The sequence below is a fragment of the Trichosurus vulpecula genome, chromosome 2, assembly GCF_011100635.1.
Source record: "Trichosurus vulpecula isolate mTriVul1 chromosome 2, mTriVul1.pri, whole genome shotgun sequence".
In the NCBI taxonomy this organism is placed as follows: Eukaryota; Metazoa; Chordata; class Mammalia; order Diprotodontia; family Phalangeridae; genus Trichosurus; species Trichosurus vulpecula.
In genome coordinates, this window is record NC_050574.1 from 39,092,985 (window position 1) to 39,164,565 (window position 71,581).

The window sequence follows — 71,581 nt, forward strand, 5'->3', positions numbered from 1 at the left end:
CAGCTCAGCCTCAGCCTCTTACCAGAACTCTTTCCAGCCTCTTTAGGGCACTCTCCCTCCTCCAACTATACCGTAGTTCCTTATTTGTTTATTACTTGTTATATCTTCCGGTGAACAGTAAGGTACATTGTTGATGGAGTTGTGAATTGGTGCAACCAGAAAACAATTTGGGATTAGGTGGGGAGAAAAGTGACCAAATGTCCATACCTAGAGAGTCCCATGTTAGGACCTTCTTCTGCTTCTTTTTGTACCCCCAGCACATTTAATAAAGTGTAGTCATCGATTGAGTGATTGATCCCAAAGAGGACAGGAAAGTCTGACATAGACCAGAGTATTCATAGTAACACTTTCTGTGGCTGCAAAGACTTGGAAACAGTGGAGGACACCCCTCCTCTGGGGAATGGCCACGCCAATCAATGAATGTAATGGGAACGGGTATGAAGTCACAGGAAGAAACACCAAATACATTTAATACGGAGAAGCCCAGGAAGACCTCTATGAACGGATGCAGAGAGAAGTCAGCTAAAATGACTACCACAATGGAAATGGGGAAAATGACTAGAAAGTAAAAAGCAGAAGGCTGGGTAATTATAATGAGGAAGACTGCACTCAAAGAAGAAAGAATGTTACCTCTCCCCCCTTCTAGGCAGAGGTGGAGGACTATGGGTGTGGGATACGTAACACAAGCCGGCACTGGACTTGGGAGGCTGCTTATAATGAATAGAGGGCTAGGTGGAAACTAATTTGATTCCTGCCTTAGATAACTGGGTGACTCTAGGCAAGTGACTCAGCCTCACTTTTCTCTTCTGTAACAGGGGAACAACAGCATAGACCTCAAAGAGTTCCTGTGAGAATCAAATTGAGATAACTGTAAAGTGCCTGGCACTATGTAAATGTTAGCTTTTGTTATACATAGTAGTCATCTAATGACTGTGTTGAAATCCATAGAATTCAAGAGAAAGTTTCCTTGTGAAAAATGGAGAATGAGTCCCACTTCCATACCTTTGCTCAGGTTGGGATGCCTGCCTGGCGTGCCCTCTCCTATCAATACCAAACCCTTCCTTTCTTTCTGGGGCTAGCTAGGGTCTACCTCCTCCCACCAGGAGAGCTCTGGCCTGCCCTGTTTTTACTTCACAAACTCCAACCCTTGGGGAGAGCCCTGGGTCTTCTCCCAGGGTGGAGGGGAGGGAGGGGGATGGGTGTGTGTGTCTCATCTCTCCAGCCAGTCTGAGAGCTCCTTCCCTCTCTCCCTAGGAAGGGCAGAGCAGGTTCTGCTTGGCCTCCCCCACAGCCCCAGTCACCCCACCCCAGGTCACACCAAGATCCCAGAGCTCATCCCCAGTGAGTAAAGTGTGGACCTAGCAGCCTTGCTCCTCCTTGGAAGAGGAGACTAGGAGATCAGAGTCCAGCTAGGGGCTTGGCCTGGGGGCAGGGGTGGCCCAGAGAGGTGGCTTCTGCTTTGGAGGAATCATGGGACAAGAAGCTGGTTTGGGACCTTGCTTCCCTGGCCCCCACCTCTCACCAACCCAACCATATAGTGAGACCCAGGAGTGAACACATACACACACACACAGAGTAACACAGGGGGCCTAGAGTTTGGTCACTGAACCACCAAATGTCACAGGAAGCGGGTTGTGGGGATCACCCTGACCTGCCTCTCACTCTAGCCTCATGGGCAAGGCTCTAGAGAGGGGGAAGATGTCCCCAAGGTCATGGCAGGTGGAGTCACCCAGTCAGGATTCAGCTCCCAGCCTTGACAGGCAGCTGCCCCAAAAGGGGTGGGGGGGAGGGGGCTGGACTCATCAAGGGTTAGGCAGTTTGGGTGGATCGGCCCCTGCTTGGCAACTGAAGAACATCTGGACATGGAGCCAGTGCAAGACACAGATCAGGACATCTGGAGATGGCCCCAAATGCAGTGGGGGACCTTGGCCTTTTTAAGCTAAGGTCTTTCCCAGGTCTTAGTTTGTCTGAGGCAATATCCATTCAGTGATTAAGGCTAGGTAAGAATGAGGCAAAAAACGGCCTCTTTTACCTAGTCAAAAAAAGAAAACAAACAACTCAGTCTGGGAGGGGAAGACCCTCAGGTTTTCTGGCCAAAACAGAAACAATTTCTATTTACATTGGCTCAGAGCCATGGGGCCCAAACTATGACCCAGGCAGAGTGAATTGGGTTTAAAGCCTGGTCCGTAAGTTACCAGACCAGACCACAGATCTCTCCACCTGCTCTTCCACATTACCTCTCTCTCCCACAGGATCCAAAGGCACCTGTGACCTCACCCAAAAACGCAGGCCCCAACTCATCCATCCACTTGGATACATGTCGGCCAGTGTTTGGAGAGCACTTTAAAGTTTGCCAAGCACATTACCAATATTCTCTCATTGAATCCTCGCAACCCCAAAACGAAACGGGCAATGCTGTTAATCCCCCATCTTATAGATGAGGAAGACTGAGGCAAACAGGTTAAGTGAATTGCCCAGGGTCACACAGCTAATAAGCGTCTCGAGGAAGGATTTGATCTCAGGTCTTCCTGACTCTAGGCCCAGTGCTCCATCCACTTCCTACCTCACTATCTATCTCTCCATCCATCCTTCCCCCCACATCACATCTGTCTATCTATCTGTGACCTACTGTGTGCCAGGCACTGGGGATAAAGAATCCCAGCAGAGATAAGCGTAAGACACCTATTATCTGTAAAGGCCTTGGCAAACCTGGCAGTTACAGAAATTCTTTATAAACATTGGATTTCAAATTCAAATCTTGCCTTGGGCAAAACGCATCCTTCTTTGGGCCTCAGTTTATCTCTCTGTAAAAATAAAGGTAAACTAGATCTGTGATACACACAGTGGAGGAAAAGGCCCAACACAGAGATACAAGGAGACAGGAAGCAAGATCTACATAGCACAACATGTTACCCAGACCAGCTATGCAGACACACCCTAGACACTGTACCTAGATGGAGCCATCTGTGTGACCTTAGGCCAATCACTCCCCTTCCTGAAACCTCAGTTTCTTCACCTGTAAAATGAGGTCCATACTAGCTCTAAGTCTGTCTCTGACATGCGCGCACACACACACACAGAGTCAATAAGCACCAATCTGCCAGGGGAGTTCTGGTGCCTTTCAGGCTGAAGGCTTTATTGGGGGTGGGGGTGGTAGTTACAGGCATACCCCCCCCCCACTTCCACAGCCCCCTCCACTGAGGCCTCTGACCTCCTAGGGGAAGCTGGGAGAAAGCACTGGTCCTTACCCCACTGACCCCATAGCACCGTCTGGTTAGACTCCTCAATTCCCCAGCCTAGGGGGAGGGAAGCCCCCAGAAAGGGAATGGTGGGAAGTCACCAGGTGGTTTATGTGTGTGTGTGTGCTGGGGAGGGGTTTGTTCTCTGTCTCCAGCTCCAGACCTGAAGGGTAGCACCATCGTGCAGAGAGGGGAGAGGGGAGAAGGGATGAGAGACAGGTGTCACGGAGGTGGGATAGAGGAAGGGGTGTCCTAGGACCCCTCTCCTAAATCACATCCTGGCCAGAGACCTGCAGCTGGAGATGTGCGTGTGACTGGGCGGCCTGGAATCTGGGCTGGGCCTGAACTGAGTACCCCTAGGTCCCCACCCTACCTGGGGCTGGGGAATGGGATAAAGAGGAGAGAGACAAAGGCAGGGGTTCTGGAACCTGGATGGGTCAGAGGCCACGGAAAGACCCTTGGCTTAGTCACCTGTGATCTTGGAGAAGGCACTTTCCCCCTCTGGCCTCAGTTTCCACCGATGTTAAATGAGAGTTGAATGGGTGATCCCTAAGGGACCCCTCCTAGCTCTGTCTTTTTGTGCTTGTGTGCCTCACTGTGTGGCAAATCCCTTCCCCTGTCTGGGCCTCAGTTTCCTCATCTGTAAAGTGAGCGGGGTCAGAGTAAATGACCTCTAAATTCTGGCTCTAAATTTTAGGACTTGAGGATTGGGCAAATCCCCACTCCCACCCCACCACCTCTGACATATGTGAAGTGGGGTCTGGAGAGAGGGATGTCCACTCAGCCCCACAAAAGGGCAGCTAGAAGGGTCCTTATTCACTGCTAAGTCCAACTGCCTCACCTCATAGAAAGGGAAACTGAGTCACAGAAAAGACAAGACAGACCAGGCCAAGTCAGATGAGTGCCAGGGCTGGCTGACACCGGCCAGGTCTGTCCACCATGCCCAGTTGTCTGGATGGGGTAAGGTCCGGAACAAGAGGCAGCTGAAGGGGGGAGAAATCTGAAGAAGGAAGGCATTCATGTATGGTGGGGGTAGGTCTGACTTAAAGGCCCCTGGTGAAGCTTAGGGGGAAGGGTTCAGGGTTTCGTATTCCATCAATGCTTCCCCACCCCATCCCGTACCTTTAGATTATAACAATTTTAAAAAGAGATCATTTATCACAAAAAGGGAAGATTTTTCTCATTGATAAGGTGGTTATAAGTGTACCCCAGAGTTAAAAATAAAGCATGCTGTAGAAAAGGTCCTTAGCCCTCCCCCAACCCCCCCACCCTGAAACCCCCACTTATAAAGTAAACCCCTAAAAATATGGGTGAGGTAACTGTGTAAATAAATGAGCACCAAGAGATCCTGAGAGAGGGGTGGGAGGAGGGAGAGGGGAGGTCCCTGCCCTCTAAGGGGGGGGGGGCGGTGGCATTGAGCTGAGTCAGGGCTTAGGAAGACCCTGCCCCCTTAGGGAAGGTGTGGGACCAGTGGGAATGAGATGGGACTCCCTCCATCCCAGCTGAGGTCTAGTTGGCTCTCCCTGGGCCACCCACGTCCCCTGAGACACAGAGGGCTAGGGTGGGAGGGAACAGTGAGGTAGGGCCCTGTGTGGGAAGGACTGGGGATGGGAAGCAGACACACGGTCCCCTCCCCTGGCCCCAGATCCCTCTATCCTGTGCGTAGGCTGCGGGCTTGGAGTGTGGCTGAGGTCCTGGGTGTGGGGAGGGAGGAAGGGGGAGAGGGCAGGGGACTGGAGGGCAGGGAGGAGAGGGGGGTGGCTCAGGTGCCAGGGGTGAGCTCCTGAGGTAAGGTCTCCTCCAGCTGGAAGTGACCCCTGGGCTGAGCGGCATCTTCATCCTCATAGAAAGAGAGCAGGGAGGCGGAGCCCAGGGCTGTGGAGGGGGCAGGAAGGGCAGTCAGCCAAGCCAGGAACACTCTGGGTGGTCTCCCTGCCTCAATCTCCCCTCATTTCAATTGATCCTCCACTCACTGCCAGCATGGTCTTCCCAAAGGCCTGACCATGCCACTCCCCTCCTCAGCAGACAGCTATGGCTCCCTATTACCTCAACAATCAAATATGAAATCCCCTGTCTGGCTTTTAAAGACCCCGACAACATGGCCCTTCCTACCTCCCCATCTTATACGCATTCACCATCCAATGACACTAGTCTCCTAGCTGTTCTGGGATCAGGACCCTCCATCTCCCAGCTGCTGGGGCTTTTCTCTCTTCCATCTACTCCATATGTATCTTGTATGAACATGCTATATGTATCTTATTATATGAATATGCATGTATCTTGTATGTTGCCTCCTCTATTAGAATGTAAGAGATGACATTGTCTAGGGTCACCAGGGAGTTTGGAGGTGTTGGGAGGGTCTGGATGACTGCCCTGAGGGTGAACAGCACAGCTCACACTTTATCCATCGGTCAGTCAACACACATGTATGAAGCACTTACTATGGGTCAAGTGCTGGGGAAGCAAAAACAACTGCACCCTGGGTGTACCCCACAGAATCCCAGCATTAGCAGGAAGCTTCGAGGTCACTCGAATGAGAGGCACATTGGCTTAAGAATCAGACCTGAGTTCAAATCTGGCTTTAGACACCTACTAGCTGTGTGACCCTGTGTAAGTCACTTGACCTCCTCTGCTTGGGTTTCCTCATACACGGAGGGGATGAGCTGGATGGCCTCTGATGCCCTTTCCAGCTTTGAATCCTAAAGTCTCCCAGGACAGGGAACCCACTGTCTCCTGAGATAGCTCACTGAGCCATGGGATTAGGATTAGGATATCATTCCTTCTTCTGAAGGAATTTGCCTTTATGCAAATCCCCCCTAATTGCTCCTAGCCAAGTCTGATCCTCCCTGAAGACAGATCATTCAGACTAAAATTCCTTTTCCGGAATCCACTGACCCACCCAAGCTTTCCTGGGCCCTTGCTGAAATACCCCCTCCTACCCAGAATGCCCTCACTCACCCATGGGCTCTTCAAGGTCCAGGAGCCTGGTGTCAGCATCTGGTTGGGTGCCAGGGGTGGCCTCACCACTCAGGAGAAAGCTCTGGTGGAGAAGTGCAGAAATCAGTCATCGCTCCCTGTGGCTCCCAGATCCACTGCTTCACCTCCCTACCTCCCGTCCCTCCCACGGCGACCCCTCTGTTCCCTAGGGGCAGTGCAAAACAGGAAGATTCCACTTTCTGAATTAAAACTTGGCCTCAGACACCTACTAGCTGTTTAGTCACTTAACCCTGCTTGCCTCAGTTTCCTCATCTGTCAAATGAGCTGGAGAAAGAAAAGGCAAACCATTTTGCCAAGAAAACCCCAAACAGGGTCACGAAGAGTCAGACACGACCGAAAAATAACCCAACAACGACAGCTCCATTCCCAGAGCCCTGGCTGACTGTGTGATGTTTTTGCCTTTCTTTGTATCCCCAGTGCTCAGCACACAGTAGGTGCTTAATAAATGCATGTTATTCACTAACTGATGAGGCCAGCCTAGCTGTGCCCTGCACATGGCACTTCATCTCCCATTTCTGCACCGTTGCACAGGCTGGAATCCATTTCCTCCTCCTCGACAGAATGTCTACCTTCTTCCAGAACTTCGGGACCACTTTCTCTGAGGAGGCTAGTGCCCCTCCCTCAACCAGTAACTCTCTGAATATCTTGGGTGCTGACTTCTCTCTGCACAGGCATCTTCTCCCAGTAGAATGAAGGCTCTTATGGAGTTGGGGCTGTTTTAGGGACTTTTGTAGCCTTACTAAGAGCTCAATGAATGCTTCTTGAATGAAGCATTAAAACAGACAGAAATAAAACAAAGAAATTCACAGGGGGACACGAACTGGGCCATCTTGTTCCTGTCTTTGACATTTAATACGCAGTTTCATCATCGCCATCATTGTCGTCATCATGGCTAGCCTTTACAGAGAGCTTTAAGATTTGCAAAGCACTTTAGAAATATTACCTCCTTGGGTCCTCACAACAACCCTAAGAGGCAGGTGGTATTATTCGGCACTTTTCAGATGAGGAAAGTGAGGTGAACAGAGTGCCTTTCCTGGGGTCACCCAGCTAGTAAATGTTTCCTGACTGTGCCCCTGGCAGCCATGGTTTATGCTCCAGGTACCAAGGGTCCCACCTGGGTTTCGCACCTGTGTCACAATGAGGCAGCAGCAGAGAAGCTGTCTATATGATCATCTTCCTAGCAAATATTTCCAAGGAGATTTCAGGTTTGAGAAGCACTTTGCATGTATGACCTCATCTGAAGCTCACAAGGACCCTGGGAGGAAGGTGCTATTATCATGCCCATTTCATAGACGGGAAAACTGAAGTTACATGACTTAACCATGGCTGTGCAGCTAGCACATGTCAGATGTGGGACTTGAACCCAAAGCTCTCCTGACTCTGTCTAGTAATCTTCACCCTCCACCGAGGAAACGTAAAGCTATTGGTGGCATATGGGAAGGAGTTGGGGAAGGTCAATTCAGATCCTAGTCCATGATTCAACAGCTGTGGAATTTTCTCCCTCTGGCCCCCACTTGCCTTCCCAGTCAAATGAGAAGGTCGACTTGAAGATCCTTTGATTCTCTCTCTCCAGTCCCCCTCCCTCGATGGATGCCCCTATTCCCCAACATACCAGGCTGAGGGGCGGCAGCAGAAAGTGTTCTGGTGCTGGGCTGGGGGATCGCTTGGGGGGCTTTGCTCCCAGGGCCTCAGCCCCGCTGTCCTCCAAGCTCTGGGGCAGGGTTCTGCAGCAAAAGGAGACAGAGAGTTTAGGACCTGGGAGATGGGCACAGCATCAGACACCAGCACTGGGGGACTGCAATCCTTCCCTCACTTCTGCAAGGAATCTTTTAAAAATTTATTACTTAATTTTCCCCCAGTTACATGTAAAAACAATTTTTAACATTTGTTTTTAAAACTTTGAGGTCCAAATTTTCCCCTTTCCTCCATTCTCCCTCCCCCCCATTAAGAAGGCAAGCAATTCATCGTGGAATCCCCCCTGGCAGGTAAGTTTTTTGGCAAGGAGTCTTTTCTGAGCATCTCAGCCATGCCCAGCCCCAGATCTGTGCTAGGCACCAAGAGAGGAGAGAAATCTTGGTAAAAAGGGCTTCTCCATTTAAGAGATCAGCTGTCGTTCATGACCTTCGACATGTAATTAGACTGGAAGTTCCTTGAGGTCAGAGACTACCTTTGGACTCTTTGTACCCTCATCGCTTAGCACAGTGCCTGGCATATGGTGGGCACTTAATAAATGTTTACTGACTGATTAATTAAGGCTTTCTCCCATGTGGTCACTGTCCTTTGCTTTTGAAGACTAAAATGACATCACTACGTTGGAGTCAAGGTGCAGCGGCTGTGGCTCATGAGACGAATATGAGTTTGGAATGCTCTGGCACAGATTGGGCATAAATAGTCCATGGAGTGGAGATGTTTCATTTGAGCTACTGCAGTTCTGCTTTGCCCATAGAGCACAGCGCCATCTTTGATGAGAGTACACCATGTTGGACGGTTCTGTGTCAGTGCTTCCCATGCCTGGGTCACTGTCACTGGAAAGGACATGGTGTTCCTTCAGGCACATGTAATCTCTTTGAGGGCAGGCCCTCTTTCCCTTTTGGCTTTCTTTTCCTATCACTTAACTGAAAAAAAAGACATTGCTTGGCACACAGTAGGTATGTATGAAATGCTCACAGATGGATGGTTGAACATTCTCATAGACTATCTAAAGGGTCTTGTCTTTGGCGAAGTGATACTCAACATTTCTGTGTCTCTTTTGAATAAAGGCATAGGAATAATGTTTATGTGCAGATGCCACACAACTCTGGAAGGCAGAGCTAAAACTGGAAAGCTGAGTCTGGATCCTAGAATGGGCCCACAGGCCCAATCTAAGACGATCAAATGGAGTGGGAATACATAAAAACATGTACATTTTGGTTTTTAAAAAATCAACTTCACACAACCTAGGATGTACAAGTGTGGGGAGAGCAGGGCCCTAAAGCTCTGCCCCCAGGAAGTCAGACTAACTTCACTTTAAAAGGGACTGGACTCTCAGGCTTTCTCTATGGGGCTCCCAAGCCCCACAGGACTCGATGGTTTAATGGCTTCTAAACAGAAATAAAAGAATATAAAAAAAAAAAGAATTGAGATTATTCTCAAGATTTAATGGCTCAGGGAGCTAAGGTTCTGCCGCTAGGGGTGGCTTCCTGGTCACCTGAGTACCTGGAGTGAGGAGGCATTCCAGCTCACCCTGGACCACCATGGACAGCGCTGAGTCTGGGGAATGGGGCTAATCTGAATCATAAGGTGTTCCTGATAAATCTACTCCCTGCGTGCTCCAGCTAAGAAAACCTCCTTCTGTTCACTGTCAGCTCTCCTCCAAGTATTTCATTTCATTTAATATCACACAGAATCAGATCAGAACCAGGTCCAACAAAAGGCAATCTCTGAATACAGGCTGATTACATACAGAGCAATGAACTGTTCATTGGAGACAGTGTTGAAATGAGTGGAAAGAATAGAAAGTCTGGGCAAGGATATTAGCCTGCATGACTGTGGGCAAGCCTCCAAACCTTTCCGAGCCTCAGTGTACTAATCTGTAAAATGGACTTAATATTTGTACAGTTGGTTTAAGGAAGTGCTTCTTAAAAAAAAAGTCATGTTTTAGCTGTTTAAGTTATCATCATTATAACATTACTTCCCTGCTGTGGCTCCCTACTGCCTTTGGGACAACGTACAGACTCTTCAGGCTACCTAGCATTCAAGGGTGACCACATTCTGGGTTTCAGTTACTCTCCACCCTTAGAACCCACCACTTTATTTGACAAACTCTAGGTTTCAGTCAAACTAGTATATGTGACATCTCACGATTTCATCCTGTCCTCTACCACCTCCATGCTCTTATCTAGCGCTGTACCCCCCACCCCCTATGCCTCTTCCCTTCCACCATCTGACAGCCTTCTCCTTCCTTCACATTCCAGACTCAGGACCTGCCCGGATCACCCACTCCTCAAAGGGCCCTCCTTCTTCCTCCTCAGATTCTCCTAGAACATCTGTTCTTTTTCCTCCATTCACATTCTACCTTATATCACACACATTTGTTTTTATGCCATCATGATCTAGCTCCCTAATAGATTGTGTCTGACAGCAGAAAAAAATGGCCATCATTTTCCATTGCTGTACCCTCAGGATTAAGAGCAGGGCCTTGTATTTAGGGATGGAGACTGGACCTGAGATCTCCCAGATGAAGAAACTCTCTTTACTAATGCAGATTGGCATCTTCTCTGCAAATTACAGTCTTGCAAGAGGTGCCTGGGGGTGCTGAGAAGTCAGATAACTTGCCCAGGGTCCTACAGCCTATATGATAAGGCAGGATTTGAACACAGCTTGGCTCCAAGGCCAGCTCTGTATCCACTCTGCCCACAGAAGGTTCTTAAGAAGAGCTAATGTGATCTCAGGATACACTAACAGAGGTGGAGGGGAGGGAGGGGGGAAACAAGCATTAATTAAGTGCCTACTGTATGCTGGGCACCAAGCCAAGGGCTTCACAAATATTATCGCGTTTGATGTTCCCAACAATCCTGTGAGGTAGGTGCTTTTATTACCCCAATTTTACAGATGGGGAAACTGAGGAAGGCAGCGGCAAAGTCACTTGCCCAGGGTCACACAGCTAGTAAGTGTCTAAGGTTCTATTTGAACTCAGGTAGGTCCTCCTGACGCCTGGCCCAGTGCTCTGTGCACTGTGGAGCCCCCTAGCTGCCTCTGGAAGTTGTGCAGCTTCCAGGAATAAGGAGGGTGTCCTCTGAGTCTAACCGTAGCTGGAGGAGCGGAAAGTAAGGAAACAGGCATTTATTAAGCACCTACTATGCGCCAAGCACTGTGCTAAATGCTTTACAGACGTTATCTAATTTTTCCTGCATTTACAGCTTTTGAAACATGCTGGAGAGCTTCTAGACATGGGTCTGTGAACTTGTGGTCATCATCATCATCATCACCATCATCATCATCATCATCATCACCATCATTGTCACCACCATCATTATCATCATCACCATCATCATTATCATCATCATCATCACCACCACCACCATCATCATCATCACCATCATTGTCACCACCATCATTATCATCATCATCGTCACCACCATCATTATCATCATCATCATCATCATCACCACCACCATTATCATCATCACCATCACCATCATCATCATCACCACCATCATCATCATCACCACCACCATTATCATCATCACCATCACCACCATCATCATCACCACCATCACCATCATCACCACCATCACCACCACCATTATCATCATCATCATCATCACCACCACCATTATCACCATCATTATCCTCACCATCACCACCACCATCATCATCATCACCATCATCACCACCACCACTATCATCATCATCATTATCATCATCACCATCATCATCATCACTACCATCACCATCATTATCATCATCATCATCATCACTACCATCACCATCATTATCATCATCATCATCACCATCATCATCATCATCATTCTGATGACTGTATTTCAATATAATTTGCTTCCTTTGTAATCTTCAGTATTTGATACTATGCATTTAACAATGTGATTCTGAGAAGGGGTACCTGGGCTTCGCCAGATTATCAAAGGGACCTAGGACCTGAAAAAGGTGAAGAAGTGGGCATCTTTAGCCTGGAGAAGAGTCTAAGATTTAGAGGGGGATGTGACGGCTCTCTTCAAATACTGAATTAAAAGTTCTTGGCATGGAGGGAAGTTGGGGAAAAACAGATTTAGGGTTGTCATCAGGAAGGATGTCAGAGCAAGGCCAAAGGCCTCTCCACTCAGAGAATTTCAGGTGGCAGCTATTGGATAACTGACCACTTGGCAGGTGAGTGATGCACACTTGTGGGCTGGTCTGGAGGGTGGTCCTGAGCCCCCTTCTAGCTCCAAGCTTCAATGTGGAAGCTTTCCCTAGACCCTCTTCATTCCAATACTGTCTCTATTCTGTCTATAGCTTGCTTTGTATATGTTTGCTTGCATGTTATCTCCCCCATTAGATTGTGCCCCCTCCTCAAGGGCAAGGGATTGTTTTTTGACTCTTTTTGTATCCTCCGTGCTTAACACAATGCCTGGCATATAGTAGGTGCTTAATAAACGTTGACTGATTGATTGCTGAACTAAATGGGACAAAGACTGGTGGGCTTCCTATTAGCAGAGATTTCTAGATCACAAGATTTAATGCCAGAAGGGAGACCCTGGATGGTATCAGGTCTTACCCATCATCCCCTATGACTCATTTTACAGATGAGGAAACTTAAGCCCAGAGGGGGAAGAGACTTATCCAAGGTCACATAACATCAGAAGGCAGGACGCAGCAAATGGCCAGTGAGGGCCACAGATGGTGAGGGATGGGGCACCACAGAAAAGCGGACTGGGGGAGCTCAGAGGGAGAGTCATGTTTAATAGAAAGAGCCCTGGAGACCTGGGCTACAACCTTGGCTTTGATACTTACAAGCCATGTGATCATGTCCCTTGATTTCTCAGGGCCTAAGCTTCCTCATCGGCAAAATAGGGATAACTATACTTATTCTCATTTGTCCTTCATTCTCCAAGGGAACCAGGACATCAGGAAGGTGACATCATGACTTGCAAGTGAATTGGGTTTAAGTGAGGGAGGGCTGTGCAAAGTCACCAGCCTCACTCTCTCCTCCAGAGCCATCTGGGTCCAGTGGCCAGATACAGATCAGGACAACTAGATCAGGATGGTCCCAGATGCAGTGGGAGACCTTGGCCTTTTTAAGTTAAGGCCTTTAACAAGTCTGTTTGTCTGAGGCAACACCCATTCAGTGATTAAGGCTAGGTAAGAAATGAGGCTAAAAATGGCCTCTTTTTCCTAGTCAAAAAAAAAAAAAATCAATCTGGGAGGGGAAGGCCTTCAGGGTTTCTGGCCAAAACAGAAATAATTGCTATTTACATTCAGAGCCCAAACCACTAAACAGGGCTTGGGCCGGGACCTATTGTTGGCCAATCAATGAGCCAGAGTGATTTGGGTTGAAGGCATGGTCCTTAAAAAAAGAAATCTAGCCTGTACATCCTAGGATATTTTGTGAGGTTTTAGTGATCAAAATTTATATTCCTTAGGGCAGAGCACCAACCGGTAAGGGTACGGTTTCCTATGTGGATAGAGGGAGAGGAGGGAAGGAAGGAAGGAAGGAAGGAAGGAAGGAAGGAAGGAAGGAAGGAAGAAAGGAAGGAAAAGAGGAAAAAAGGAAGGAAGAAAGTGTGCATACCCTCTGACCCTGCAAAACCACTTCTAGAGCTGTATCCCAAAGAGATCATACAAGTGGGAAAAGGACCCAAATGTACAAAAATATTTATAGCAGCTCTCTTTGTGTTGGCAAAGAATTGGAAGTCAAGGGGATGCGATCAATTGGGGAATGGCTGAACAAGTTGTGCTATATGACTGTAATGGAATACTATTGTGCTATAAGAAATGAGGAGCAGACAGACTTCAGAGTAACCTGGAAAGACTTACATGAACTGATGCTGAGTGAGGGGAGCAGAACTAGGAAAACATTATACATGATTACAGACACACAGTATCTGTAAGGACTAACTTTGATAGACTTGGCTCTTCTCAGCAATGCAACATTCAAAGACAGTTCCAAAAGACTCGTGATGGAAAAAGCTATACGTATCCAGAGAAAGAATTACACAGTCTGAATGCAGATTGAAGCAAACTATTTGCTCTCTGTTTTTTTTTTTTGTTTCTTCTTTCTCATGGTTCATTCCATTGGTTATAATTCTTCACAACTTGACTATGGTGAAAATAAATTTAATGTGAAAGTATATATAGAACCTCTTTTGTATTGCATGCTGTCATGGGGAGGGGTGGGGGGTGGAAATTTGGAACTCAAAAATTTGTGGAACTGAGTGCTATAAACTAAAATTAAAAGTGAACTAAAAAAAAGCAAAAAGGAAGGAAGGAAGGAAAGAAAAAAGGCAAGGAGGAAGGAAGAGAAGAAGGAGGGGAAGAAAGAAAGAAGGAAGGAACAAGTGGATTGTCCAACTACAACTGGCTAGTTTGATTTGATTTGATCCCTACCCTCAGGGAACTTAGAATCTATTAAGAAGGGAAAACACAAGCACAAACAACTATAATACACATTATTAGGAACACAAGATTTAGAGTTGGAAAGGATGTCCAACCCTCTCATTTTACAGATGGGGAAACTGAGGTGGGCAGGGACCTTAGAGGCTACCTAGCCCAACCTCTTCATTTTACAGATGAGGAAACCTTGGCAAATAGGGTTAAGTGACTTGCCCAGCGTCCCTCACCTAGTAAGGGTCTGAGGTCAAATTTGAACTCAGGTCCTCCTGACTCCAGGCTTGATGCTCTATCCACTATGCAACCCAGCACAGGGCTGGAATTTAAATTGGAGTCCTGTAATTCCAAATCTAGGTCTTAATTCTCCCTCCTTCCCCATCCCTCTATACTCCATTGCCCCTCACCTCTTCCGAGCTCCAGACTGGGAGCTGGTATCTGTGGGGTCTCCTTCTGTAGGGTGGCTCTTCTGGCTCAGGCGTGGGTCACTCCCCCACCGAAGCAGAGGAAGAGACTCTGGGGGTCGGGGTGACAGGCCGTGGAAGCTGCGAGCGCGGGGGCGAGGGGTTGCTCCTGGACGCCTTCGAGGGGTCCTATAGGGCTGCTCACTGGTGTTGAGCTGGAAGTCATCGTCCATGGAGATGTAGGGGGCCAGCATCTCTAATTCTAGTGCCTCGATGTCCTGGGGAAAGGAGAAGGAGAAGCCCATGTAAGAGACCCTCCTCCTTGTAGCTTCTTGGCCCTGGAGTTGAGACAAGACCCTAGGAAGCCAACCACATCTGGTCCTGGGCTTGGGGAGACCTACAGTCCTTTTCTTCCTATGGCACTGTCCCTTTCACAAGTCACCCAAAAGAATGTAGGACCCCACTTCTAGAGCTGGCAAGGGTCTCAAAGATGATCTAATGATTCTCCTGAATTTTACAGATGAGGAAACTGAGGCCCAGAGGTCAAGACTTGCCCAAGGTCACACAGGTCAGAGAATCCTAGGAGCATAGATTTCAAGCCAGGAGAGACCTCAGAGGCTCTCCAAAGCCCAGGTCTCCCAATTTACAGATGGAGAAACTGAGAATGACTCTGGTCCTTAGTAACAGAGCTTGGTTTTGAACTCAAGCCCTGATTCCCGATTCTGAGATCTCAAGCTGCATCCATCACGGAAATGTTGATCTTTGGGACCGAACCCCAGATCTGCTGCCAACTGAGGTCTTGTGAGACCCTGAAACGCTCCCTTCAGCTCTCTGGGGGGCAGTTCTCTTCCCTGGAAGTAAGGATGATGCTGATGCCTGAAGCGCCCAAGAACCTCCCAGTGCTATTTGTGAGGCCTGGACAGATCCATGTCCTCCAAACAGCCCTTATAGTCTAGGTACTGCAGGGATCATCACCTCCATTTTATAGGTGAGGAAACTTGGATAGCCGAAGTGACTTGGCTGGGGTCATGCAGGACTATTACAGGGCAGGGCTGGGATTCCAGCCCAGGAGAGGTCTGGACCTCTCCACTCAATCCAGCTACCTCTCAAGAGCTCAGGAGGAAGCAGAAAAAGGCTCTGAGTGGACAAAAGAGCTGTCACAAAGCCTAAGTATTTCTCCTCAGAGGAGCAATCCTCATCACATGGAAACATTGCCTCCCGCCTTGTACGCAGTGCTAACAAGACTGGGAGTGTGGGATGGGGATGCCCAGGAGATCGGGAACAGTAAACTGAAGAGAGAAAAAAAGCTGCTAGAGACAGGCACTCGGAAAACAGCAAGATATGTCAGCCAGGGAGGGGGGAGAAAGTACAAAAAAACCCAAGAAAGCAGGCAGAAGGGCAGAATGTCAGTCCCCGAGGGCCTCAAAATTACAGGACAGCATGATAACAGAAATGCCATGGGCCATAACAGCAAAATTGTGGCCTATAAAGTCAGGGAGCCTTGGGGTCCAAATCCAGGACCTCTGAGTTGGAAGGGGCCTTCAAGGCCATCTCTGATAAAGAACCCTCACTACCATAACCCTGATAAGAGCTCAACTAGAATTCTGCATGGAAGCCTTAAAAGATGGGGAGCTCATTACTTCCCTGTGCCATTCTCATTGTCTCATGATCACAAGCCCAAGCTAGCCTCTTTGCCACTGTCCCACTGCTCCTGGTTCTCCACCCTCAGGCCAGGCAGAAGGAGGCTAATTCCCCCTCCAGAGGACAACTCTTCAGGTGCCTGGAGGGCCCGTCCCCCTGAGCCTTCCATTGTCCAGGCTGAAGGTCCCTAGTCCCAGCAGCCTAGGAAGCCGGGGGCTGGGGGGGGGGCAGTGAAATCCTGACTCTCCCACTTCCTCCCTCTGTGGTCGCCCTCACTGGGCCTCAGTCTCTTCATGTGTACAATGAAGGGGCTGGATGAGATGAGCTCTGGGCTTCTCCAGATGTGGTCTGAATGACCCTGAGCCAGTCACTTTATCCCTCTAGTCCTCAGTTTCTCCATCTGTAAACTAAAGGTCCCAGGCTTGATGGCCTCCAAGGTCCCTTCCAATTTTAAATCTGTGAATGCTGGGTAAGGCACTCAACAAATGCCATCTCTATATTGCTACTGTCCATACTTTGCAGATGAGAAAACTGAGGTTGAGAGAGAGGCAGAGATTTGTCCATTCAGGGAAAGGAAAGAGGCAGGGGCATGACAGCAGAGCATTGTCCTATGCCAGCACCAGTCTTGACCCTACCTGCTCCACGTCCAGAGTTTCCACAGCTTCCAGGGTCTTGCCAAATCCAAACATCTTGTGTACGTTTTCCATTTCCAGGAGGAGGTCGTTTGGGAGATCTGCCTGTGGGCAAGATGGAGATGAGGTGAGTCCAGAGCTCTATAAAATCTGGGCACGTGGGACTAAGTCATGTCCAAGGCCAGGCCCATCTCTGCCTCCCAGACGGGACAGGAAGCCCAAAGTCCAGCCAAGAGTGGAGAATGGAAGCCAAGCACCAAATCAACGGTGGGGGAGGTGCCAAGCCTCCGAAGGCATAGACCCCAGACAGCCCCACCCAAGAGGTCAGCAAAGCCCCAGTGTGGGATCAAAGGGGAGCACCCACGAGTGCATCATTCAGTAATGGAAGCTTTGGAAATGTCTTTTTCAGTGCACTTGATAAACATCATCAGCAAACAGAAATATTTCCATGTACAAAGAAGAAGAGAGAAAAAAGATTGCTCCTGAACCTGGGAAACTCAAGGTCAAAGGCTCTGGGGGGAGGGGGCTGAATGTCTAAGGTCAGCTAGCTCAAAACCTGAGAGACCAAGCCTTGGTCCCCTGCCGTGGGAGTCAACTATTAAGGATCACTGATTCTAGACCTGGGACCAAGGAATCCCCTTGGCAGGCAGGGAATCAGGAACTTCAGGGATGGGAGCAGTCAAAGGTCAGAGAGGCCAAAGGTTAGAGGGTAAGTCCAGATCCTGCCCTGGGTTAAATATGAGGGCGTGGGAGAGTGCACCAAAGCAATGAAGATATATGAGGAAAGAAGATCCTAGGGACATATCATTTAGAACTGGGAGAGACCTTAGAACAGGGAATGTTAGAGGTGGGAGGGCCTTAGAACAGGGAATGTCAGAGCTGGGAAGAACCTTAGAACAGGGAATGTCAGGACTCGGAGGGTCCTTAGAACAGGGAATGTCAGGGCTGGGGGGCTCCTTAGAACAGGGAATGTCAGGGCTGAAAGGCCCTTACAACAGGGAATGTCAGGGTTGGGAGGGCCTTAGAACAGAGAATGTCAGGGCTGGGGGGGCCCTTAGAACAGGGAATGTCAGGGCTGATAGGCCCTTAGAACAGGGAATGTCAGAGCGGGGAGGGGCCTTAGAACACAGAATGTCAGAGCTGGGAGGGGCTTTAGAACGGGGAATGTCAGAGCCGGGAAGAACCCTAGAATAAAGAATGTCAGAGCTGGAAGAAGCCTTAGAACAGAGAATGTCAGAGCTGAGAAAGACCTTAGAACATGGAATGTCAGGGCTGGGAAGGCCCTTAGAACAGGGAATGTCAAAGCGGGGAGGGGCCTTAGAACAGAGAATGTCAGAGCTGGGAGGGGCCTTAGAACAGGGAATGTCAGGGCTGATAGGCCCTTAGAACAGGGAATGTCAGGGTTGGGAGGGCCTTAGAACAGGGAATGTCAGAGCTGGGAGAAACCTTAGAACACAGAATGTCAGAGCTGAAAAGAGCCTTAGAATAGAGAATGTCAGGACTGGGAGGGTCCTTAGAATAGAGAATGTCAGAGCTGGGAGGGTCCTTAGAACAGGGAATGTCAGAGCTGGAAAGAGCCTTAGAATAGAGAATGTCAGGACTGGGAGGGGCCTTAGAACACGGAATGTCAGGGTTGGGAGGGCCTTAGAACAGGGAATGTCAGAGCTGGAAGAAGCCTTAGAATAAAGAATGTCAGAGCTGGGAAGAGCCTTAGAATAAAGAATGTCAGAGCTAGAAGAAGCCTTAGAACAGAGAATGTGAGAGCTGAGAGAGACCTTAGAATAGGAAATGTCAGGGCTGGGAAGGCCCTTAGAACAGGGAATGTCAGAGCTGGGAGAAACCTTAGAACACAGAATGTCAGAGCTTAGAATAGAGAATGTCAGGACTGGGAGGGTCCTTAGAATAGGGAATGTCAGAGCTGGGAGCTCCCTTACAACAGGGAATGTCAAAGCTGAGAGTAACCTTAGAATAAGGAATGTCAGAGCTGGAAGAAGCTTTAGAACAGAGAATGTCAGAGCTGGGAGAGACCTTAGAACAAGGAATGTCGAAGCTGAGAGAAACCTTAGAATAAGGAATGTCAGAGCTGGAAGAAGCCTTAGAACAGAGAATGTCAGAGCTGGGAAAGACCTTAGAACACAGAATATCAGAGCTGAGAGGGGCTTTGGAACATGGAAAGTCAGAGCCAGGCACTGTGCTAAGCACCTTTCAAATATTTCAATTGATCCTCACATTGCTTTACAAATATAAGCCATCATTTGCTAGAACAGAACACCCAGAAAAGCAGCCCTGGAAGGTGTGGTGACTTGGCCCAGAAGGCCTGCGTACCGGGGGAGGGCTTCGAGGATGCTCTTTGGCTGGGGGTCCACTGGGGGTAGCAGCAGTGGCAGTGGCAGGGGCAGCGGCAGCAGGGGCAGAGGCGGCCCCATCCAGGATGGGGCTCAGAAGGTGGCGAAGGTCTGGGCTGCAGAAGCGGCGAGGGTCAGCAGCCAGAGTGGCCTCACTCAGAGCTGGGGGCTTCAGGAAGGCAAGGATCCTGGGACCAGGGATATCTGTGAGACATGTATTAGGATGGTTACATGTGGTGGGCTGGGGCATCCAAGGGGCCACCCCAGTGATCCCGACTTTCATCAACATATATTTTCTGAGCAAGCATTTACTGTGTCAGGATGTTGGGGGTTTTTCGGGGAGGGGCAGGAAGCTGACCTTCATATTGCAGGGGACGGGGAGGAGATAGAAACGCTGGTCTGGTGTTTGAGAATCAAGGGAGTGAGCTGCCTAACCTAGCCGAAGAAACAAAAATCCTGTAGGCTAGGAGAGACTCTAGAATGAAGGTGAGGGCTCATCCTGAAGGCTGTTGGATCTTGGGTGGAGGGGGCTGAAGGGATTGGGGAGAGGGCATTAGGGGCTATGAAAGCCTGGAAGCCTTCTTGGAGGAGAGGATAAGTGAGTCCCATTGGCACACAGTGAGTGTCAGAGGACATTCTAGGCAGGGATGGGGTGGAAGCTGGACAGGCTAGGCTTGGAAGCTTAGGGATGAGGAAGAGGAGATGGACCAGATACTTGGCTGAGTGGGATCATAGGAGCCAAGGAAGTGGGCAAGGATCAGAGGCTGGCATCCAGGAAGAGGCGGAAAGGGATAATGCCAGCACATGCAGAGGAGATGATGTGGAGAAGGTGAGACACCCCGTGAACCTCCCCTCCTCCCTTCGCCTTCCACCCCCATACCAAAGCCGTCTCCGGGACCCTGGGGGCTCTTCTCCGAGGGAGGCCCCCGTTCGGCAGGGCGGGGGGGCCGGCGGGTTGGCTGCTCCGTCTGCTCCAGGGATAGCACCACCCCAGTCTCCTCCACCCGGCTGGGGGGGGCAGGATGGGGCAGAGGGGGCAGGGTGTCAGGGAAGGGAGATCATGACTCTTGTTCCCTGGAGGGCCACCCCGACCAGTCTATTATAAAAATTGCCCCGGGGTGATATCCCAGCTCCAAGGTCCCCAGGGCATAAACTGGCAGAAAGAGGGACAAGCTTCATACAGAACCACTGAATCCCAGAGCTGGAAGAAACCATTAAGTCCAACTCCCTGTATTTTACAGATGGAGAAACTGAGGCTCAGAAAGGGAAGGTTTCCCAAGAGACAGTAAGTCAGGGGCAGGAGGCAGGATTTGAACCCAGGTCACCTGCCTTCCAGCATAGGGATCCTTCCATTATAAAGATCTCAGCCTTTGTCAGCCCTCCTCCCTCCTCCCCAAGGGGTAACAGTCCCTTCCCTTGCCTGGCACTGACCTCAGAACAAAGTGGACACAGACAACACTCTCGGGCTGGGGACCTCGGCCACCTGAGATCACTGTGGCCTGGGTCTGGGTCCAGAGATACCCTCCATTGCGGGCCAGGAAACGATACTGCCCCGTCACAGCCTGGCCCTTGCTGAGCACTGGTGAGGGTAAAAGGCAGAGAGGGCCAGTCAGGTAGAGGGGGGATGGGCAGCCAGGGAGGAGAAGGTTCCCAGACTGGGGCTGGTGGCTTGAGGCCAGGGCTAAGATCCCCTGGGTGGAGATCAGGGTGAGGGGAGGGGCCGACTCACAGGTGTGGATGCTCTTGCTGACAGCCTCAAAGTCCAAGGCATGGATGTACTCATAGGCTGAGCAGCCAATCAGATCATCTGGGCTGTATCCTGCCACTTCTGAAATCCTGGGGTGGAAGAACATGGGCCCTGTCAGTTCTGGCCTGCTCCAGACCGGAATCTTGGGAATGGGGGACAGGCCCATGGGGAAGGAGGGAAGAGGACAGGAGGATGGGGAGGGTGGAGAGGAGATGGGGGGGTTGGAAGGAAAGGGTCTGAGTAAAGAGGGAGAAATGGGGAGACCAGAGGAGAAGGAAAGAGTGGGGATGAGGGCAGCCTAAGGCTATTAAGAAGAGGAGAGAGAAGAGAAGCCTCGGGTTCTGCATGGGCCAGCTGGGACACAAGGCAGACCTCTCATCACAGTAGGTGAATTTCATGTCTAAGCTGTGCCGGCTGAGGAAGGCCCCTCGTCCCAGGGGTGGCTCCAGGCTGCTGGGGTGTGGGATGGCCTCACAGATCAGGACCAGACAACGAAGGGGTGGCTCAGGGCCAGACCCCGGCCCACTGCCCGCAGAGGGCTCTGAAGGGGGGGTGTAGGCCCGCATGTGCCCCGTACAGTGTAGAACCTGGTGTGGGGGAGGAGGAGGGATCAGCTGGAGATCGCCTGGGTCCTCCCTGCCACTGACATGCTCTTTCCCCAGCCTGCCCAATGCCAGGGGGCTTGTCCTGCTCTGCCCCTAAGCTTTAGGCTTCCTAGAGAGGTGGGACTCCATAGCCCCAGCCTCTGGCTCCCTGGTACTGCCCCCTCAGTTTCTCAGATGGGCCCCCTGGTTTTTCCCATTTTCCCCATACTTGGGCACCTGACTTAAAGATCATAGATCTAGGGATGAAAGGAGTCTCAGAGGCCATTAGTCCAACCCCTCTCATTTTACAGATCAGTAAACTGAGTCCTAAAGAAAGGAAGTCACAGAGGGTCCCCAGAGAGGGCCCCACTCCAGTTTCTCCAAAATTTTCCCCTAGGGTGCTCAGATCCCCCTTCCTCCCTCCCCACCATTCCCTAGCCCCTCACTTCCATCTGGGACTCCTACCCTTCAGAAACCTCATTGTCCTAGATTGAGTCTCCTGAAATGCATGCCACTGTCCTCAGTTCTCGAGTCTCCAAACCTGGGTGCCTGGATCCCCCATTCCCAAATCTTCTGAGACCTTTTCCCAGGGACTCCCAGTTGCCCAAAGCTCCCTCTTTGCCCAGGCTCCCCATTTCCCAGCCTCTCCTGGGCTTCCCAGATCCACAAGGACCCCCTTCCTTGTCCCTGGAGTCCCCCACCTTCCAGGTGGCAGCTTTAAGGTTGAGGGTCCGCCCGCGGCTTGTGAGTGTGCTCTTCATCCGGAGGGAGAAACTCCGCTCCGTGGGGGCCTCCAGTTTCTTCTTGGATAGGCCTGAGGTGGGGAAGAAGAAGGCATTAGGTCTAGGATCCCTCCCACAGGGGCTGATCCCCAATTCTGCACCATGCAGTTTTAGGCCAACGGCTTCCTGAGGGCAGGGCTGGATCCCCCTCCTTGAAGACAGGCTCCTCCAGGGACCTCCCCACAGAGCTGGGAGGGACCTCCGAGGCTATCTATCTCACTGCAGAAGAGGCCCAGGTTCAGAAAGGCTGGGATTTGTTCTAGGTCACACAGCTAAGTATCGGGGGAGGATTTGAACCCAGGGCCTCTGACTCCAGGACCAGTTGGCTTTTCATTTTACCAAGCCCTCAAAGTTTTGTTCCCTGCCCTGCCCTCCTACTCCCAAGACCCAGGGAGGGCAAGGAGGACCCTTCAAGATGGGCCTCGCCAAGGGCAAGTCTTAGGGTCCCCCATTGGTATGGCATCTCCTTGGAGGCAGAAAGGATTCTACGCTGGGGGATGGGGTCAAACATGGCCAAGGCTCACCCTGCCGGGGGGTCAGAACATCTTGAAGTTCCTCTTGGTCACAGGGATGGACAAAATCGAAGACACTGTGCCCAATAAGCTCTAGCTACAAGGGGAGGAAGGTGTTTGAGGAGAGGGGCTCTGATGGCTTTCCCCAACCTCAGGACCCCTCCCCCTCCCAACCCTGGAGACCTGCTCCCCCCAGTTCCCTGCCTATCCCCTGCCTTCCATCTCTTGACTTCCTGTCCCCCAACTTCCCTTTCTATAGCCTGGCTCTAGATAGCATCCCTCTGGGGTTCAGCACCTGTCTAGGGTCATCACCCCCAACCCCCAGTCTCAGGTAGATGAACATAGACACAGGGGCAGAGAGAAGCTCAGAGTTGAAATGAACCTTCAGGGACATCTCATCCAGCCCATTCCTGAACACCACTTCCTTAATAACATCCAGCCTCTGCTGGAATTCCTCCAATGATGGGGAGCTCACTACTTCTCAGAAGCTGAGAAAGGGAAATGTTGGAAAAGAAGAATTTTTAAAAAACCAAACCCGCCCACCCTGTAACATCAACTTGCTGTGTGACTTTGTGTCACTCCCTTGCTCTTTCTGGGGCCCCCATTAAAATGGAAGGGTACAGATTCAATGATCTCTAGGGACCCTCAGAGCTCTGGGCATCTCCTAGTATATGGCCCACATGCCCGTCCCAGTGGTAGCAGCTCTCACTTGGCTCAGGCCTAGGTGTTTGCTGACATTCTCAGACAGATAGGCCATGTCCCCTTCAGCTGTCAGCACCATGACAAAGCCATCCAGGGCCTTCAGGTAGCATGCGTCCAGTGGCTCCCCGGACCCTGCGCCAGCTGCTGAAACCTCACTCCAGTCCCCTGGAAGGAGAGGCACTAGTTAGGCCCCAGGAGCCCTGCCTCTGTCTGGGAGAACTTAGAGCTTATAGCTCTGCCCAGAAGGCTCCAAGGAGACTGGTCTCTCTGGGCAAGGTGTTGAGGAGCACAAGGTTATCAAGGGGGCACAATGGTCTCTTGGCTGTGTGTGGGTGGGGGAGAGGGACTGCTCAGGAGACAGAAACTGAAGGGAAAAGGGGAAGAGGCTTTCCCAGGGCTGCCCCCAGGCCAGGGTTTCTGAGGGAAAAGAAATGTCTATGGGGCCCTCCCAAGCTGGGGACCCCTCCTGCCAAGGCTCTCACCTGCTGCACACAGGCGGTGCATTCGAAGGTAGCTAATAGTAAGACGCATGATGGAAGCCTTGTCCAGATGGGCACTGACCCCCCGCGCGAAGGGCAGAGTGTGAGCCAGTTGGTATAGCACCTCGGTCTCCTGACTCCGGCGGCTCCGGGCTGCATCCCGGGACTTCTCTTTCCGAAGTTCTGTGTTGGACCTGCCCAGGAAATGGGATGGGGATGGAATGGCATGCAGCTTCTGCCCCGTCCTCACCCCTGAAGCTCTCTAGCCTCTCAGACCCCAAGGTCTTTGCCCAAGACCCAGGATCTAGGCACAGAGGAAGATCTGAGTGGGGAAGCAAAAAGAGAGGGGAGATTGCAACGTCCCTCTGGAGATTTTCCCAGAGGGCTGGGAGTCAGGAGACCTGGGATCAATATTTGTTCTGTCATCTTAGGTCCTTCCCAGCTCTGACATTCCTTGTTCTAAGGGCCTTCCCACCTCTATTATTCTATATTCTAAAGGCCCTCTCAGCTCTGGCCTTCCTTGTTCTACCCCCACCCTTCCAGCTCTGACATTCCCTGTTCTAAGGGCCCTCCCAAGGCTGGCATTTTATACTCTCTGTTCTACGGACCTTCCAAAATCTGATGTTTGACTTCCTTCTACCCCCACACCACTACCTGTCTCCGTTCCAGTGCATGCCACCTGGATTCCTGGCTCTTCTCCTCCTCTCTGCTTGTCCACTCTGCTCCCTGACTCCCTTCCCCCCATCCCTGCCTGGCCCCTTCCACACCCTAACTTATCTGCTGTTTACTAGACCAGGAGAGGTCCCCGGGCTGGCGTTGAGCCAGGAGACCCTGGGGAGGTCTAGAGGCCCCAGAAGAAGGAGTTAAAGGTCTTGGGGGGAGGGGCGGGGGAAGAGGACAACTCTCCTGTAGGACCCAGGAGAGGCCCACACTCTCTTTTGCTCCTTTTTAGCAGAGCCAGAAGCTGGAAGAGCTTGGAAGACCTACCCCCATGGCTGGGGGAGGTGGGAAGTGGCCTGGCTTAGCAGACAGAGGGCTGGACATGGAGTCAGGAAGGCCTGGGTTCAAATTCCACCTCAGCCATTTACTATCTATGTGAGGTTGGGCAAGTCACTTACTCTCCCCCAAACTCAGTTTCTTTATCTGCGAAATGGGGACAAGAGGAGCCCCTTTCTCACGAGATTGTTGTGAGAACCAAGCGAGATAATGGCTGCAAAGGGCTTAGCAAATCCTAATATACCATGTAAGTGTGCGCTTTTGTCATCATGCTCGTCATCATCACCACTATCGCCCCAACCCCCTGTAATCAGTGTGGCCAAAGAAACTTCGAAGGATCTTCGAATGAGTTTACATCATTGGATTTCTGCCTGAAAAAGGCCTGGGCTCCTATCTAATCCGGTCTCCCCACCCACCAAGTTCACAAGATGGGGAAACTGAGACCCGGAGGGTAGGAATAAATTGTCCATGGTTACAGAAATAATATAGAAGCAACAGCAAAGTGAGGGTGGCAAGCCTGGTCCTCAGAATCTGAAAATCAAGGGCTCTGCACGCTGAGGGGACCCCGGGGTCCCAACGTGGAAGCGCTGCTCTCAGTCCTGCCCCAGGAGCCAGGGTACTGCTTTCCTCCTTGGTCCAAGAGGGGGGACACTGCCTCAGAGCCGGCAGCAGGGCAGGCCGCAAGGGAAAAAAAAATACCTCTTTCCCACTGGTCTGGGATTACTATAGAAAGGGGGTGGGGTGGGGGCCTCCCCTAGCCTGAAGTGGGTGGGGCTGGGAGCTCCAGCTGGCTCACCCTCCCCTCTGCGGTGGGCGGCCAGGGGGCCCCCAGTCCTGGGAGGACATTCTGTTCTGTTCTGACCGTTTGTTTTCCTGCCCAGAGGGTGGGGGTGGGAGGGACAAGCAGAGTGGAGGGGGGCCCCAGACAAGCAGGAACAGGGGAGTGGAGGACGAGAGGAGGGGAAGAGGGAGGAGGGAGGAGGGAGGAGGGAGGAGGGAGAACCTAGGACAGCAACAAGAGCTGGAGGCCCTGCCCCCTCTGGCAGCTGTGGGCCCGGCAGGGAGGAGGGGCACCCCATAACCAGAATTAGACAGGCTGGGAGGGATGGCCCGATAAAGGGCTGGATTGGCAATCAGGATCTGAGTTGGAACCCTGGCTTAGCCACCTACTTACTACCTGAGAGACCTTGAGGAAGACTCTGTACTTCCCAGGCCTTAATTTCCTCATCTGTAAAATGGGAGTGGGGGGAGACGAGACTGGAGACCTGGGGTGGGGGGGAGAGGGTCAAGCCATAGTCTTGGCCTCAGTTTACCCCCTGGGGTAGGGACGGAGGAGCTGGGCCTGGTGGAAGCAGGGTGGAAACTGAAGACCCCCAGGGTCGCTGGGAGGGGGATCCCAGAGAGTTGTGTGATCTTGGACAAAGGCATTTACTGCCTGGAAATCTTATTCTCCGCTTCCTCTCTAAAAAAGGAAAACAGTAAGACCTGGGCTAGCAAAACACAGTATCTAAGTAGAAGATGGTTGTGGAGAAAGAAAATACATTGTAACCTCAGTGCGGGGAAGGAAGTGGGCCCACTTGGTCTCTGGGCTGAGATGTCTTCCAGTTCTGATAGTCTGGGTTCTCAGGAGCCTCCCAGCTTGGCCATGCCATGTTCTAGGTTCTCAGGGGCCTCTCAGCTTGGCAATGCCATATTCTAGGTTCTCAGGGGCCTCCCAGCTTGGCCATGCCATGTTCTAAGTTCTCAGGGGCCTCCCAGTACTGATATACCATGTTCTAGGTTCTCAGAGGACTCCCAGCACTGACATGATATAATCATGGTTCTCAGGGGCCTCCCAGCACTGATATCCACATTCTAGGTTCTTAGGGGCCTCCCAGCGAATCTCAGCACCAGATTAGAGGTGCTGCTGAGCTCGTCACACTCACACACAGGGCCCTGAAGGTGGCCCCCCCATCCTACCCCAGAAGCTCTATCTTTACGGAGGTTTGAGAGATTTTGTATTCCCCCCAAGGGTTTGGGTCTCCCCTCCTGGGCCTATCCTGAGTCAGTGGCTGGATGTCAGTAGCTCTGAGCTAGAGCATGCCTTCACATGGACCTCTGTGTATGCATCTACGCATCCATGACTTGGTGTGGGGGTGGGTGTCTGGGTCCATCTGGTCAGGGAACCCACCCATCCTACTGTCAGCTCTCCCAGACACTCCCCTTTCTGCCCCACCCTGGCTTCCTCTCTTCCCCAGGCTGGCCGGTCTCCCTGCCTGGCTCCCAGCCTGGCCCTTCTCCGCCTCTTTGGCCCTGTGCCCAGCTGGGACGTGCAGCTGGGGGGGCCATCGCCCTCCCCATGTTCCAGCTGAGAACAGGAGGCGGGGTCAGGGAGGCCCCTGGCAGAGGCCAGGGAAAGGGGGGAAGGGCAAGGAAGGGGTTGCCTCTCGCTCATCCCCAAACAAGGAAAGACAAACCCCCCATACAGAAACACAAGAGTTGGGGCAAAAGACGAGTGAAAAAGTGGGGGGGCTCTTCATAGTTCTAAGCACCAGCTGCCCCCTGGCCTGTGGCCCTGAAGACCAAGGATGAAAGGCTGAAAGGTGGGTGGGGTGGGTGTTAAGCTGACTTCCTGGGGCCCAGGAGTTTAGGGGGTCCTATGCTACATCCTAGTCCAGACAGTTGGGAACCACTAACGGGTTTACAGAGAATACCCAAAGTGTGGGGTAGGTGCCCTAGATACCCTTACAGTCTTCCTGGAGATGGGCATATCACCTCATCCCCATGGAAGGGGTTAAGGGAATCCGCAGGCACATCCTTTTCCCAGCATCTCAGGAAGAAGATGGGCACCCCAGGGGATCCCCATCTCCTGGGCAGTAGCTCCTCCTCCCAGCAACCAGTGCCAGGCCAGCCCCCTGGGCACTGTGCCCACAGGGGAGCCCTTCACTACATCCCCCTCCCCACCCAAAGAAGGTAACTATCATTCAGAAGAGGGAGGGAAAATAGAAAATAAAGGGACCACCAATCCACCCACCTCCCCAGGGCCCACTCACCATCGCTTGGATCCCCACCACTCGGGGCAGGCTTCAGGACCATCCCTGGTCTCCTTCCCCCCATGTTGGTGCCTGTGCCCCCAATCCCCATCCGTCCAGGGGGCCAAGGCTGGGGGTAAACAAAGCCAGAAGAGAACAAGCCGTTCCTGGCCCTGAGTGCGAGTTGTGGGTGGGTGGTGGCAGCCAAAGGGTAGGGGAAGGGGGGGGGCGGATGACAGGACAGGAAGGGGCTGGGCTCTGGGGTGGGTTGGGGGGAAGAGACACCCCAGCTCAGCCAAGAGGGAGGGTGGGTGGGGCTGCACCCAGCCAGGCGTGGGCGCCCAGGGGAGGAGCCAAGTCTGCCTCCCCCCTTCAGGGGGTGTTCCCTGCCAGGGTGAGAGCCAAGGCTCAGGATGGGGGGGGGCGGTGGACAGTAGGGGCGGGGATGTCTACAACATGGGAAGAGATCTAACCAGGCCAGGAAACACAGTGGGAAGAGGTGGAGTCTGGAGAGCCCTAGAACCTGGACCCCCTGGGGAAGCTGCTGTTGGCACCAGGTACCCCACTATCTGGCTTAGGGCACACCCATTCTGCTGCACCTGCTATGTGATAGAATTAGCTTTGAGCAATCCCCTCCCAACTCCATTGTCCCCAAAGAAGAGGCTGACCTGGAGGAACAAGGCAAGGCTCTGCCATCTACCTCCAAGTCCGGGATTTCCGAAATTCTTATGCCTCAGCCTCCCAGACCATAGCTCGGGGGACCAGGAATGGGCCACATCCCTGACGCTAATGGGGTTCTTTAACTGCCCTCCACGGGATCCCAGGGAACTGGCCCAAGGGTCCCCACAAACCCAAGGAGTCCTGGAGCCTGCCTTGCCTTTCTTTGGGAAAGCTGGTCGGAGGGGTAGGGGTGGGGTAGAAAGGTGAGGAGCTTGGTTGAAGGAAAGGATATTTTGGTCTTCTTGGCTCTAATGGGGAAGATTCCAATCTTCAACCCTGATCTGTTCCCTCATGGGGTTCCCTGACAGCTGTTTAAAGGGACCTAACCCTAACTACAGAGGGTGCCCAACTATCAGCCCCCTCCTCTAGGGACTCCATTCCTAGGATATTTTGATCTAGGTGGAAAATGGGAAGGAGGGAGCCTCATCCTTCCAGGTAAGTAGGGGACGTCCTGAGTCTTCCCCCGGGGGTCCCAGGGAGCTGCTCAAAAGACTGTTCTGCAATTCCAAGGGGAGCCGGATCTCAGCTCCACCCTCAGCCACTCCAAGCCTGGGACGTTCTAATCTGAGGGAAAGAGGCGATGACTTCACCCCTTTAACTCTAAAGGGGAGTGAATCTCCCCTTTTGGGGGTTCCCAAAAGACTGGGAAGGGTTTGAAACGGGGGTCCCCATCTCCAACCGGCCCAGAAGGGGGCGCACCTTGACCAGGGTCTTCAGGAGTTAGGGTAGATCGATCTTGCGCACCCTGGGCGCTACAAGGGGGCAAGAGCAGCCTCCAGGGCACCCCCTCCCCCCAGGGCTTGCCCTCTTCCCATACCTGGATCTCTGCAGCCCTCGATCCATGGCTGCCGCCGCCACCAACGCCTCCGCCGCCGCTGCCTCCACCGCCTCCGCCACTGCAGAAGCTGCGGCCCCGGGCCCCGCCCCCTCCCCTCCCGTCCCCTCCCTTCCCGAGGTCCCAGGCGCCCCCTCCCCAGCCCCGCCCCTAGTGCGCCCCCCGCTGAACCATTGGCCACCCCCCGGACCCGGCTTCACTCTGCCTCGGGGATTGGCTACAAGGAGAGTCATTCAAGAGTCGGGGGGGGGGGGAAGAAACAGAGGGGGAGGGGGCGCCCCTCTGTTCCACCCCCATCCCCCATTCCAGTACAGACACACCCCCTCCCCCAGCTCGCCTGCGTACCTCTGCCCGTCCCACTTCCCTCTCTGCGCCCCTCATCCTTTTCTTACTTCCTCCATCCCGCTCTACTCCCCCAACCATTCCTTGGCTTTCCTACCTCCCTCAAACACCCCAACCCCTCTGCGCCCCCAGTCACTCCCACCTCCCTCAACTCCTGAAACCCTTCTGTGCCTCCCAACCCCTCCCTAGCTTTCCCACCTCCTTCCATCCCACTGATTCCCCAGGTCCTCCTCCTTCATCCCCTTCTGCTCCCCCAAACATCCCCACCTCCCTCGAAACCCTCTTCACTCCCAACTGTCCGCAACCCCATCAACTCCATTAGTAGCCCCAACCACTCCCACTTTTCTCAATCCCCTGCTTGTCCCCAACTTTTCCCTTTGATTCAACCCTCCACCTCCCTCAGCCTCTTCTGCTCCCCCAAGCCCCCTTCCCCAGTTTCTCCACATTCCTCAGTCTTCTCCTCACAGCCAACCCTTCCCCACCTCTCTCAACCCTCTATACTCCACCAAGCACCTACTCCCTCAGCCCCCACTTGGCCTCCAACTGCCTCCTCACCTTCCACTAGGCTCCTAATGCCAAATCCCCTAGAGGCACTAAGGTGGCCCAGTAGATACCACACTGGGTTTGGAGTGTTGACAGGAATGAGTTCAAATTCAATTTTGACCTCGGCAAATCATTTAACTCTCATCTGCCTCAGTTTCCTCAAATGGGGATAATATCAGCACCAACCTCCCAGGGTTATTGTAAGGATTGGATGTGTATATTCGTGAACAAATTGCTTTTGTACAATGCCTGGCACTTAGTAGGAGCTTAATAAATACTTGTTTCCTTCTTTCTTTCAGACTCTTTCGCGCCCTCAACTCTTTCCGAGGCTTCTTTTCTCTACTTTTAGCCCTTTCCCTCATGCCTTCCACCCACCCTATCCAGGCTCTAGTCATACCAACCTGTGTGATCTCAATCAGGCAATTTAACTTTTCAGCCTCAGTTCCTTCATTGGTAAAGGTGAGATAGACTAGCTGATCAGTGAGGCCCTTTTCTCCAAATCTTTTGAAATCTCTGTGCCTTCAACTTTTCTCTTCCCCTCCACCAGCCCCCATTTGGCCCTGCTCTGCTCCACCTCCTCCCCATTCTCTCCCCCTCACCTCCACAACTTCCTCCTCCTAAAAGAAGCCTGGTGGAGTAGAAAGGATTGCATCTGTGGAAGACCTGGGTTTGAATCTCAGCCCTGTAACTGACTCTTGCAGTAGGTCATTTTGCTCTGAACCTCAACTTCCCTAGCTACAGTAACATCTAGCATTTAGAACTCCTTAGTCTACAAGCTATGCTAACCACATCTCAGGTGAGACACACAACAGCCTTGTGAAGGTAGATGTTACCAGTAGGACTATCCCGTTTTGCAGATGAGAAGGCAGAGGTGGAGAGTTTAAGCAGCACAGAGGCAGGGGGCAGGATTTGAACCCAGCCTTTCATGCACCTCACCCCCACCACCTTTACAGAGTTGAAGGACTGCGTTGTCTTTTTCAGTGACTTGCAGTGAGAAGACCCGGGTTTGAGGCCTGGTTTCAATGAATGCTAGCCATGGGGCCCTGGCCAAGTCACTTGCTGTCTATGAGCTTCAGACTCTCTCCTCTGCAAGACGAGAATTATAAATACACTTCTTCTGTCGGTTATGAGGCAGGCATGGGGTAAATAAGAAGGAGCCATAGAAATGTGAACTATTTTTACTACTCTCACCTCCCCTCACCCCCACCCCCATCTATTGGTATGTTAGCCATTGTGGAGCAAGGACAGACGAGATTGGGTGGGTATTTACAGAACAAGGGTAAATGGGGATGGGGGGGGGGTTGGTGGAGAGAAGGATTATGTAAAGGAGAAATGGAAATGCCTTTTTAAAAAAAGAAAAAACCCTCAGAACTTTGGTTGGGAGTGCGCTTTATATATAGGCGGCAGGGTCAAACAGCGTTTGATTTATAACCTTCAATACGGTAGCAAGGACTAAGTCTTACTATAGGTAATGCCGGAGGTGGGGAAGAGACTGAGAGGCCCAGAGTTGGCCGGGGCACATTCCCTGGGGTCCAGAGGGGCACTGGAAGAACGTCAAGTCCAAGTTCGCCGCTCTGCCCTCCCCACTTAATAGCCCCAACGTGGATCCACGGCACATGCGCACGTTTCACGAGTCTCTGGAACCTCAGGCGAGTGTGCACTGCAGTGACTTGAGCAGGCGCAGAGGGCAGACTTCAATTCCCCACCCCTCCCCTCCCCTGGCTTGTTGCCCATGCGCAGACCACTGCCTTCTCTACCCCTCTCGCACCACCCACCTAAGGAGCAGCAAAGTTTCACGGCTCTCCCTCTAGGTGGCGCAATAATTGCTCTGTTTCCGGGCACTATGCTAACCACATCTCAGGTGAGTCACTCGACAACCTTGTGAAGGTTGGATTGTAGGGCCAGCCAATGAGAGCCCAGCTAATGGACAGACCTCTCAAGGGGGGTAGGGGGGCGGGGGGCCGGCGGCAGGGGAAGAGTGAGAGACACGTGGGTGAGCGGAGGATGTCTAGGAAGAGAGCAGAGACACTAGGCATGACGCCATCATGGTGGTCATGGGCCTCTCCCTCCTCCTCCTGACTGGCCTCCTCTCACCCCTGTTCTCCTAGGACCCCTAGGTGCCATCTTCCTCCACTTTCTCCCCACCTCCCTTCTCCTCTCTCTGTCTCTTCTCCTTTCTTCTTTTCCCCTTTCTCTTCTTTCCTCTTCCCCATCTCCTTCCCCTCCTCCCTCTTTTCCCTCTCCATATTCTCTTCCCACTCTTTTTCCCTCCTCCTCCTCTCCCCTCTATCCCTGTCCCCCTCATCTCCTCTCCTTCCCTGTGCCTCTCATCTCCTCTGCTTCCCATTCTCCACTCCCTTTCTCTTCTCTTCACTTTTCTCCCTCTCCCTCTTTTTCTCCCATTCTTTCCCAATCCTAATTTCCTCTCCTCTTCCTTCTCCTCCTCTCCCTTCCTTCTCTGTCCACCTCATCTCTTCTATTTCCCATTCTTCCCCTCCCTCTCTCCCCTCTTCCCCTCCTTTCTCCCATTCTTTCCCTAATTCCTCCTCCTCCGTTTTGTCCTTCTCTTTCTCTTTCTATCTTTCCCACCTCCTTGCCTTCACAGCTAATCTTCCTTTTTCTCTTTCCCTCTCCCTTTCCTCCCTCTCTTTCTCTCTCTCTTTCCACCCTTTCCCTCTCTCCCCTTAATGTCATGTAGTCCACATTTTTCCATCTTCTTCATGAGAATAGTATGAGATACTTTATGGAATGGTAAATTACCCTTTCTCCTCTCCTTTTTCCTTGTCTATCTCTCCCTTCATCCCTTCTTGTCCCTTCTCTTCCCCCTCCTCCTTTCATCACTACCTTTTTAATTATTTTCACCCACTGTTTTCATAACTCACTTTTCTCCTTCCCCTTCCCCCTTTCTTTCTCCCTTCCAGAGGACAGAGAAACTATCTCTAAGAACCCAGAGGAACAGTACCTCCCCCTACCCTCCAAGGAGTATGACAGTGGGTAGAGATCTGGACTTAGATGTGGACTTGATCCTGCCTCAAATGCTGACTAGCTATGTGGCCCTGGGCCTCTGAGCCTCAGCTGCTCCATATATTAAATAAGTGGTTGGACTTATCTAGATGGTCCCTTCCAGCTCTATATCTCTTCTCTTTCCCCCACCCTCTTCATCAACAAAACATTTTTTTTTTGTTCAGCATCCATCATTTCGCTGTCCACATTGTACCAAACACCCTCAGATGAGTTCTCTGTAAGCTTATGGTCCCAAATAGACCAGCTTCCATCCTCAAATGGGAGTGACAAAAGAGGAGTAACATTGAAAAACACCAGCTGCCTAATTAGAGTGATTCACCAAAGAGGCAGCCTGGCTGAAAGCTAGCTTTTTGGCACATACTGGTTGTGTGACCTTGGACAGGTCACTTAAACTCCCAGGGGTCCACACAAGTCCTCATCACTACTTTAGAGCAAACGCACAGTCTGTATTGTCAGGGAGAGTGTCTTTGCAGGGAGCTCCCTGTGCAAATGAAATCACAGTTGAAAAGCAAATGAAGTAATTTTTGACAGTGAGTACAAGATGTGGGGATAAAGACCATACAGAGGGTTAGCTGCATCTTTGGACAAAGGGCTGGGGATTGGGGGTAGGAGATGAAGGCTAGAGAAATGACAGTCTGAGAAGCATGGATTTTTAAGAGGATGTCTAGTAGGCATCTCTAACTGAGCACGTCCAAAACTGGACTCGCTATCATGGCCCCTTCCTTGGGTGACTATTGACACCATGTTCTCTTCTCCCTATGCTCCTTCTGCCATTAGCCACTGTCACCCTCTGCTGGTGGGTTCTGTTATTGCTGTGCCAAAGAATACTGTGGCTACCTCCTCACAGGCTTCCCAGGGTGCCTGGACATTTCAGAGCTCCCAAAGCTTCCTGGATATGTTCATCTCAAGTTACTCGGTTACCTAAGAAAAGAACAGACACAAAGACGCTGAGACAACATGTGCTCATGATTCCATGGGGGCCTAGTGAGAGACTGGGCAGCCACCCTCTCTCCCATGGGACTTTCATGCTCTTGGCATCAGCTTGAAGTCATCCCCACACTTCACAGCTGGAAAGGGGAAGAGAGAGGTGGAGCGGCAGGTCATCCCTGCCACTGATTTCCACTGAGGCTCAGCTCAGCAGCCAATCAGGGAGCTCGTTATCATCTAGACCCTACCACATGGCCAAGAAGGAGGCTACATTCAAGCTTTGATGTGGCCAATTACAAACAGACAGAGAATATCTGAGCATGCTTTATCTAACCCAGCAGGAGGAGCGAATCCGATGATGCTATTACAAATATTTGTACCTGACTGCATGAGTGTTGGACTGATAGGTGACAAAGATGCCACTATCACACAGAATTTCAAGATAGGAAAGGTTAAAGATCATCAGAACCAACCTCCTGATTCTATAGAGGAGAGGGCAAAGGTCAGTGGATAGAGTGCTGGGCCTGAAGTCAGGATGACCTGAGTTTGAATTCAGTCTCAGACATTTCCTAGCTGTATGACCCTGGGAAGGTCATTTAACATCTATTTGTCTTAGTTTCCTCAACTCTTAAATGGGGATCATAATAGTATCTATCTCCCAGGGTGAATGTGCGAATCTAATAAAATAATAATTGTAAAGAGCCTAGCACAATGCCAGGCACCAACATAGTGCTACATAAAGACTTATCCCCCTTTCCATTTCATCATTTCATCTAATCCGTCATCTTCAGATATTCCTACTCTAAGAGCCCCCTCCCCAAAATGACCACCTAGCCTCTATGAGAAGGGCAGGGGGAGCCCAACACCCATCAGGGCATCCTGTTCCTCTCTGGGGCAGCTCTAACTGTTAGGAAGGTGTTCCTGAATCAAAGCCTCTGCACCTTCCTCATCGCTCCTGGTTCTACCCTCTGAGGCCAAACAGAACGAACCCAGCCCTCATCCATGTAACGATTCTTCAGATGCTTGAAGGCAGATATTACTACCCCACCCTCTCCCCCTAGTCTTTCAGAGCAAACACAGCCAGTCCTTCCAGCCAATCCTCATATGATTTGGAATTAAGGCTTTTCACCAACCTGTTGTCCTCCTTTGGACATTTTCCACCTTATCAATGTCCTTCTTAAGCTGTGGTGCCCAGAACTGAACACGATACATCACATTGGATCTGATGAGGTCGGAATACAGTAAGACTATTACCTCCCTGCATGTTCCTACAAGATTCTCCCTCTCTTAATGTAGCCCAGTGTGGCATTAGCTTTGGGGGCAGCCGCATCACACTGTTGACTCAAGTTGACCTTGTAGTCCACTAACATACCCTGATCTTTTCCAGAACAACTGCTATGTAACCATACCTCCTCCACCTTGTACTGATGAAGTGGATTTCTTTTTCTTCCTTCCTTTCTTCTTTTCTTCCTTTCCTTCTTTCTTTATTCCTTCCTATCTTTCTATCTTTCCATTTTTCTTTCTGTCTTCCTTCCTTTTTTCCTTCTTTCTTTCCTTCCTTCTTTCCTTCTTTCCTTCCTTCCTTCCTTCTTTCCTTCCTTCCTTTCTTTCTTTGTTTCTTTGTTTCTTCTTTCTTTCTTTCTATCTTTCCATTTTTCTTTCTGTCTTCCTTCCTTTTTTCCTTCTTTCTTTCCTTCCTTCTTTCCTTCTTTCCTTCCTTTCCTTCTTTCCTTCTTTCCTTCTTCCTTCCTTCTTTTTCTTTCTTTGTTTCTTTCTTTGTTTCTTCTTTCTTTCTTTCTTTCTTTCTTTCTTTCTTTCTTTCTTTCTTTCTTTCTTTCTTTCTTTCTTTCTTTCTTTTTCTTCCTTCATTGGAGTGATGCATCAAATAGACCACTAGGAATCCAAGAAGACTTGGATTTAAATGGATTTAAATCCAACCTCAAACACTTACTAGCTGTATGACCCTGTATGATCCTTTAACCTCTGTTTGCCTCAGTTTTCCCATCTGTAAAATGGTGATGATAATAGCACTTACCTCACAGGGTTATTGTGAGGATCAAATGACACAAAATTTGTAAAATGCTTAGCGCAGTGACTGTCACATAGTAGGCGCTATGTAAATATGTTCGCTGTTATTGGCTATAATTAACCCTAGTATAAGACTTTACATCTATTCCTATTGCATTTCAGTTTTTTCTCTTCCAGTGCTCTAGCCTGTTAAGATTCATTCAGGTCCAGGTTGCTAGCTACACCTCCCCATTTTGTGTCATCTGTAAATTTGGCGAGCATGCCATCCTGGTTGCCATTTCCCATCTAGTGTGATGGAGCGCTGAGCAATATTTGTATGCACACATAATTCCTTTAATGGAAAACAAAGCCAATAACTTCCGGGCAACCTCCAAGGCATCCAGAAGCAAGTAGAAAGCTGCTGGCAAGGGGATTAAAAGCAGACATCATGGGCAGTTTTGGGGGGGAGTCTCAGAGCTCCTCCACCAAAGTCCTAAAACTGTTTTCATGGCCCCCTTGCCCAGAAGGCCCACATCTGGGTCCTATATCAATCTACCACCTGGGGGCAAAGTTCATTCAAGCTAGCCCACTGCTTCTTGACTCACGATAGTCCCAGTTGGTGGTGTGGAAGTGAAGGGGTTAGGGATAGAGTGAAGTGAGCTCTTCCAACATGCACCTTTAAACAACTTTTAAAAGAGCATCAAATTGAAAGGATGCCCATCAACTGGGGAATGGCTAAACAAGTTGTGGTACATGATTATGATGAAATATTATTGTGCTATAAGAAATGGCAAGCATGATGATTTCAGAAAAACCTGGAAAGACTTACATGAGCTGATGCAAAGTGAAGTGAGCAGAACCAAGAGAACATTGTACACACTAACAGCAACATCATGTGATGAAGAATTGTGAATGATTTAGCTATTCTCAGCATTACAATAGTCCAAGACCATAGGACCAATGATGAAGTATACTATCTGCCTCCAGAGAAAGATATAATATTGTTTGAATACAAACTGAAACATGCTGTTTTTCACTTTCTTTCATTCTTTTTCTTTTATTCAAGTCTTTATAGAATGACTAATATGGAAATGTTTTGCAAGATTGTGCGTGTATAACCTATATCTGATTGCTTGCCATCTTGGGGATTGGGGAAAAGGGAAGGAGGGAGAGATAGAATTTGTAATTCACAACTTCAAGAAATGTTAAAAATTGTTTTAACATGTAATGAGAGAGAAAGAGAGAGAGAGAGACAGAGAGAGAGAGAGAGAGAGAGAGAGAGAGAGAGAGAGAGAGAGAGAGAGAGCATTAAATAAAATTCTGAGCAAGAAAACCAACAAAAAGTCAAAGTGAGTCATTTTTCCAGCCCAAGGAAGCTTTGGAAGACAGAAAAAGAGGTCTGAAAACACTGGGGTAGAGGCTGACCAGGAGCACATACACAGAAGTATAGGGGTTAACTCAATCTTCCCTGGTTCCACAGATGTCCTGGCCCATAACATATGACTTTATTAAAGTCATTGATAAACTATATATATATATATATATATATATATATATATATATATATGTATGTATGTATGTATATGTATATCACAAGGTCAAGCAGCTAGGTGGTGCTAATACTGCATAGAGTGCCGGGCCTGGAGTCAGGAAGACTCATCTTCCTGAGTTCAAATCCAGCTTCAGACACTTACTAGATGTGTGACCCTGGGCAAGTCACTCAACCCTATTTGCTTCATTTTCCTCATAAGTCAGATGAGCTGGAGAAGGAAATGGCAAACCACTCCATTATCTTTGCTAAGAAAACCCCAAATGGAGTCACGGAGAGTTGGACACGACAACTGAACAACAACAAGAAGAAGAAGCACAGATTTTTTCTGAGTTACCCTACTGGAGACCTATCACCACATCAACAGTAACAATGACTCTTTGTGTCCAGACATCTGACGAGCCCTGAATTTGACTCTTATTATCTAGTCCCTATCTCTCCATTTTATCTTCAAGAACAGCATGAGATTTGTTGAAATCTCGGTGAACTTGATCCACAGCATTCCCTGTCCTCTTGGAGTTTAGAAAATTCTGTCAGAAAAGGAAATGAGGTTAGGCTGGCATAACTTGTTCTTGCTGTCTTTCTGTAATTACTACTTTCATTTCTGGAAGCTCAACAACCATCTCTTTCATGATTCATTCTAGAATTTTCCCAGGAAATAAAGTCTAGCCCACTGACCCATAGTCTGCGGACTCTGTTCTTGCCCTTTTGGAACCAGATTTGTCCTTCTCCAATCTTGTGGTACGTCTCCCACTTCCCATGATCTTTCAAATATCACAGCAATAACATCTGCCATTTAGCCAAGGTCATACAAATAATGAATGACTGAGGTAGGGATTTAAGCCAAAGTCTTGTGACCCCAAGACCAATTGGAATTTTCCATTGCATCAGCTAATCACCAAATTGTTCTTGAACAAATATTAGGTGCTAGGGGAAGTATAGGGAAAAGACCACTTGAGTAGGACTCAAAAAACCCAGGTCTGAATCTTTGCTCTGTAACCTTCTTCTCTATGGGACTCAGTTTCCTTTTCTGCAAAATGTTAGACTAGATAGTTTCAAAGGTTCTTTCGGGCCCCACTTTCTGGGTTTTTTATCATAAGCTCTTTAAGAGCAGGGACTGTCATTTGCCTTTTCTCGTATCCCCAGCACTTAGGACAGTGCCTGACCCATAGTAGGCACTTAATAAATGTTCATTGAGACTGACATGTCTTTGGGAGCATTTGCCTGGAACTTCACCAACTCTCCCTCTTGTTGTTGGGTTTCTTCTGCATAGCTGTGTGATTTGTGTGCTCCTGTGGAAGCCTGAGGGCTCTGCAGAAAGTTGATTGCCAGGTTGTGACCAAGTCAGGATTTGTCATCTATATCAACGGTTTCTAAGATGCTATCAGCCTTCCTCTCCATTTTTCCTTGTGGCTATAGTTCTCAATAATTCAAATTTGGAAAAAAGTCATTGGAATCTCTGCTGGATTTAGCCTACATATTCCAACATGAACAAAATACTCCACTTTCAAAGCCAGATCGTTGGCTCCATGCCAGCCATTCAAAGCTATAAATGTTAACAAACTGCTTAGTGCAAATGCCTTGTTGGACAGGGAGGAAATGGAAGCCCTTGTCCATGGTCAGGAAGTGTAATAGAGGAAGAGAATTTGAATAAGACATGTGTTGCATTCATGTATGTGCCCTCATTAGGCAGTTTCATGAATTTCTGTGACTGAAGTTTTAATCATCTGGGGACTAAAGTTCCAGTGATGAGCCATTTGGAATTGGACTAAGTTCATCCTTGGACCATAAACACGGAATCCACATTTCTGCCTGTACTTGAAACTTTTCTCAAGAGCTTTAACTTTGCTGGCATAGCCTGTGAGAAACTGGGATCACTTGCAGACCAAAGTGAAGGTTCAGATTAGGATGTTAGTGGAGATTAACAGGACAGAACAGACAAAATTCTCAGACATATCATTAAAGGGATGGTTAATGGGTGTCTAGAAAAGGAAGCAGTGATCACAACAAAGTGTGTGGCTTTATCAAGGAGATGTCATATTGGAAAAACTCTTTTTCTCCTGATAAGGTTACTAAATAGAGGGTTAGAAGGAGTGCCGAAGATATAGGATACCTAGATTTTAGCAAAGTATTTGATAAAGTGTCTCAGGCTATACTGTGGAAAAGATGGAGACATGTATGAATAGTCCAATAGACATTTATTAAACACCTACTACTGTGCTAAGTACTGAGAAATCAAATAAGAAAAAGAAAGATAGTCCTTGTCCTCAAGTAGTTTACTATCTAAGGAGAGAAGACAATACACAAAAGGAAGCTGAAAAGGAGGCTTACCTGAGGGGACATGATGTTCTCGGACTTGAAATAAAGCAGAGCAGCTGGTGGGAAATAAAAATGTGTGTTAGGTGATGAATGGATGAGTTCGGGGGGGGGGGAGTCATTAATGCAGGGTTCTTAACCTCTTTTTTGCAACATGGACTCCTTGGACAGTCTGGTGAAGCCTATGGGTCCCTTTTCAAAAAGGAAACCAATTCTATTTAAATATAGTCATCAAACTATTAAAAGTTTAAGTTCATGTATTCCACAAAATCTGTCCATGGACCTTGGGTTAAAAACCACTGCATTAATGCCTTAATTGCAATTTGGAAGGCAGTCCCTAGTGAGTGCCCCAGTATCACCTAATATTTTATCAGGAACTTGGTAGAAGGAATAGATGACCAAGTTATCAAATTTGCAATTAGCACAGAGCTGGGAAAGGTGGTCAACAGAGTCGATGATAGCATCAAGATCCCACAAAAACCTTGATGGACCAAATTGAGCAAGAAGTAATTAAATAAGGAAAAATGTAAAGAATTGCTCTTGGGCTCAAGAATGCAGCTTCGTAAGTACAATGTGGGGAAGACACGATTAGACAGATGTTCATCTGTGAAAGATCTGGGAGTTTTAGCACACTAAAATAAACAAATAGCTTGGTATGGGCCAACATTATGATATGGTGGCCCGGAAAGCTGATGCAATCTTGGGCTTTGGTGCTGCTGTGAGCTGGTTCAGCCATTCTGGAAAGAAATTTGGAACTATGCCCCCCAAACTATTAAACTGTGCATACCTTTTAATCTACCATCACATCATGACTAGGTCTATACACCCTAAAGTAATTAAGAGGAGAGGAGAGGAAAAGAATTCAGAGGAACAAAAACACTTATAACAGCTCTGTTTGTGGTGGCAAAGAACTGAAAACTGAGGGAACGCTAATCAATTGGGGAATGTCTGAACAAATTATGCTATATGATAGCATAGCGATGCAGTTTTGTTGTTCAGTTATTGAGCCATGTCCAGCTCCTCACGATCCCATGGACCATAGCATGCCAGGCCCTCCTATCCTCTGCTATCTCTCCACTATCTGTCTAAGTTCATGTTCATTGTTTCCATGATACCATCTATCTATCTCCTGCTCTGAGAGGGCCTTCTGAAGGCCAGCAGTACCAATTGTGTCCCTCTCCTAAGTGATGGTCATTGAAATCCTTTTCCTTTTGCCTTCAATCTTTCCCAGCATCTTGACCTTGCTTTTCCACTGAGACTTGTCTTCTCATTATGTGGCCAGATCATTTAAGCTTCAGCTTCAGTATTTGACCCTCCACTAAATAGCCTGAATTAATTTCTTTAAGTATTGACCAATTTCACCTTCTTGCTGTCCAAGGGACTCTCAAAAATCTTCTCCAGAACCACAATTCGAAAGCATCGATTCTATGGTGTCAGTTTTCCTTATAGTCTGACCCTCACAGCCATACGTTGTTTTTGGAAAATCCATAGCTTTGACCATAAGAACCTTTTTCAGCAAGGTGATGTCTCTGTATGCTGTCCAGATTTACCATAGCATTCCTTCCAAGGAGTTATTTAACTTCATGCCTGCAGGCACCATCTGTAGTGATCTTTGAGCCCAAGAATATAAAATCTGACACTGCTTCCTTTTCTTCTCCCTCTATTTGCCGGGAAGTGATGGCATCAGTTGCCAAGATCTTAGATTTTTTTTTGCTGTTAAGTTTCAAGCCAGCTTTTATACTTTCTTCTCTTACCCTCATCAGGAGGTGTCTTAATTCCTCTTCATTTTAATGTGATGGAATACCTGCTGTAAGGAATAATCAAGGGGATGATTTCAGAGAAACATGGGAAGATTTGTATGAACTGAGCAAAGTAAAGCGAGCAGAACCAGGAGAACAATTTACATAATGACAACAATATTAAAAAGACAAGCAACTTTGAAAGCCTTAAGAGCTCCAAACAGCACAATACCATCCATGATGCCATGATGAAACATGTTATCTACCTCCTGATAGGGAGGTGACAGACTCAAAGTGTAGATTGAGAGACAAGTTTTTTGGACATGGCTAATGTGGGAGTTTGTTTTGCTAGACTATATATGTTTGTAGCAGGAGTTTTGTTTTTTTTTCTTTCTTTTTCAATGTGTGTTGGGGAGAGGAGTGGGAAGAAAAGTTAGATTTTGTTTATTAAAATGATTCAATTAAAATTTTACAACACAATTTTGTGAAGGTTTCAAAACATCTTGGGTTCCATTAAGAGGATCATGGGCAGCTAGAGGGCACAATGGATAGATCACTGGGCCTGGAGTCAAGAAGTCCTGAGTTCAAATCTATCTTCAGACATTTAAGTCATTTACCACTATTTGCCTCAGTTTTCTCAACTGTACAATGGGGTAATAATGGCACCTCCCTCCCGGGGTTGTTGTGAGGATAAAATGAGGTATTTGTAAAGTGCTTAACACAGTGCCTGGCACATAGCAAGTATTATATAAATGCTAGCTATCACCATCACCATCACCATCGTCATCATCATCGCCATCACCATCACCATTACCATCGTCATCATCGTCATCATCATCATCATTGGGTCCAGGACTAAGAGAAGTCATAATCCCAATATATTTGGCCCTGGTCCAACCTCATCTGAAGAATAGGACCATTCTGGGCATCACGTTTTGGAGGGAAAATTGGCAAGGGAGAGCACGGCTGGTGAACAGTGATCAGGAGGATGAGAAGACTGGAGAACATGTATAGTAGGATCAGCAGAAGGACCTGAGGATGGTCAGCTTGGAAAAGAGAAAGCTGGGAGTGGGGGAGGGGGGGAGGGGAGGAGGACATGATGGATGTGTACAAGGATTTCAAAGGCCATCACTGAGAGAGGGACATAGTTGGTACTGTTGGCCTTCAGAGGGCCGAGCAAGGGTGGAAATTGATGGGAGGCAGATTTAGGCTGGCTCTTAGGACAAATTCGGAACAATGAGAGTTCTCCCTTGGGCTGCCTCAGGGGCAAGTGGGTTCCCTCTCACTGGAGGTCTCAGCGATCACTTATTGGGGGTGTCTTAGAGAGGATTCTTGTTCAGGCTAAGGTTTGGGCTCCTGGCTCAGCTTCTGTGAAACACTTCTGAATCCTTGGATTCAGAGATGGAAGCCCTAAGGAATCATCTCAGTATTGGCTCCTAGGATCAGGGGATCCAAGAGCTGGAAAGGACCTTAGAGACTATCTAATCCAGTTCTTTCATTTAACAGTTCTTTCAATTAAACTGAGGCACAGAATGTGTAAGTGATTTGTCCAAGCTCTGTCACAGTGAGTGCACATGGGTCCTGCCTTTCTGCGTTAGGAGGCTCAAACTAGACCCTGGATTTGTCACCAAGGGTTGTGATAATTCTATTGACTTCTACAAAAGAGCACATTTGGTGCCCACTGGGAGCTCTGTTAGAATTAAGGAAGAGAGGAAGAGAGGAGAGGAGAGGAGAGGAGAGGAGAGGGGAGGGGAGGGTAGGGGAGGGGAGGAGAGGAGAGGATAGGAGAGGAGGGGAGGGGAAAGAAGAGGGGAGGGAAGAGAAGATTTGCCTGACTTGGGGTGGTGGATGAGTGAGAGGAATAATCACCATTTTCAAATATCCGAAAGGAAGATTTATCGTGCTTTTCCCCAGAGTGCAGAATGAAGACCAAGGGGGTGAAAGTTAATCAAAGACAGATTTGGGTTCAGTATAAAGAACTAACTTCTTAATGATTAGAGCTACCCAGCAATGGAATGGGCTGCTTTGGGAGGTGATTACAGACTTAGAACTAGAAGGAACTTTAAAAGTCCCCTAGTTCAAACTCCACCCCCCCACCCCCGCCTCTGACAGCTCCTTATTGCTGGAGGCATCTATGACTGTACTTGTCCTGGATGTTGGATATTCTCCTTCAGGTAGGCTCCATACCATGGAGGCAGCATAGGAGTAGAAAGAACACTGGCTTAAGAGTCAAAGGACCTGAGTTCAAATCCTGCCTCCAAAACTTATTACCTATGTGAGCCTGGGTATCACTTACCATTCATTCCTAGGTCTCAGCTTCCTCTTCCATAAAATGAAGGAATTGGACTAGGTCTGCCTCAATTTCCTTAACTGTAAAATGGGCATAATAATAGAACCTACTTCCAAGGTTGTTGTGAGGATCACATGAGATAAGATTTATAAAGCTGTTAGCACATAGTAGGGTGAGGATCAGATGAGATGAAGTTTGTAAAGGTTAGGGCAGCTAGGTGGCGCAGTGAGTAGAACACTGACCCTAGAGTCAGGAGGACCTAAGTTCAAATCTGGCCTCAGACACTTGACACATTTACTAGCTGTGTGACCTTGGGCAAATCACTTAACCCCCATTGCCCTGCCTTCCCCCCTGCAAAAAAAAAAAAAAAGGTTTGCCAAGCTTTTTTTTTTTTTTTTAGTAAGTAAATGCTTATTCCCATGGAGATCCCAGTTAGAGCCATGGTCCCAAGTTACTTAACCTCCCTGGGTTAAAGGAAGGAAGCTTAAAGGGAGGGTGGGATCCTGAGGCACCATCTGACTCTAGATGTCGCCTAAGGACCCTTCCAGTAAAAGACATTCTGTGATTGTCAGAGCCAACTCTGTGAGAGAGAAACAAAAGTCAACGCTCTCTCTAGTGGCAGAAACTAGAAACAGATCTTGGAACAGCTCAACCATCCTCCTCCTCTTAAGACTGCTCCTATCCCTGACATTCCACAGTCATATAGTCACTAACCAAAACTACATTATTCCCTAAGACAATATCATGAATCATCCCTAAAAAGTTGTTTGCCTATCACTGAGTCATGGCGTATTTCCATATAGGTAACTGCTTTGCTGAATTATCATTTTATTTTATTTTTATTTTTTAGTATTAGGTATTTTCAACACCAACTATTGATGCCAAAAGGTAGGCTTACCCTGTGTATTGTGATACCTCCAGGTGCAGCTAGGTGGCGCAGTGGATAGAAAGTTCAAATCCTGATTCATCTACTTACCTGCTCTGTGACCCTGGGTAACTCATTTAACCCCTGTTTGCCTCGTTTCCCCAACGGTAAAATGAGGATGATAAAAATAGGAAGATTATGTGAAGATCACATGAGATAATATTTGTAAAGTACTTGGCACGCCGCATAGCACATAATCAGAGTTTACTAAATGCTTATTTCTTTCCCCCCCTTCCTTTCCTCTCTTCTTTCCCTCTCTCCTTCCTCCCTCCCCCTCTTCCTTCCTTCCGTATGAAGAACTAACTTCTTAATTATTGAGTTATCCAGCAATGGGATGGGCTGCTTCAGGAGGTGATTACAGACTTAGAACTAGGAGGAACTTTAGAAGTCCCCTAGTCCAAAGCCCTCCCTCCTCCCCACCCTCCAGCTCCTCATTGCTAGAGGCATCTATGATTCTACTGGTCCTGGTTGTAGGACATGCTTCAGGTAACCCCTATACGAGGGAGGCAACATGGGAGTGGAAAGAACGCTGGCTTAGAGTCAAGGACCTGAGTTCAAACCCTGCCTCCAAAACGTATTACATTGGTTATCGCTTAACATTTCTTCCTTCCTTTTTTCTTTTTTCTTCCTTCCTTTCTTCCTCTCTTCTATTCCCTCTTCTTCCCTCCTTCCTCCCTATAGGTCAAACTTCATTAAAATGAATCCTATGGATCAGGAAACTTAATCACATCTGCCCGCTCCAAGCCATCCTTAGCACAGCTATGAGGTTGACATTCCTAAAGTTGTTGTTCAGCCTTCATTCTTGAAGAGGACCAATGACATTAAGAGGGTGATATCTTCATTTGTAAGTGAATTGGATTTAAGTGAGGCAGAGCTACACAAAGTTGTCAACCTCACTCTCTCTTCCAGAGTCATAGAAGGTCAGGGGCAAGACATGGGTCAAGATGACTGGTGATGGCCCCCAGATGCCGTGGGAGACCTTGATCTTTTTAAGCTAAAATTTTTCCCAGGTCTCAGTTTGTCTGAGGCAACACCCATTCAATGATTAAAGGCTAGGTAAGAATTAAGGCAAAAGATGGTCTAATTTGCCTTCATAAAAGAATCAATCTGGGAGGAGAAGACCCTCAGAATTTTTGGTCAGAACAGAAACAATTGCTCATTCCTAAAGGATATGAATTCTGACTGTCCACTCCCCTTCTCAAGAAGCTTTGGTGGTTCCCTCATTCCTCTTGGATCAAATACAAACTCCTCTGTTTGGCTTCTAAAGCTCACCTCCATCTGGCTTCAACCAAGGTTCCCTCATGTGATTCTTTGTCCATGCATATGATGCTCCAGAGTGACCCTCTGGCTGTTTCCTCTACCTGGCATCCCATCTCCCATCTCTACCTTTTTGCTGGCTCTCCTTTCTCACAAGCACCTCATGGAATCCCTAGTTTCCTCCAAACCTTAGCTAATGCTCCACCTCCTACAGGAGGCCTATCTCAATTCCTTTCCCCCTCCTCTAGGAATAAGGCCAGCTCCTTTCACCAGGGTGCAATGTGTCATATTCCCCTTAGAGAGGAAGCCTACCTTAGAGATGAGGTACTGGGCTTGGCGTCAGGAAGACTTGGTAAAATTTTTCCGTGGGACTCTGGGCAACTTGTTTGCCCTCTCTCTGCCTCAGTTTCTTAATCTGTAAAGTAGGAATGATAATAGTACCTGCCTCATATGCTTGTTGAGATATTTTCTATGTATAGCATTTTGCAAAACTGAAGGAAGTATCAGTGATTAGTTCCATTAGGCGGAAGATGGAGGTAACCCTTCCCCCTTCTTCCTTATATCCTGAAGATTTGATTGAAACCCACAATCTTAAAGGTGGACTCGACCTCAGCAACCAGCTAGTTCACACCAAACCTAAAAAGGGGATGCTTCTGCAACATACCCACCAAGTGGCCATCTAGTTTCTACTTGAAGCTACTCTCCTCTGATGAGGGGGGAGCTTCTGAGATAGCCCAAGCCACTTTGGAAGAGGTCTAATCATTAGAAAGTTTTTCCTGATATCAAGTTATATCAAGATGGCACAGTGGATGGGCCTGTAATCAGCAAGTTCTGAGTTCAAATTTGGCCACAGACACTTATTAGCTATATTAGCTATATGACCCTGGGCAAGTCATTTGACTGCTGTTTGCCTCAGTTTCTTCATCTGTAAAATGAATATCCAATATCCACTCCCGCATTTTCACCAAGAAAACCCCAAATGGGGTCTTGAAGAGTCAGGCAAGACTGAAATGACTGAACAACAAATTTTCATTTGAAAAATCTAACAATCATTTCTAAAGGTGGCTAGAGCTGGGTCCAGCATACTCTTGCCCTTTTCTGCCCTGGTTGCCCTTTTCTGGATATTTTTTGCTTATCAACATACTTCCTAAGCTCAGATGCCCAGAGCTGAACATGTGTTTTTTGACCAGGGCTGAGAGTATAACAGGACCCTCAATCCCTTCCTTATTCTTAGTGGTTCTGTTTCTCTCAGTACAGTCCAAGGTAGTATCAGTGCTACACTGTGGACTCCCACTGAAGTCCTAGTCCACTAAAAAGCCTTCAACTATAGCAGGTAAGTGAGCAAATTTAGCCATGCCTCATGTCCTTAGGAAATTGATTTCTTAAACTCCAGTGAAAGACTTAACATTTATCGTTACTCATTTCCATCTTAGTGAGTGCCGGCAGTCGTATAGGGCCCTGTCCTAGGTCCTGTGGGGAGATATCGAGGAGTATAACATCCAGGCCTTGACCTGAAGGAGCTCAGAATTAGGGAAGAGACATAACGGTTGATAAATGCTTTTTGACTAACTGATTGATCTGGAAATCAGAAGACCTGAGTTCAAGCCTCAAATATGCCCTAGACCGGCTGAGTGCCCTTGGACATACGCTTTCCTTTCTCTGGGTCTCAGTCTCCTCCTCTTTCAGATAAGGACCATGGAGCCCTGGCATGCCAGCGTTCCCTGACTCTCTCCCAGAAGCAAAGGGATAGATGGGGGCTGAGCTCACCTTTACACCATTGGGGAAAATGAGGTCCGCCCAGCAGATGTTCAGTGAAGACAAGCCCCACATTTCATCTTAGAATGCCTTCTTTTCATGCATCTTGGGAGTGTTCCACACTCCTGGTTACAAACCATTCTTATCAGCTCCTCAGCTGCATTTATTACAAACCATTCTTGTACTAAAGCAGGCCTCCCAGGAAAAGGTTTTGCTAGCACCAGGATTACTGAATGTATTTGAAACAAACACATGTTGCTGATCAATAGGGAGTGCAATGGATAGAACACTGGGTCTAGAGTCAGGGAGTCTTGAGCTCAAATCCAACCTTAGATCATTTCTAGCTGTGACTCTGCGCAAGCCACCTCATGTCTGTTTGCCTCAATTTCCACAACTGTAAACGGGGGTAATAACAGCACCTACCTTGCGGAGTTGTTGTAAGGACCAAATGAGATCATATTTGTAAAAAGTGACTGTTGTTATTCAGTTGTGTCCGACTCCTCTCGACCCAATTTGGGGCTTTCTTGGCAGAGATACTGGAGTGGTTTGCTGTTTCCTTCTCTGGCTCATTTTACAGATGAGAAAAGTGAAGCAAATAGGGTTAAGTGACTTGTCCAGGGTCACACAACTAGTCAGTGTCTGAGGCCAAATTTGAATTCAGGTCTTTCTGACTTTAGACCCTGACTCTATCCCAAAAAAGTGATTATCACAACAAAAAAATGCTTATTCCCTTCCCTTCCCCATTTGAGTCAAGCACTCTTCATAGAATCAAGACTTGAGTTCTAAACTTGTCTGTCATTCACAAATCAGGTGCCTGTGAGCCAGTAAGGGCTGAATTTGGGAGTCAGAAGACTTTGCTTTAAATCCTGGCTCTTTCACTCATTACCTAGTATGTGACTTTACCTCTGTGGGTGTCATTTCCCACATCTGTAAGATAAGGGGGTTCCTTCCAACTCTAAATGTATGATCAAAGGCTCTGTCTCCAAAGGAGCTAGACTGGAATCATAGACCTGTCACTGTGGGACTCTGGGAAAGTTTGCTTAACTTTGCTGGGCCTCAGTTCTCTCATCTGTAAAATGAGGCAGTTTGGACAAGATCAACATTTCTTAAAGTGTGGTTAGGGAACCTCTGGGATCCCCAAGGTCCTTCCAGAGGGTCCTCAAGGTCAAAACTATGGTCATGTTAATAGTATTTAATATATATTTAATTTCTTATACATATTTAATTTCTGATAGCAATAGATATAATCCACAACAACAGAAGCTCCTTGTTGGGGGAGAAAGGTTCCTTCTAAGTCCTCAAAAATTCTTAAGAATATAAAGTAGTCTTGAGACCTGAAAGTCTCAGAACTGCTGGACTGGATGAACTCTGAGGTGCCCCCCTAAAGTGATGATTACAGGCTTCTATTCCAAAGGAATTAAATTTAAGTCCCAGACCTCCTGCTTAGTACAAGTATGGCCTTGGGCAGTTGCTTCACCTCTCTGGGACTCAGTTTCCTCAGCTGTAAAACAAAGAGGTAAGACTAGGTCTCTTCTAGCTCTAGACCAGAAAGACCACCGGCCTCTAGGATAAGAATTCCCAGATTTCATAACCACTGGACTTCTCGGTTTGCTCTGGATCTGGGTCAGTCCACATGGGCAATTCCTCCATTCTTGGTGGAGTCCCCCTGCCAGGGGCTGGTGGGTATCCCCACAGAGGGGCTGTGGCTAGAGAAAGGAAGGTGGGAGCAAGTTTGCTCTGGTTGAAGGCAGAGTCTGAAGGCCCTCTGGTCCTTGGGAATCCCAGAGTGTTTTTCCAGTGACGTTGCAGATTCCCCACATTCCCCAATTCTCCATTCTTCAAATTCCTCTCTGCATTCCTATCATTCTCCTTCCTGGGAAGGGGTTGCCCTTTCAGTAGGTTGTATCAGGCAGCCAAGATGGAAATAATCTGCATCATTTCTCCTCTGAGGGTGAAACCATGTAGTAGGAAGGCCTGTTGTAGCAAGAAATACCATGAAAATGTTTGCGTGTTAAGCTGTGTCAATATCCAGGGCTCTACCTTGAGAAAATGTGGTAATATGCCAGATATGGGAGAGGTGAAATCAATCTGAAGGAGTTTGGGGCTAAGAGAGACTTCAGAAAAGCCAACTCCTACAGTGGAAAAAAAAAAAAGCACTGACTTTCGGGTAAGAGAACCTGGGTTCAATTCCTGCCTCCTATCCTTATAACCTCTGTGGTTGTAGGCAACTCACCTTCCCTCACTGGGCCTCAGTTTCCTCAGCTGTAAAATTAAGAAGTTGGACTAGCTGGAACTTCTTTCCAGTTCTAGATCCAGGATCTAGAATTCATAGAATCTTTCTGGGCCTCGGTTTCCTCAGCTGTAAAATGAGCGAGTCCCTTGCAGTTCTACAATCCTTTTTTTACATTCATTTTTTAAAAAGTTGGGTTCTAAATTCTTTCTCTCCTTCCAGTCCCTTCCCCACCTATTGAGAAAGCAAGAATCATGATACCACTACATATATGAAGTCAGGCCAAACATATTTCTATGTTAGCCATGTTTTCCTCCCTCATCCCCACCCCCCAAAGCAAGACAAATAAAGAAAGTTTTAAAAATCTGCTTCAATCCGCACTTAGAGTTTATCAGTTCTCTCTGGGGATGTAGATAGTTTTTTCCATCATGGGTCCTTTGGCATTGTCATGTATCATTGTATTGATCGGAGTAGGTAGGGCTTTCATGGTTAATCATTATTACAATGTTGCTGTTACTGTGTACGATGTTCTCCTGGTTCTGTTCACTTCGATCTGCATCTGTTCATTAAGTCTTCCCAGGTTTTTCTGAACTTATCCCCCTCATCATTCCTTACAGCGCAATAGTATTCTATCACAGTCATATACCACAACTTGTTTAATCATTCCCCAAATGATGGGCATCCCCTCAGTTTCCAATTCTTTGCTCCCACAAAAAGAGCTCTGATAAACTTTTGTACATATAGGTCTCTCCCCCTTTTCTTTGATCTCTTGGGGATACAGACCTAGTAGTGGTATTGCTGGGTCAAAGGGCATGCAGAATTTTATAGTCCTCTGGGCATAGTTCCAAATTGCTCTCCAGAATGGTTGCGCCAGTTCACAACTCCACCAACAATGCATTAATGCCCCTATTTTCCCACATCCCCTCCAGCATTTGTCATTTCTGATAGATGTGATGTGGTCCCTCAGAGTTGTTTTAATTTGCATTTCTCTAATCAATAGTGATTTTAATGACTTGATGGCTCTGGTTTTTCTTTAGAAAACTGCCTGTTTCTATCATTTATAGATCTAGGATCCTATGATCTCTTTTCGAAATCCAGGAAATGCAGCTCCATCCAGGCTCTTCTGGAAGACTTCTGGTGATAAAGGAACTCACAATCTCCCAAGTCTGTCCATTCAATTTTTGTTCAGACATTTCCCCCCTCATATTAAACCAAAATCAACCAACCAATGAAGAAGCATTTATTAAAATGTTTACTATGTACCAAACACTGTGCTAATCTCTGGGTATACACAGAAAAAACAATCACAATCCCTGCCCTCAAGCAATTTACGTTCTAATGAAGGAGACCAAGTCAGAACACACAAGGTAAATACAGAGGGGTTGGAAGGAGCCCAAGACAGGGAGGAATTGGGAAAGGCCTTCTGGGAGAAGTGATGTTTGAGTTAAAGGAAGCTAGGCAGTCTAAGAGCAGGAGGTTGGGAGGGAAGGCATTCCAGGCATGAGGGGACAGCCCATGCAATAGCATGGAGGTGGGAGAGTGTGGTGTGTGAGGGACAAGTTATGGCAGGGCATGGAAGGGAATGTTAGAATGGCTAGAAAGACAGGAAGGGGTCAAGTTGTGAAGAGCTTCAAATACAAGTTTATAGTTGGTTCTAGAAATAATAGGGAGCCATTGAAGTCATTTGTTGAGTAGAGGGGTACATGGTCAGACCTGTGCTTTTGGAAAATGACTTGAGCAGCTGTGTGGAGGATGGGCTGGATTCTCCTCTCTATGACTTCAGCCCTCTGGGACCCAACAGAACAAGCCCACTCCCTCTTCAAACATGTATAGAAAGTTATCCTGTCCCACACTTCCAGAGGTTCTTTTATTTTTTCAGGACAAACATTCTAGTTCCTTGAAATCAGAGTGGCATCTCAGAATTGGCAGGGACTTCCAAGGCCAGCCAGCCCAACCTTGTACTTGACTGAGAATCCCCTTTGAGACATCCCTGAATAAGGGGCACTCCAGCCTCTACCTGAAGTTCTCCATGGGGGAGAGCTCACTTTCTCCTGATATACTCATTCTACTTCTGGAAATGAACCTCCAATAGTATGGTTTCAAATCCCCTCACCATCCTGGTCATGCTCATGTGGATGCTCTAGACTTGTCTCTGTCCTTCCTAAAATGGGCTGCCCAGAATGGAATGGAATATTCCCACCGCGATCCATCTGGCTCTTATAATAGCCCAGGCCAGAAGTGATGAGAGTTTGAACTAGTTGTGGTGACAGTCAGAGCAAAGAAAATGGAAAGATATGTGAGAGGCTTCTGAAGTACAGTTTGTAGACCTTGTCAATTGATTGGATGTGGGTGTCAGGGAGAGAGAGGAGTCAAAGAATTCTCTACTTTTGATCTTGAGTGACTGGAAGGATGGTGGTACCATCAACCATAATGGCAGTCATGTCATCGGGGGGCAGGTTTGGGGGAAAGCTGACAAGAGTTGGATTTGAGGTGTTATGGAAATGGCTGCAGAGAGCCAACCTGACAACACAAAGTTGGAAATGTGGGCCTGGAGTTCAGGGTAGAGACTGGGCCTGGAGACAGAGGTGGGGCTTTAGGTTTGGAAAGAACCCAAGCCAACATTTATATAATGCCTTAAGAGTTGCAAAGTTCTTTCTCTTGTTTTGTCCTCACAACAATCCTGTGAGATACTGATGATCTGCATTTTACAGATGAGGAAACTGAAGATAGTCATTAAGTGACTTGCCCAAGGCCACATAACTAGTGTCTAAGGCCAGATTTGGACTCAGGTCTTCCTGATTCCAGGTTCAATGATCTGTCCACTACAGCACCCAGATGACTAAAAAACTGAAAACCGAGAGAGAGAAAGCAGTTCTGGGCTTCAGGGAGCCCCCTTTTGATGGAGGGGAGGACTATTTATGGGCTATTTGTGCCCAACGTGTGGTAGAGCTTTCCAAGCTCAAATTGGTCTGATCAGTCACAGTTGGACACACTGTACCTTGATCCCAATATACTGATGCCATTTTGGTCCTCTTAGAGAATGAAGAACAGCAACCACCAATAGTTTCAAGGATGGAGAGCAGAACAGAAGGGAATGGCTCTCTCATTTCCTGTAGCAGAGGCAATATTGATCTGATTGCAGTTTCAGAACTGGAAAGGAAGGAGGAGGAACATGGAAGATATCTCCCCTGTTGCTGTGAGGATGCAAGCAACACATTTCCAGTGTAACCAGGCTAGTGATCCACGCTCAAGGTGCCTACTGATCTGAGCCTTGGGGGTCCCAGGGCTGGAGTTCCAAGGCTGAAAAGGTTAAGTCATCAAGGGCATGATCTCTGGTCCCAGCAGCAAGGGACTGGCAAGAAGATGGTGGAAAGTAAAATAAAGTGTAACTAGAGGCATATATGTCCCATATATAATATTAGAATATAAGTATAGCACCCTCTTTGGACAGCTCCTCCAACTCAGAATCATCAGGTTTGTAGTATGGGTCCTCGGAGATTGATTACTACCTCAAATATTAAGGAGGTAGTCTGTGGGTTCCCAGACCCAAATGTTCTAGCTCATGGACCTCCATTGGTATGCTTCTCATTAACAGTCAGCCAGTAGACAGAGTAGGGGCAGCTAGGTGGTGCTATAGTGGATAGAGCTCCAGACCTGGAGTCAAGAAGACTCGTCTTCCTGAGTTCAATTCAGCCTCAGACACTAACTAGTTGTGTGACCCTGAGCAAGTCACTTAACCCAGTTTACCTCAGTTTCTTCACCTATAAAACCATTACAAATACCTATAGTCAAACAAAACAAATAAGAAGGGACAGCTAGGTGGTGCAGTGGATAGGGCACTGGCCCTGGAGTCAGGAAGAGCTGAGTTCAAATCTAGCCTCAGACACTTACTATCTGTGCAAGTCCCTTAACCCTGTTTGCCTCAGTTTCCTCATCTACAAAATGAGCTGGAGAAAAAATGGCAAAACACTCCAGGATCTTTGCCAAGAAAACATTAAATGGGGTCACAAAGAATCAGATGTGACTGGAAACAACTGAGCAACAACAACAAAATATTTCTCTGGGAACCACTCTCCTACAAATACACACAGCATCCAAGGGAAGAGTGGGTTCAAATTTAGAGTACAGTGATGGTGAGTCACACATGGAGGAAATATGTGGCCAAGACAACTCATGACTCCAGACCTGCAGGGACTCAGAAGTCTTTCTCTGTGCTCACAGTCCTCTCTGCTGTCCGACTTTTAATCGCCAGGGCTAGCTCTCTGTGGAGTCCATAACTGGTGTGTTTCTCTGCTGCCATTGGTCCCCACTCCTTAAAGTTGCTCCCTCCCTTGAATGACTCCATCTCTCCATGTCTATATCTGTCCAGTGAGCGTTTCTCTGTTTTCTTCCTCACACTCTTTCAAAACAACTCATTAGCTGCTGATTGGGAAGTTTCCTGGGTGAAGAGCTCTGCTGATAGACATCATGACTGCTGGGGAGGGGGGCAGAGTGAGGAGGTAACCCCCCCAACCCACAAGAGGTCAATAGCTCTGTTCTTTGCCAATTTCTGGCTCTCTCTTTGGCTGACCCAAACTGCTGAATGCGCCAAGAGCTTGCTTCCAGGGTTTAGCTATTTAAAGCCTCCAGGCATGTAGCCAATTTTAAGCCCAACAAATCAAAGTGACCCTCCTGGCTCAGAGAGTAGTAATCATACCTTGTAATAGGTTCCCTGTCTGCCAACATGGTGTTATTATATCAAACCCTCATTGTGATTATGTCAACTGAATTGGGAGAATGGAGGTAGAAATCAATCTCCCCTCTACTATACTCTCTGCTCAATTAAACATTTTCTTTCTCCAACAAATCATCTGGGATACTTTTTTTGGGTGTGTGTGTGGGGGCGTAGGGTGGCAAATTCCATGTTTCACAAATCACACATAATCTGGAAATTTACATTTTCCCAAAAATATATAAGCTGACAGATCTGGGGATTTCACTCATTTCTGAATTCAAACTTTTTTTTTTTTTTGACTAAGTGTCCCTCTTTTGTTGAGGCTAGAAGTGTGGGGCAGGAGCTGCTCATGGGCTGGTCCCCCTCTGATCAATGCAGATTTGACCTTTTCCATTAATGACCTGAGAGGGTTTGCCCCTCTCTAGGCAATCCAGGTAATTCCCCTTTCCTGGGGGATTACCACACTACTGTCATATTCAGTGCCGTTACTCAATTGGCTTAGCCCGTTATAGCTCAAGAAATCTATCAACTTCAGTCTTGCTGGAAGCAGGGATTACAGGGCTGTACCATCTGTAATTCAAGCTGAATTCAGATTACATTGTTTTAACAAGTAGATTTTCCAAAATTATCATGGGTTACTTCATGTCTCCGTGCTTGCAAAAGGGCTTCTCCAACCCAAAGATGATAAAGAGGAGAAAAAAAAGAAAAAAAGAAAAGAGAATCAGGCTTTTGCCCTCAGAGGGAAAGCCATGGTCCCTACAGACCTCCTCAAATATCAGTGAGATCATGGACCCATGGGTGTGCTGAAGCATTGAAGTATGGACTACATGTTTGCTTGGGGCTATTCTGGCTCTAAGTGCTTATGGAATCCAGGAACCATGGGGTTTCTGAATTGGAAGGGATCTGCGTGGCCTTTTAGTCCAATCCAAACCAGAAGAATTCCCCTGGCATTGAGGTACAGTGGAAAGAGGGCCTATTTTGAAGTCAGAAGATGTGGGTTTAAACCTATGCTCTGCCACTTACTACATGTGACCTTGGGCTAATCAGTTAACTTTTCTTGGTCTCAGTGTCCCCATCTGTAAAAGGAGGAGGTTGGACCAAAGGGTTTCTAAAGTCTCTTTCAGCTCTGTCTCTAATCCTAAAACCCTCTACTGAACACCTAGAAGAGGCAGCTAGGTGGCATAGTGGATAGAGGGATGGGCCCACTATTAGGAAGACTTGGTCTCAAATTCAGCCTCAGATACTTATCAGCTGTGTGATCTTGGGGAAGTCACTTAACCTCTGCTTGCCTCATTTTCCTCATCTATAAAAATGAGGATTCTAATAGCACCTATCTCCTAGGGTTGTTGTGAGGATAGAATGCTTTGCAAAACCTTAAACATTATATACATGCTAGCTATTGTTATCATTTGGCCAGTGCTCATCCACCCTTTGCTTGAAGACCTCATTTGAGGGAAGGAACCCGTTACCTCTGGCGACAGCCACTTCTACTTTGGGACACTTCTAATTTTTAGGAAGCTTTGCCCAGCATTGAGCCCAAGTTTGCCTTTTGTACCCCCCACCCATTGCTCCTGGTTCTCTCTTCTGAGGTCAAATAAAACAATTTGTACCTCTTTCCACACATGACAGATCTTCAAATACCTGGAGAGTGCTCATATCCCCCAGTATTTTTATTCTTGCCTTGTCGCATCCCTGCTCTCTTTTAAAGCTCCATCAATGTCCCTCCCCCTACAAGAGGCTCATCCCAATCCTATGAAGTGGAAGAATTCATTGGAAGAGTTCGGTTGGCTTAGCGCCCCCTAGTGGTCTCATTGAATGAACCCCTTTCCTCTATTTTACTTGCCCTGAGAATTGTAATCAAATCAACATACCTATTGCCTCTGGAAAGAACACATCCATGTATTCCCTGTGACTCCCTGGTCAATACTCTCCATAGGATATTGTTTTCTCCTTCGTCAGAATATAAGCTCCTCATTTGTTTTGCTTAATGTTACATATTTGAAATGGTTTTGTTTTTCTGGCTTTCTCAATGGGGAGGGGAGATGAAGGTGGGAAGGAGAGAATTCAGAACTGAAGACACAATAAAACTGAACTTAAAAAGAGAAAGTTCCTTGAGGGCAGGAACTGTCACAATTTTCCTATTTGTATCTCCAATGCTTGCTTAACTTGGCACTTGACACATGACAAATGTGTCACACTTAACAAATGGTTTTCATTCATTTATTCAATCATTTCCTGGTCATTTCCAATCATAGCATCCACACCCCAGCCTCCTCTCCAGCCTCCTCCCACCAGAAACTGGACTCTGGCTTTCCCCTATTGGATTGTAAACTCTTTGCTTGCTTGTGTGTATCCCCAATGTTTACCATGCTTTCGTTGATTCATTGAGTCATTCACAGTATCTAGCACACTGTAAGAGATGAATGAATGTTTATTGATGGATTACTCTGTGCTGAGCCCAGAGCTGACCACACAATTGTGTAACCCCAGGCAAGTCATTTGCCTCAGCCTCAATTTCTTCGTTGGTACAATAGGAATAATAATACCTGTATTACCTCCCTTACCAGACTGTAGTGGGAATCCCATGAGATAACACCATATGAAGTACTTGGCAAACTTAAAAGCACTGTATTAACATCAGCTGTCATTATTATGATTATTAATTCCCATTACACCACCTGAAGCCAAAGAAATAAATATACTCCCTCTACTAAATAAGCTCATGGGATTTAGGGCTGGAAGAGATCATAGGATTGCAGCTTAAGTAGGGGAGTGACCTTAGATGCCATCTGTGATCTCTTCCAGCCCCCTCACTTTAGAGATAAGGAAATGGAGGCCCAGAGAAGATAAAGACTTGGCCAAGGATGCACAATGTGTTGGGGGTAGTGCCAAGTTTCACACCGGAGCTCCTTGGCTCTTAACCCCACTGCTCTTCCTGTCACTTGGTACTGCCTCTTCCAGAGCTGACGACTCTTCATATAACCCGAAGGTAGGGACCAGGCTAGCCAAGCCTTCTCTTTCCAAGCAAAACATCCCCACAGCCTTTACTCACCTTCCCATGATATGGCTGCCCTTACCATGCTGATCACTTGTTCTTTAGCAACAAGCCTCACTTTTTCAGTGGCTTGTCTAAGACGTCTGGGGTAGAAGGGAAGGAAGTGAGAGGAGAGAGATGGAAGCTGAGGGCTCAGACAAGAAGCTCCTGAGGTCCCATGTTCAAGTCAAGTCAATGAGCATTAATTCATACTAATTACTATTATTTGGCTTTAAAATAATTATGGACCATTATTATATAGTTAGCAAATGAAATAACTATTCTTATTTATTATTACTACACGGCACCAGGCAACATGCTAAGTTCTGAGAATACAAATACAAGTAGAAAGGAAGAAAGTCCCTGCCCTCGAGAAGCTTATATTCCAATTGGGTTACATAACACATAAAGGAGAGGCGAAAAGTTGGGGAGGAGGTGGGACATGGGAAAGAAATCTGATTTGTTCTGTGTTTATTCTATAAATTAGGACATAGTTGCAACTATAACCTACATAATATATATTTATATGTAATATTCATAGATATTTTTATAGAAATTCAATTATATTTAAATATAAAATAAAATGTTTATTTTTAAATAAAATTTTAAAATAAATTTGTTGATACTGTTAAAACCGGTCCCCACTTTAGATAGGTTTATTTATGTAATCTTTTCCGGATATCAATTGCCCTTGGATAATGAAGACCTCCAGGAATAAATTAGAATGAATAAATCTGGCAAGTCAAGTGCAGAGCCAGGAGGAGTAAAGGAGGAAGCATGGCTGGCCTGGGTATTTCCTCAAAACTGTGCTTGTCCTTCATTTTTGAAGAGAACCATGGCATCAGAGAAATGATGACATGACTTGCAGTTGACTTTAATTTGAGTGAGGGAGGGCTGTGCAAGGTCACCAGCCGCACTTTCTCCTCCTGTGCCATCTGGGTGCAGTGACCAGATATTCACTGGAGATGGCCTAGGATGCAATGGGAGACCCTGGCCCTTTCAGGCTAAGGCCTTTTCAGGTTCTCACTTTGAGTGAGGTAGCGCCCTTCAGTGATTTTTCTAATTGAAGGGGCCATACCTTCACTCACTCAAAATAGAGGTTTAGGAAGGAGCTCACTAATTGGATGAGGGGACCATTGGGTTGAGGAGATCATCCAGGGTGAGGAGGACACAGGGACTGGTGCATCTTCTGGGTGGAAGAAGCCTCTGGGATATTGTAGAGAAGTACAAAGATTCAGGAGCAAAGCTGGGAGAGGAGTGAGGTGAAGACCAGGGACAGAATGGAGAAAAGGGGGAGGTGAGGGAAATTTAGGGAAAGAGGTCCCTTGAAGCACTAGGTGGGAGGACCAAGAGCTGGGAAGAAAGCTGGGCACTAAGGGCATGGGTGGAATGGGTACACAAGGACATGGGGAAGAGAGCGGCAAAGACTTGGAGAAAAAAAGGTTTAAAGGTGTCCATGCTTATCCCCTTCAAATATGTGAAGACTTTGGGGCATTCTGCTTGGCAGAAGTTCCAAGGAGGCAGATTGTAGCTAAGTGGAAATGTGGGGAGTGAAGTCCCCATCATTAGAGAATCTGGGGGAGCTAGGTGACACCGTAGTGGACAGAGCACCAGACCTAAAGTCGGGAAGACTCATCTTCCTGAATTCAAATCTGGCCTCAGACACTAGCTGTGTGACCCTATTTGCCTCAGTTTCCTCATCTGTAAAATGAGCTGGAGAAGGAAATGGCAAACCAGTCCAGTTTCTCTGCCAAAAATAACCCCAAATGGGGTCATAGAGAGTCCAATATGACTGGAAAATGGCTGAACAAGAAGCAGAGGATGGATGAGCCCCCATCAGGAGGGCTAGACTAGAGAAGTTAAGACAAGGCAACATGAGAATCATAGGGTTATACCTGGGATGGATCTTAGAGGTCATGTAGGACTAACCCCTGCATTTTCTAATGAAACCTGTCTTGATCACCTCAACTGCTAGGACCTTCCCTCCCAAATGACCTTGTATTCATTTTATATATGTTATGTATTACAAACACATATGTTTGTATATATTACATGCATGTGCTTTCTCTCCCATTAGAGTGGAAGCTCCGTGAGGGCAGGGACTATTTATTTTTATCTTTGGGTCTCCAGCACCCATCATACAGCAAGATCTTAACACAGTTCCTGGCACAAAGTGAGCTTTGAAGAAATGTTTGTTGGTTGATCAAAGAGGGGAGAAATGACTTGGTCAAGGTCACTCAGAGAGTCAGCGATGATGCCAGCACTAAAGTTCTGCTCTCCCAGCTTTGAGCTCAGTTCTTTTCCACTCCGCCTCACGCCAGAGGGAATTCCCCACTGCTGCTTCTCTCCCACACAGTAGTTCTGAGGAGAGCTCGGGAACACCTGAGCATGCTTCAGCCTAGCCCTGGCATGTAGAGAGGATGGCTGGGAGCCTAGACACAAATTGTACTTGGCAAGGCAGGCCAGTTCCTTTTGGAAAGAAAAGATGAATGCTTGAGTGAAAAGAAGAGATCAACTCAGAGGGTTAACAGTCAGCCTGGCATCTAATGCTGAGTACTGGGCCTTATCTTAGGAATTGTGGAAGTAAAATAATTCCCAGAATCCAAAAGAGGTTGTAAAATTGTAGATCAGGATCTGGGAGAGCACTTGGAGGTCATCTAGTTAACCTGGGGTCCAAGAAGTTAGACTTTAAAAAAATTTTTAAAAATAATTATCCAGGGTGTCCCAAAATCTTGGTGCAGTTTAAATCCTCAATGACTTCAGAAACATGAATGCTACGGATGTACCAAAAACAACATTTTAAAGATTGTTTATTTTACGTTTTTAAGGTTTCAATAGGTTTCTTATTATAATTGTGAATGAAAGCCATCCTGTGCTCTATAAAAACTTTCATCAGTTACTGCTCAGTGCCTGAAAGGACTGTATTTATAATCCTAGCCCTAAGATCATCCACAGAACAAAGTTTGAGTGCAAACATGACAGTTTTGATGTGATCTCAAAGGGAAAAGGCTAATGGAAATGGATCAGGTGACAGTGATGGGTAAGCAAGAGGACCTCCTCTACAGATTTACTGGTTTGAGAAATTGTCATCCAGAAAATTAAACTAAAATTCATTCTTAGAAATTGACAAAACTAAATAATTTTCAAAAATTTAAATAAATTAACTTTCAAATGATGTCTTTTTAAGTTCGTAGTTCTTACGCTTTTGAAATTATTAAATTGCACTAAGACTTTTGGAACAGCCTGTAATTCAATTATCATAAGGTTTCCTTTGTCATCCTTTATATTTCATATAAATATGCATTTTAAAAATTAAACTTAAAAATATTCTGAGAAGGGGTCTGTCAGGTTCACCAGACTGCCAAAGGGGCTTATGACACCAAACAGTTTAAGCATCCCTGATGTATTTCAACTCCCTCACTTTAAAGATGAGGGAGACAGCAAGGTAGTGCAGTGGCTAGAATGTCTGATTGTTAGGAAGTTAGGAAGACCTGAGTTCAGATCTGACATTAGACACTTACTAGCTGTGTGACTCTGGGAGAGCCAGCTCATCTCTGTCTCTGTTTCCTCAGCTTTAAAACAGGAATAATAATGGGACCTCTCACATTTGTTGTGAGGATCAAATGAAATAATACTTTCAAAGTGCTTAGTACAGTGCCAGGCACATAGTAGGTACTTAATAAATGATTATTGATTGGAGCAGCTAGGTGGCGCAGTGAGTAGAGCACTGGCCCTGGAGTCAGGAGGACCCGAGTTCAAATATGACCTCAGACACTTGACACACTTACTAGCTGTGTGACCTTGGGCAAGTCACTTAACCCCAATTGCCCTGCCTTCCCCCCTCAAAAAATTGATTATTGGTGGACTGACTGACCAGTGAAGATGAGCCCAGCTGGCTTAGGGCTCCCTGGGGACACTGAGTTTAAGTGACTTAGCCAGGGTCACACTGCTAGGCTAGATCGGCAATAAGACAAATCTTTCTGACTAAGGCAGGATCTCTATCCACACTATCCCATGTTGCCTCTTACCTTGCAGACAGAGGCAGCTTAATAAATGTTTGTTGGATTAGATTGAATTGAAACCAGTTCAAACTTCTAATTAGATAAGTGGCAAGGCTTAGCCTCATAGATGTTATGTGACTTATCTAAGGTCAAGCAGGAGATCACCTCAGAGCCAAGATGAGAGTCGGATGCTCTTGTTCTATCACCACCTCTGTCCTCTGTCCTGATTGTATCTTTTAACTCTTACAACTTAGCTTTTCATAGGGGATTTTCCACCGATCTCTCTCTGCTTCTTTATATCTACTGCTGCCCTGAGCACAACAGACAACTACACAGCATGGTGGACATATGTGCTGATCTTAGGGTTGACAAGATCTGAGTTCAAATCCTGACATTTGCTAGCTATGTGACCCTGAAGTCATTTAACCTCCATCATCCCGTTTCTTCATCTGTAAAATGAAGATTAAAGCAGCACCTACAATACATCATAGGGTTGTCAGAAGGTTCAGATGAGATTGCTCTATATAAAGGGTTTCATAAGACCTTGCTTTTTGGCAGGGCAATTGGGGTTAAGTGACTTGCCCAAGGTCACACAGCTAGTAAGTATGTCAAGTGTCTGAAGTCGGATTTGAACTCAGGTCCTCCTGACTCCAGGGCTGGTGCTCTACTCGCTGCGCCACCTAACTGCCTTTTTTTTTCTTTTGGACTTATGGTTTTGAGAGCTATTTAAAAGTTAGCTTGGATTGATTGTGACGATGTGATGGAGAAAGTGGAGGGGACTCAGATTACCCAAGGAGAGCCCTGTTTCTGCCAGTGTGGCTCTGCCGATGCAATCCCCATGCGGACTTTAGAGCAGGCCCAGGTATTTTTTTCTTACCATTTGAAGAATCGAAGCCTTTTAATTGGCTGCTGAGCTGAAGTTGAGAAGGTTTACAAAAGGCACCACACGGATGAGCTGCCTCTCTCATGCCTGGCTGCATTTGAGGGAGGGGTACTGTAACCCTCCAGGGGGCAAGAGAGGCCTTGAGCCTTTATCTCCCTACTTGGGGCCACTGCCTTGGTGCTCATGAGCACATGGCCCTGTTACTGCTTTTTTTTTTCTCCGTTGAGCCTTTCTCCCCTTCTTTTGTGAAGGCATCCTGGAGTAAGGTATGACCTTGTAATCTTCAAAAGTTTGGGAGAGTGAGTTGTCAGAGGTTAGAGGCTGGAGGCCACAGCAGATTTTGTGGATAAATGAACCCAGTGAGGAGTGAAGTCCTGAGGGGCCTCCTTGACCCAGCATAGAAGTGGATGGAGGGCCAGCAGGGGATAGCGATAGCAACTCATGCATTAGCCAGTCTGGAAGTGAATGTGACAAATTCTGTGTAGAAACTGATTTCAGTTTGAGCCCATTCTCCCCAGAGACTGAGGCAGTATAAAGGAGTGTGCCCTCAAGTGATGGGGTAGGGAGAATGTCTGTATTGTTCTTGCCTTAACTTCTCGGTAAATATCCCTTTTTAAAAGCTATTTGATGTTGATTGGTTAAATGAAACTGGAGTAATAATTACTGGTGATTGGTATAGGGAAAACACACTGGAAGGGGGAGGGGCTCAAGCTAGTAGCATTAGAGAAAATCCCTAACCCCTCAGGGTTACCCCTAGAACCCTGAGGAAGGGATGTAACCTAGCTAGCACTAGACTCATCAATGCAAGCGGAGATTCAGATGAGAATCCCCAGAACTTATAAAGGGCGCACACACACACACACACACACACACACACACACGTACACACGCACACGCACACACATGTACACACACGTACACACGTGCGCACACATATGTACACATGCACACACATGTACACACGCGCACACATATGTACACACGCGCACACATATGTACACACGCACACGCACACACATACGTACACACACACACACACACACACATACACACACACAGAGTCACCCACATACTTTCCATTTCCATTCCCTTCTCCCTAGTCCCTGCCTCCTCCTGCCTACTCCTTCTTGGGCTATCGCACCGGGCTCTCATCTCTGCCTGTCCAATATTTCTTGTGTAATCTCCCAGATCCCTCTCCTTAAAGCCCACTTACGACCTCATCCCTGTGCCTACTCAGGAGTTTCTTTTGGCTCCAACAGTTGAAAGGACTGTCTTAGGGAGCAATGAGCTCCATATCACCTGAGATGATTAAACAGAAATTGGATGACTCTTGTAGTCTGGATAGATGAGATAGCCCTCACGTTTCCAAGGATCCACAATTCTTCACTGCCCATACAGAAGCATAGAATCTGAAGTCAGAAGACCTTGTATTTGAACCCTAGCTCTGCTACATGCTATGTGTGTGACTCTGAGCAATTCATTCGGACTTCCTGGGCTGCATTTACATCATCTATAGGATGAGGGTGTAGGGAATAACATCGAAGGGTGAAGTCCCCTCAGGGCATCATTGACTCCCTGTGCGCCCCAGGCAATTGCTGAAACTGACATTCTTACAAAACAGCATCTGCAGATAACTGGAAATGAGGAAAAAACCACACCTCCAGACATCCTGATCCCCTTTTCACACTTATATCCCATCCTGTCTCTTTTTTTTAGCATGTAACAGATTCTTAAAAGACTTCCTTTTCCTTGTCTCTGGGTAAAATTTTGTAATTTCCCACTGCCCTTTGTTACTGGAGATTTCCACAATAGATTGTAAACCCTGAACTCCAGACAAGGAGGATGGGGGTGGAAGGGTTTGGGGTGGGGGGGGGGGGGGGGGAGCGCTTCACGTTAGGATATAAAAGGATTATGATCACTATAACTCATTTGCACTCCCTGTGGCAATACTCTGACTGGTGTGTCCTTTCTCATGAGAAAGTAATAAACTCCTTTGTGCTTCTAAGTAACTTAGCCTCTGGCTATTTTATTTTGGAAGTAGTCTCTGTCCCACACAAGGCGATTGGGCCTTATAATCTGTAAGGTCCTTCCAGTTCTACATTCTATTATAAATCCATAGCCCTTAGTCTGATATTTAGTCTTCCATGATCTATTCCCAACTTGCTTTGGCAAAGCTAACTCAGCACTTCGGTTACACTGATTCCCTAGAACCCACCACCAACCTGCCCTCCTCCATGCACCTGCTTACAGTCTTCTCCATGCCTGGGATGCCCTCCCTTCTCCTCTCTCTTTGCATGGTATAAATCCTCTTAATTCGTATAGATCCCAACTCAAGTCCTACCTAATCCTCCAAAGTATATCCCAACTCACAGTGCTTTTTTCCTTCCTCTGAACTCTGAAAGTATTTGTCTATAGCATTCATTTGGTACTTTCTGTAAAGATCCTTGTATTTTAAACTCTCTTTTTATGTGAGAATTTTTATATTTTATTTTTTCCAATTACATGTAAAAACAATTTTTTAGCATTTTTAAAAAAAAAAACTTGAACGTCCAAATTTTTCCTCTTTGTAAAGGCAAGCAATTTTATATAGCTTATACGTGAGCAGTCATGGAAAATATATTTCCATATTACCCATGTTGCAAAAGGAAACTCAGACAAAAGGAAAAAAAGAAAGTTTAAAAAAGCAGGCTTCAATCTGCATTCAGACTCCATTGGTTCTTTCTCTGGAGATGGATAGCATTTTTTATTATAAGTTCTTTATTATAAGTTCATTGTATTGCTGAGAATAGCTAAGTCATTCACAGCTGATCATCACACAACATTGCTGTTACTGTATACAAGGGTCTCCTGGTTCTGCTCACTTCACTGTCCATCAGTTCGTATAAGTCCAGATTTTCTGAAATTCACCTGCTTGTTGATTCTTATAGCACAATAGTATTCCATGACAATCATAAACCACAACTTGTTCAGCCATTCCCCAATTGATGGGTATCCCCCCAATTTCCAATTCTTTGCCACCACAAAAAGAGCTGTTATAAATATTTTTGTACATATAAATCCTTTTCCTTTTTTAAAAAATCTCTTGGAGATGCAGACCAAGTAGTGGCATTGCTGGGTCAAAGGATTTACAGTTTTATGGCCCATTGGGCAAAGTTCCAAATTGTTCTCCAGAATGGTTGGATCAATTCACCTCCACCAACAGTGCGTTAGTGTCCTAGTTTTTCCACATCCCCTCCAATATTTGTCATTTAAACCCCCTTTCTAAGTTGACCCTACAGAACATAGACTATCAGAACCAGAAGAAACCTTAGTATATCAAATGTTAAGGGACCTTGGAATCTAGAACTTAGAATGTCAAGTTAGCAAGTATTTATTAAGTGCTTGTGATGTGCCAGGCACTGTGCTAAATGCTGGGAAGACAATGAAAAGCAAAAACAAAATCAAAAACCAAAAGCGCCGGCCCTTGCCCTCCAGTCAGAGCTGGAAGAGACCATAAGAAATGGAATGTCAGAGCTGGGAAGGACGTTAGGACACAGAATATCAGACCTGGGTGAAGATTTAGAACAAAGAATATTAGAGCTGGTAGGGAATTAGAACAAGAAGTATCTAATGTGAACCAGGAATAACAGAAACACAACGTCTCAAAGTCGGAAGTTAGTCTCTTCCAATTAGATAGGTTAGATGTCCAGGCTAGCCTTTACCTGAATGTTAATCCTCTCTAATTCCTCACTGACAAACGGACAGTTAGCTACTTGAAGACCTTTTGTGAGGAGAACCCCCCCGTACCTCCTGAAGCACACTTTCCACCTTGGACAGCTCTGTTGGTTAGGGAGTTTTTTCGTGACCTCAAGCTTAAATCGGCCTCTCTGCAAGTTCCACCCTTTGCTGCTACTTCTGCTCTCTGGGGCCAAGCCAAAAAAAAAAAAAAAAGAAAAAGAAAAAGATGAATCCCTCCTTCCAAGTGCTAGCCCTTCAAATATTTAAAAATAACTATCGTGTCTCAACAAAGTCTTATCTTCAAGCTACGAATCCCCAGTTCCTTCAACTGATCTGTGTATGGCATGGTGTTCAGTTGTTTGCTTTTTCCCCTCAGCATCTTGCTTGCCTTCCTCTGATTATGTTACAATTTGTGGGTGTCCTCTTATAATGTGGTGCCCAGGACGAGACAACACATCAGATGTGATTGAGCATTTTTCTATCCAGGACATTTTGCTTCTTTCGATAGAGTCCTAGATTGTACTGGCTTTCTTGGCTGCCATTTCACCCTGCTGACTCACGCTGGGCTTGCAGACCGTTGAAAGGCTCAGATCTTTTAACAGTTATCACCATGGCAAATACCCACAGTCTCCCAGCTATATGGCATGGAAAGCTTTCAAACCATAGCAGGAGATCAAAATTATGTGGGACCGGGAAGAGGTGCCTAGCATTGCTTTTGTCCTGCCTGCTACTGGAGTCACCTTAAGGATGCTCGCAGTGCGCCTACAGATGATGAGCTGACATCACAACATTGCTCACTTCTAAAGAGTGATTATTCTATTCACCAGTGTAAGAGTTCACAAAAATATTAAATATAGGAGAATATCTGGATAGCCACTTGACCCAGGAATGTTTCTATCTGAACCATCAAAAAGCAAAATGAAAGAGATAGCAATAATAATAATTAATTATAACAATAGAAATGATAATTGCCCACAATCACCTGGATGTGACATGGATCCATGAAAACTCAAAAATAGTGTTTTCAATAGATGTTAGACCAGTTCCTACTAATCTCCAAGCTACATGGAAAAGAAAGCTTTTGAACTACACAGAATGTTGTTGTTGTCCAGTTGTTTTAGTCATGCCCAACTCTACATGACCCCTTTTGGGGTTTTCTTGGCAAAGATATTGAAGTGGTTTGCCTTTTCCTTCTCTGTCTCATTTAACAGGTGAGGAAACTGAGGCAAACTTAAGTGACTTGCCCAAGGTCACACAGCTAGTAAGAGAACTAGCAGAGATCAAAACCACATGGGAACAGGATGAGGTTCAGAGTATTCCTGTTGTCCTGTCTGCCACTGAAGTTGTCCCAAGGATTCTTGCAGTTCATATAAAGCATTCATAGCCTCATACTTTTATTCAAACTATGAAGAGCTGTTATTTTGTTCACTTGGTCAATAATATCATTGAATGTAGCCTTCAGAGTGGCTACTTGACCCTGACCCCATGGTCAGAGCAGATTTGAACCAGTAGGAGCAGGTCTCGTGGTTTCTCTGGAAACTCCCCATTGCTGCACCTGGAATCTGCTGTCCTGACCAGATGTTACCACTCCTGAAACCTTCCCAGCCTTCTCTATGGACTTTTGGCTATTTTGCAAAACAACTTATGTAACAGCTTCAAGAGATTATACCTTCCATGAGACTCTCTCCCTGTTGAAATGTATTTAAACCCTGCTCCTACTCCCAGGCAATATAGAACTTTGGTGCTGCATAGTGTCCTGAATTACAATTCCCTTGCCTTGATTAAAGACCCTTGCTGTTGCTGCTTTGGTAGTTCTCTTTATTTCAGGCTGACAGTATCCAAAACATCAACTGTAAAAGACTAAACAGCAGAGAGAATACGTTGTTCTGGGATTTTTTTTTCTGTTTTTGCCCCACAAAACAAGAAAAGATGGTTTTTCTACAGTAATTATGATTTCTTCAGTGCTTCAAGTTTTGCAGTGTGCTTCCCTTACAACCTTGTGAGGCAAACAATGCATTATTGTGCCCATTCTACAGACAAGGAAACTGAGGCTCAGAGCTGTTAATTGACTTGTCCAAGATAGCACAGTTGTTGGTTATTAGAACCTAGTTTCTAGAACAAGCTAGGTGGTGCAGTAAGTAGAGCCCTGGCCCTGGAGTCATAAGACCTGAGTTCAAATCGGACCTCAGATACTTGACATACTTACTACATGTGTGACCTTGGGCAAGTCACTTAACCCCAAGTGCCATGCCTTCTCCCTCTCAACAAAAAAAAAAAACAGCTTAGACTCAAATTCAGGTTTCTTGACTTCAAATCTCATTTGATCCCAAAAGAGCAAAGCCCAGGCCACATGGATCTGGGAAGCCCCTCTCTGTTTATGTGGGCAAGAAATCCGGACCTCTGGCAATTTTAGGAGCTGATAGCAAGGAGATAGAGAAGAGGAGCAGAAGGGTACGTTTTCAATGAATTTGCACCAGGACTCACGGTCAGTGGCTACAACATCTGACCAATGAGTCGGTAATTCTCTGGCCCATGGGCAAGGCTTTGAGGAGCCAGAGGCAGCTGGGTGGGGCTGCAGTGGATAGAGCACCAGGCCTTGAGTTAGGAAGACCTGAGTTCAAATGTGGCCCCAGACACTTACTAGCTGTGTGACTCTGGACAAGTCACTTAACCCTGTTTGCCTCAGTTTCCTCATCTGTAGAATGAGCTGGAGAAAGAAATGGTAAACCACTCTGGCATCTTTACCAAGAAAACCCCAAATGGGGTCACCAAGAGTCAGACATGACCAAAACAACTCGACAACAACAACACCCTTTGGGTCTGGTCATTTAATGAATTCTGAACCAACCTAACTGTAATATCATCTGGTCTAGTGTTATCAAATTTATCTAGAAACTGATTCCTGCCAGTGTATATCAGCTTGGAAAATCACAATAATATTAATACCTTAATAATGTTAATACATTATCTATGTCATATTGTATTTTTATTTATTTTGTTATATATTTCCCAGCTACATTTTACTTGTTTGTTTGTTTGAGGGGAGAAGGCAGGGGAACTGGGGTTAAGTGACTTGCCCAAGGTCACACAGCGAGTAAGTGTGTCAAGTGTCTGAGGTCAAATTTGAACTCAGGTCCTCCTGACTCCAGGGCCAGTGTTCTACTCACTGTGCCCCTCAGCTACATTTTAATCTGGTTCAGCACCAATCCAGAGTTTGGGGTCAGCTTTCTGGCAGTGGGCCCAGAGTTTGACAGCTTTGATCTAGCCCACATCTCTCCATCTTGTCCACAATATTACCAGGAGAAGCTTAGTAAAATACTTGGCTGAAATATGGGTATGCTATCTTACAACATTCCCCCTTTTTGACACTCCAGTTACGCTGTCCAAAAATGAAATCAGATTAGTTCTTAATGAAGCCATTTGGCTTTTGGGGAACTTCTACTTACCTTTCTAAATGCTCAAAAAAATCCCTTTAATAATATCTACTAGAATTTTCCAGAAATAGAAATCAGACTCACAGGTCTGATTAAAGCTGGAGGGAACCTTAACATATAAGCCATACAACTAGAAGAGACATTTGATGCAGAATGTGGGATATTTGAGCTGGAAAGGAACTTAGAACATAGAATATCAAGACAGAAAAAGCTTTGGAAATCAAGTTGAAATCTCTCATTTTACATCTTTTTTAAAAAAAATAACATTGAGTTATTAGCAGAGTCATGACTAGAACCCAGCTGCCCTAAGTCCCCCACTCAACACTCCATGACTTGAGATTGGGGACCATGTTTGTGTCTTTTTCTTATGGCAACTGGTACAAGACCTTGCTCCTAAACTTAAACAAGTTCTAGGTCTGGCTTGGAGATAGGTGAATCATAATGATCAGTGTAGTATAAACCACATGTGTCAAACTCAGATAAAAAAGGATCTGCTACAGGCCCACATGTTGACTTAGTAAACCACAAATGAACATTACCCATATTTTATTGTGTTTTTATTTACTTTGTTAAACATTTCTCAATTACATTTTAATCTGGTTCAGCCTTGCTTGCTGAGAGATACCTCTGGCTTAAACAGTACTGGATTAGGGCGTGACCAAAGAAACTGTGGGGAATGACTTTAATAGGATATCAGGGCTTTGCAGGAAGCAGTGATAAGATGAATTTTGAGAAGCATGGGAAGATTAATATGAACAAATTCAGCATGAAGGAAGCAGAACTAGGGAAATAATAGACCAAAGGGTTATGACAATGGAAAAGGAAAGAACAATCCAAACTCTGAAACGATAATGACCAAATTTGGCCCTCAGAGAAAAGATATGTGAACACACCTCCCTTCTTTCTTTGCAGAAGGAGGGGACTACAGGTGTAGAATGCTACACATAAGGTTGGACTTGATTGACATGTTGGTTATTTCTGCTGACCCATTTTCTTCCCCTTTTAAATCTTCTTTACTAAAGGGATGGCTTTCTGAGACTGGATGATAGAGGTATATTATGGAAAATATAGGTATTGTAAAAATCAAAGGTGTAGTGCCCTGTTTTGGGTTATCCCTCCAAGTCGCATTCATGGGTTATATATCCTGGGGCTCAACTACCTCCATAGTCCTAAGACTATAGGTTTC

General features: G+C 47.0%; 1 protein-coding gene across 1 annotated transcript; it reads right to left on the bottom strand.

Annotated features, from left to right (window-relative positions):
* Positions 1–4,706: 4,706 nt before the first annotated feature.
* HIF3A (hypoxia inducible factor 3 subunit alpha) lies at positions 4,707–29,716 on the bottom strand. Its single transcript, XM_036746012.1, has 15 exons — positions 29,691–29,716; positions 24,150–24,340; positions 23,675–23,832; positions 22,978–23,062; positions 22,373–22,485; positions 21,460–21,674; positions 21,070–21,176; positions 20,772–20,919; positions 20,221–20,348; positions 19,321–19,544; positions 16,999–17,100; positions 14,726–15,000; positions 7,849–7,960; positions 6,198–6,279; positions 4,707–5,114 (listed from the first exon to the last, which is right to left on the bottom strand). The coding sequence occupies exons 1-15, from the start codon at positions 29,714–29,716 to the stop codon at positions 5,002–5,004; spliced, it is 2,079 nt and encodes a 692-aa protein (XP_036601907.1). The 3' UTR covers positions 4,707–5,001.
* Positions 29,717–71,581: the final 41,865 nt, after the last annotated feature.

Bases quoted from the DNA above. Each gene is read 5' to 3' on its own strand.
- HIF3A (XM_036746012.1), bottom strand. From the start codon at position 29,716: ATGGATCGAGGGCTGCAGAGATCCAG. The intron at 21,675-22,372 runs GTGGGGGACTCC...CCCCCACACCAG, and splicing joins TTAAAGCTGCCACCTGGAAG to GTTCTACACTGTACGGGGCA. The intron at 5,115-6,197 runs GTGAGTGAGGGC...CCCCCTCCACAG, and splicing joins GGACCTTGAAGAGCCCATGG to CCCTGGGCTCCGCCTCCCTG.